The sequence below is a fragment of the Aquila chrysaetos genome, chromosome 2 (assembly GCF_900496995.4).
Source record: "Aquila chrysaetos chrysaetos chromosome 2, bAquChr1.4, whole genome shotgun sequence".
NCBI lineage: Eukaryota > Metazoa > Chordata > Aves > Accipitriformes > Accipitridae > Aquila > Aquila chrysaetos.
The window spans coordinates 60223090-60295178 of record NC_044005.1 but is presented as its reverse complement, the minus strand read 5'-3'; the positions used below and the strand labels follow the sequence as shown (position 1 = coordinate 60295178).

The window sequence follows — 72089 nt, the reverse complement described above, 5'->3', positions numbered from 1 at the left end:
GACTTGCTGTAGGCTGAAAAATGCCTTCCAGTTCATTCAGGGGCAGGGCCATATTTCATGGTTTTGGATACAACCCACAAGCTTCCATCGCCCTCAGCCCCTGCCAGGCACATAACTGAGGCCAGCTTCCTGTTATTTCAGGTCACTGTCATTTCATCTGCCTTTAGATGCTACATTTGCATAGCTTTGAGGAATGCTACATTCACTATTTCAACAATTAGGCTTTTGCCCTGCCTGCCCATTTTGGAAATCTTCACATGTGTCATAAACGTATATCGAACAGATGGGATTTGGTGGATGGGCTAAAACCAAAGACTGGGTCTATAAGGATGTGCCTTTAAATGGTTGCACCTGACCTGTAGGAGGAGGCACAGCCAGTCTAACCTCTTGTGCATCAAGTCCATTCAGGTGGTTTGTGATATTGTAGTATATAAAGAAACAGCTTTTCCTGCCTTTCCTCATAACTATTGTATGAGTCTTGTAAAAGTTCAAAGACTCAAAAATAAACAAAGTATTTTGAAATTACATACACCCAGGAAAGAAATAAGCTGTTTTCTGGGACTGGTGTTCAGGCAACCAAGTCATGATAAGGGGGTTCAAGTCATGGCTACTTCTTGTCCCTGTAGCCACAACCACTGGTAGAGCTGAGTGGTCATTTCTGTCCAAAATCTTGACTTGGTAGCTAACTGCAGCTGGGCATTGATTGCCTTGATGACTGCTGGCACAGGGAAATCCTGTATGAAAATATCTTATTGCTCTGTGAGTCAAATTCTCCCAGACCTTCTGCTTGTTCTCACTGTTGAGGTAAATGAAATGAAGCTCTAGAAAGAAAACAACTCATGACTCATAGACAAAAGGTGTCAGAATGGTAAGTATGGCACATTTGGCTGCTGCCTTCACCAAAAAATCTTTCCTTTACTTAGTCCTTCTACAAGCAGTAGCTCTCCCTGTGTCCTTTTCTTTAGTTCTCTATTCTCCATCTTGCAGAACTTCTGCTGTTATTTTCTCTGGCAGCTCACTAGAGCCTTGGAGTAACTGAAAAAATTAATACAGGGGAAAGACTAGACTGGAAAAAAATAAAGTTTATGGAAAAGTGCATCTGTTAGTCTCTGGAATAGTCTTCACAGTCAGACTCTGCAAATGGCATATTTCAAACAGAACCAGTCACTGGCCAAGAACAGTCCAGAAATGGTTGGAAGAAGATAGATAATTTTAAGAGATTTTTTTTCATCTTCTCTAGCCCTGTTTACAGGCTGGTGTCACCTGAGGTAGTTGCAATGACAGTCACCATTGCATTGCTAGCACTTGGATCTCAGAGTTAGTTTCCCATAAGACTGGTCAGCTGGACCGTGCATTTTCAGCCTGCTAGCTGTAATTTTAAAGAAAGCAACACAGATATGAGTTTAGCAGATTTGTTCTGAAACCATAAAACCTAGACTTTTTTAAAAAATGAAATGTACAAATTGCTGAATATGATCAAGTCTCCAAAAGAGTACTGGAACTATCTTCTTTGTATTCTGAATTACTTAAACTGCCCTTCCATAAAATACTGAAGACATTAACTAAAATTATCAATCATTACCAGGTAAAAAATGCACAACATCCTTATTTTAGTTTCAGACTATGTGTGTCATAATATTATTGAACAGTTTGATGCAAGAGAGCTCTTTGGGCAGTCACTGCTGCAAGATGAGACCTGGTTAAAATAATAAATTTAAACATCATTTTGGATTAAAAATCAAAACAATAATTTATCATTTGTGCATTGAAAGCCACAGCAGGTACCCACAAGACACTGTATGCTGCCTACATATGAAAAGCACTATTAGTGTAAGCACCAACATAAAGCGGCACGCAACAAGCCTGGGGCACTGACGGGGGGAGCAAGAAGGGAGAAGGTGGATAAAAGTGCAGCTTTCGTTCAATTTACTTCTGATAGCTATTTTTTGCTAGTTGAATAGTGTGACTACCTCTCTACATAAGAGATCTCCTGATGTGCAGTGCACATAGTCAGTCCATAGCCAGCGCACACGTGCAACCGCAAGAGCCCGTCTACAGCGCAAATAAATGGTCTGCTACACAGCTGGGAGACACAGCGTAGGGAGACTTTTCAAAAGTGCAAAGGACAGCAGAGCTTTCAGCAAGCCCTGATGCTTTTAAAAGTCTTCCACAAAGCCAGCGTCTTAGAGTGAAGGCATGTCTGCCAGGTTTTGTGCAGTTGCCTGCTCCTTTGCTTTTGCGATGAGCTAAGCAGTTGCAGGCCAGAAGAAGCTGGGATACCGTGTAACTATGTCAACATGCTGTTGAGCATGGTCTAATAAGCCCTGCTGAGAGGTAGCATCTGTTGCCTCCGTCTCAGTTTAGCGCTAAGAGGGATACATCTGCTGACTTATATCTGGCTGGCTTGGTACCTGAGATAAATGACTGTCAACATCTGATTGTTTACATCTTGAAGGCAGATTTTATCCAGCACAAATCACCATTATTAATTCTTTTCTAAAGCATTAGGTTGTCTCTCTCGTTCTTAAGAAAATAAAAAAGTAATTTAGAAAAGTCTTATTATGAGAAAAATGTTTTCATTCAATCTGATGTGCCGCAGAACGTGTAGACGTCCCCAGTTACCACGTGATACTCTCTGTAAGGACGGAAAGTCCTCAAACCCAGCAGCTTCAAACGGGACCAATATAAAGTAGCAGAGACTACCAACTATCTTCTGAAGGCCGACCACTTACGAAGGATAGCTGTAAGTGAATGTCATCTACACCAAGGCAAGCTGAAAGCTTGAACGTCTGCCAAGGATGAGCCAAGCCAAGGGACATGACTTGGCTCTCCCTTCCACACTCTTGACGGGGGCCAAGGGAACTTGCTGTATGCATATGGCAAAGCATATAAATTAAATGTTTTTTGATGGTGGCCACCAGAAAGCAGTGTCAGCATCCTGCCACTTGGCTCTGCTCTAGCCCAGCCTCACAGGCTGCAGCGAGCAGCTCAGGGTGAAGGGCACAGATAGCTGGATTACGTCTGAATCCACCCGTGCGTACTGCAGGTCATGAGTCCCCTTTGGTACAGCAAGGGATAAGACCAGAAAAAGCCCTCATTTCTTAGTCCAGGCTTTTATTTTGCCAACTACCGGCAACTAACCATGGAAGAAAACACCGTGGCTTTTTTCACTTGTTGCTTTGTTTTCAAAGGCGCAGTTTCCAGTGCAATTGAGAGTGTGTGAGGACAAGAAAAATGAGGTATCAGCGCTGGCCTTTGTGAATAACTAGTCACCAGCAGCACTGTTTAACATTTCACACCACATATCTGTTTGAATCGGAGACAAGCCTAAATCCCATGGAACAGGAGGCATGATCTTCCCAGGATTAGTGAGCACGCTCTGTTAATATATGTCCTAACTTTTGGAATCTGTAGCTTTAATAATATTTATACGAAAAGAAATCTAAATGACACTGCTAATTGGAAACTAATGGCAGCTGAACGTACCGTAGTTTACCTCTAAGTTATAGCTGAGCATAAGATTTACAGTGCCAAAAATGCAGAGAGATTTCCCAGATATTTACCACCAATGAGAGAAATGCCTGTAATGCCTGATGGCAGAGTTGGTGTGCACCGCTCCAGCTCCGGCGGCTCCGCTCAGGTTGGGAGGCATGTGCTGGAGGCAAGCGGGTTTATGATCCATCAGCCACCGTAGAGATCAGAATATACTTTCACTGCTGAATCACATGTTACTTCTCCACATTTTCTACCTCATATCGCTCAATAAATAGATTAGGTGAAGGATGAATATGTGAAATAAAGAGATGCTATTTACCTCTGGGTGTAAAAGATAAGTGAGTGGAAAGGGGAAATATTGCACAAATATTTTCTTGCAAGTGCTAATAGACAATGTCGATAACTCTGTATAATACAGAAGTAACAAGTACTATAAAACACACGTACCAAGAACAGACACCCATTATACATGTAAAGAATAAGACTGTCAGTAAAACACAGTCATTGCAACTGTGAATTTCCAGGCTAACTGGAAGAGGAGGCTCCCTATTCATATTTATACGTGGGAAGGTGAGTCGTGCAGAGATTGAGAGAGGGGCATCCTCCAAGGGAGAGTCAGCCTGGCGCAGGCTGGGCTCACCCCTGGGGACGTGCCTGTCCCTTTCCCGGGACCAAGGAAGAACAGAGGAGACAAAGTCCCAAATGGGGACCCCGGTTCGGTACAGATGACTCTGAGGGGCTTCAGACAGTCTCCCTGGGAAGCCTCTGGCAGAGCGAGGAGTAGGTGCTACACACCCAAAATTCATGTAGCACAACAAAAGACATTCTTCCTCTTTCCCTGAATAGTGCCTGAAAAATGTGTGTGATTAAACAAAACTTGTCATACAGTTGTTGTATTACCACAGTTCAATGGTTAGACAATTAAGGAGGAAAAAAAAAAGGAATGTCAATCAATAGTCAGACTAAAAATTTGTTTTAACTCAGTTAAAGAAGAAGTGAACAAACTCTGGAGTGACTTCAGTTGAAGGAATTCAGAAATTTGCAGTCTTTTTGGAGGGGGTTGATTCAGTTCATTTTTGGTGTGCAAGGCCTTACATAGTGCACTTGGACCTAGATCTGGGTGTGAGGCCTGATCCCATCCTGCATTTGCAGATGTTTTAATCAGGAATGTTAATATTGGCCCAAAGAACTGAGTACCGTTTTTACTGAAGATGTAAGCTGTGGCAAGTGATTCAGATTGGAGAAATGACAGCAAGTAGTAGCGTTCAGAAGACCTCACTGGATCGTTTCTTCAGCTCTCTTGTTAAAGTCCGATATCTTCTTTACACGCACCTACCTTCTTCACTGAACCTAATAACTTTAGAGATAGCCCTAAACTCTCACAAATAATAATGTTCAGGAGACTTTGGTTTTTTAGACATGGAATTTGGAAGATCTTGGAAAAACAAATAAATTATTTGATCATCCTAGACCACATCAGTGTTTGATCTGAAGCTGAGGGTATTGCCTCAATCATTTCACATGAAATGCAGCACTCTCAATCAAGAGACACATCTCACCCTGAGTGGTTGTCTAAAACAGGTCAGATCGATCGCCCTATGGAGGAAGGAGTGCAGGATGCCTACAGAGGCTAAATAATTAGGGTTTCTGACTTTTAAAGTTAATGAAATTAATCCTTTGCTGGGGAACTGTAGTTTGCAGTACACTGTGAAACAGGCCATGCATTGAAGGCTACGTACAAAATTGAGTATTTTAAACGTCCCTTCATCATCCCATCAGAATCAGCTGAAACACATGTTGGGGCAGGGGTGAAGCAGAACACGGTGATGTACTTCAAGGCTGTGTCACAGTGTGAATGTACAATGAAGCAGAGTTAAGATTGTTCAGGCAATTTTGTGTTTTAATTGATAACATGGAGTCATTGGCTTATATTGGATTTCCCCCAGTACAGCTCGGACTGTAGAAGAACTTAAATTATCTTTTAATGAACTCCATCTTCACTGGTGACCCATGAAACAGTTTGTGGTGTACAAATCAGTGTTATTAACACGCTCGGCAAAGCTGCTGTTTTCACAGACAGCTCATGAAAGCACTGTGACAGAAAAGGTCGCTTTAGAGGAATGCTTCCTCAAACAATTCACTTACTTACAAAATACTTTTTCTTCTAGGTTTTGCACACTGGATGATATAGCTCAAAAAATCTCGCTCTGTTTTTTTTCCCCCCCTTCAGTTCTGGGAAGAAAGCTCTCCCTAAATTGCTAGTGAAGCGTGTCCCCAAATGTCCTATTTCCTTAACAGGTGATAATGTTCTTCTGGAAGTGACAACTAGCCCCAGCTGTTGAAACATTTTGAAGACTGATTGTGCTGGTGAAGGGTTACTTCATGTGATGGAACTCTGATCAGTAGTCCAAATATAGGATTACTTCTAGCCCCTTTGTTTTGAGAACTGCTTCACTTACTACCACATGGGCTTAAGCACGCTGAGGGATTTTCCCCTCGCAGGCGTCGGTTTGGTAGATCTTTTGCAGGATTGATAGTTTTGTAAGCTCAAAGCCTCAAAGCAGTGGTGGACCTGAAGGGGTCAGTGGTAGCGTAGCTGCATGCTAAAGGTATGCAAACATAAAGGCATCATATAGAAAAATCTGTCTGTAATTAAGTCTTCATTGCCAGAGAAAAAGAAAAGGAGAAACCGAAATCTGGTGTTTTCCTCTCCCAAGTTCCTTGTGTGAGCCTCTGACTTCTCTGTCTTCTCTGAGAAGAAGACATACAGACACATATTTGTTTAGGTAAAACAGCACTTTGCTAACAATTTCTGTGTGAAAGAAGAAAGCACAAACATCACGTGGGCGATGTGAATATACATCTATGTATATGTATACATAAACATAGTATAAGTTTGTTCACCTGTAAATTAATAGGGAACTAATTATAAATACTCTAATAGAAAATGTTGTCTATTAAGGTTGCCATAGTGTCTTCAACTCACCCTGCTATGCCATGAGAACTTTAACCTACAGTTTATTAGCTGCTGTATGATGCAGACCTAATACTTAATTTTGGTTCACGCAGGGATGCATAACAGGCTTTCTTATGATTCACTTCAGGAAAGATGTTCAGGAGGTGAGAATGCTATGAACATTTTCTAAAGAGGGATTAGGGTTAAATGTTTATTTTCTGTTATCATTCCTTTCTTGATAAAAAGTTTCTTTTTGGTGCAGGAGGAGGAGTGATACAAAGGACTAGGGAAAGAACATATGTTACTATGGATTTTGCATTATGATAAATTTAACTGTGTTGTCAATTAGGGTTACTCCTAGGTGAAAGCATGTGTTGAATTCACCTTGAAAGGCAGTAAAAATAATGTGCATCTCATGACACTTGTGGTTGTAGCACAGATAATCAAAGCACAGGTATTTGCATGTAGAAATCCAAAGTCCTTAATTCTACTCTCTCCATCGGTGTGGTTTTTTTTTTTTTTATCTCTGCCTCCTATAAGAAAGCCTCCACTGCCGTGTTTGCAGTTTACATTGTTCTTCCATTCTTTGACTCTATTCAACACATTTTCTTCTAGGCAAAATCAAGAACTAGAATGAACAAGGTTTATGCGCACACATCTTTGCTCATCCTCCTCCTATACATTTCAAAAGTGTAAACAAATTTATTGAAAGTTCATGAAAATGTGCCTCAGTTTTCTCCTGCTGTTTACCTATTCTGCTATTTTGTCTGTTACTGTAAAATTTGAGGATTTCAGCACATGACAAAGGGAGAAAAGGTTTTAATGGAAAGGACCTTGCTGAGTGCTGCTGACAACCAGGAAGAAGTGGGGGATGTACGTATCTTGGAGATTTGGGTTAGGAGATTGGCACTACTGGACAATGTAATTTGAATGATAAAAAATAGTTCATGATGATTTTTCAAGGTATTCAAGGAGTTACACTAGAATTTGTTTTTACATGCATTTCTATTTTAACAAAGTATCATACGGTATTAGGAGAAATGAGCATGAAATTAAATTTCTGCCATAAATGAGAGAGACATCAAGACACACTTTAGAAACACAGTCCCAAATTGAATTTGGCCTTGAGTCTATGCAGGCACGAGGGTCACAAGCAAAAAGAACACAAAGCTCAAGCTAGGCTTAGTGAGATACTTTTGAGCTTTGCAGTACATCCCCAAATAACAAATTTATGCCTGAAAATCTCTCTTTGCTATCAAAGAGCCCCTGTGAGATAAGGATGTGTTAGCTATTAACCCTTCCCCATTACCTCTATGGTTGTTTTAACTAAAAAAACCTCATAAAAATAAGAAAGTTCAAGGCTGAAAGTCATCATGAAAAGCTTAATTGTTTAGGCAGGAGCCAGCACGCCCGGCGAGCAGCTGGCAGTCGCTCGTCTCCCTGGCTGGTACTCGGCAGGTAGCAGTCAGTCCTTTGCAGCCCGGCGAGCCTTGAGGTCAAAACGGGAATGCGGGCTCCCATCCTGCCGGAGCAGGCTGGAGGACGCAAGGACGGGAAGGGAGGCACCGCTGCTGCGCGGTGATGCTCTGCGCCGAGAGCCACGCGCCACGTTCGTGAGAGGAGTGTCCTTCTGCAGGGAGAGACGGAGCGAGCGGGGCAGCTGGGAGGTGGTAGGGCTCCGAGTGGGGGGAGATGAAAGGAGGAGAAACTGAAAACAAGTATGCACGCCTCCGGGTCTCCAAAGGCTAAAGCTGTTAAACTTTGGAACCACACTAGCTCCAGGAAATAGCTGAAGTTCACATCCTATCCCCACAGTCTGCATTTAGCTGCACATTTACTCTTAAGTTTATTTTTAATTTTACGGCCGGTCCACATGCCACCAGTTGGCCTATGCTTCTGGCCCTGCCATATTTACTTGGGAGATTCAAATAATTCTTTTTTTTTTTTTTTTTTGTAGTGCAATGCTAAACCAAACAGAAACTAACAACTTCCACATTCCCCAACTTTCTTTGACCATTAATGGTAATTTTTTCAGCTTTCCATAGTAACTTTTACTTTAGGAATATACAAGAAAGCAATGTAAGCAAGGTGGTTAAAAAGTTAATTAAGGTTATTAAATGATAATAACACAGGAATCTGTTGCATCAAGAACAAAATGAAGTGCTTTAAATCATTATTAATCCAGGAACTGAGGAATTAAACACTTGACCAAGTAGTCAAGTCCCAGCCCTTCCTAAAATCGGGAACCTCAGCTGGCACATCTGGATCCTGCCCACCCTGCACAGAGCGGGGATCGGGCCCGGGGAGGCCAGCCCCGAGGCTTTGTCTTCTCCCGACCTGGGGGCAGAGGGAGGAGGAGGACATGGCAGGAGGTGGCCAAGATGTCCAGCCTCTTAGCATTGCACAGCAGAAGGAGGATGAAGAGCAAAGGGAAGCCTGTCAGGGGATGCTCCCTTAGGCTTTCCTGACCCACTGTGGGACTAGCGGAGAAAATCTATCACCCAAGGCAACATCCGTAGCAGATAGATTTTCCCCACAAACACTAGAGGAATCTGAAAACCCACAGTAGCTGTAATGATGGCAGTTTTGACAATAATATTCATCTTGGCTGAGGTCAGGAACACACTTCTCTGAATGTGGACCATTCACAGGGAGTTAGTCATATAAACCCAGATGGCAAAGCCAGTCACAGCATGGAAGATTTTACTACAGATCAGGATTGGAGCTATGGTGAACCCATAGCGCATTTGAAAGAAAATGTCTGTAGAGCATCTCAGATTAGTACTCACATAATGGTCGAAGCCTTTGCACATTTGGTAGAGGCTTTTTTTTTTTTACTATGCCTAGTTTACCATAGCATTTTTAAATTGGTAAGTCACATTTCCATTGAGCAGAAAACTTTATGGTAGTTGGATGTGGTTTCAGGAGCAATTTTTAAAGAAATCTTCTAGTCCAACTCCTTCAAGGATCCTGTGTTACGTGTATAGGAAACTCTCACACATTCACCTCTGTCGTTAGCGCTAACACCTCTCACCAAACCCCTGTAAACAGTACCCTGTTTGTGTGAAATCAACGGTGCCAATTTCTGCTGGATTTTGTTAAGCGCCTAAGTACGTGGTAGAAATCTGGCAGAGAGTGGGAAAAAATGAAGGTTTAACTGGCACCACAACAGTGTTAAAAGGGGGATTAGTATTAGCATGTGCTTTGAATTCAGAGTAATAGAAGTAAAACCAGACACGTTTTGTTTGGCATCTATTTCATGTCCCAGTGAAAATGGCATACCACCATTTGATCAGGCACAAAGCCATCCCAACAGATGGTCCCCAGCAGCAGCAGCCAAGAGACCATGTATGAACATCAAATGTGTTTGCAAAGGGCAGGACTCCAGGCTGCCAATGTCAAAATTGTTTTCCATTCCCAGCTTTCGTGCCGATGGCTAGCAGGGCAATGCAGCCACTCCGCTGGCCTGGGGACCAACCCAGCGCTGTGGGGAGGGTGTACGGTCAGGAATGTTGTCAGACCTTTTGTGCCCACCTCCCTCTGGCCCCTTGGAGGAGACCTGCATCACATTGGCTTAGAAATGCTCCTGGACACACTTTTCAGGTGTCGGTAAAAAGATGGAAGAAGCATGGGCTTCTGCTCCATGATTTTATCAGGACCTGTGTAGGCATAAAGGCACCAAAAGTGCTTACAAAATAGGCGCATCTGGGAGGCGAGACATTTCTTTAAGGACCAAATGAGCACAGACGAGCACATCGTACTGTGCCAGCCACTGCATGTTACAAGGAGAGATTTTTTTTCAGTTCCCAATTAGCTGGCTGCTGAGTAAACCTGTCGCTTGTGTTCCTGGGTTGTAGCCTCCATAGGTTGTGAGTTTGGTTTGCAGATGTTTAGTTAATCCACTCTGGATCTGAATGAGCCCCAGCTCTTCCCTCTCCTAGTCATCACACCTTTATGTACAGGAGCAAATGTCCTTCAGGCTCTGCTGAGCCTTTTGCAGTCACCAAGTATCTTCCTCCTGTTGTACCCGTGCAGGCGTGTGCTTTGGTTCCCAGGAAAGACTGGAGCACTGAGATTGCAGCCAAAATCTCTGCTTCTCCTTCCCTTTTCCATCCTGCTCCAAAACAGAAGGTGTTTATATCGCCAGGCCTGGCCTGGGCAGACCCACAGGCACGGAGCAGGAGCGGTGGCAGGAGCTGCCTCCGGTCGGCTCCTCGCCGTCGTCTCTCTCGCTGGTGCACCGTGCAAAGAGAGGAGAACCCCGAGGCCACCTGGCTCTAAGGGGCGATCCCCACGCCACACAAGGGTCACTGGCTGCGGAGAGGATTTTTCACCTCTTCTTCATCTTCTACACGTTTTTCCACTCTACAGGAGCCTTTACCCTTTTGAATTACAAAAATACTCCCGAGTTCCTTTGGAGTTCACAGTGCTGAGAAGCAGCCTCTCTGTACTCAGGTTCATGGCTTAATTGCCATCCATTGTCTGTCGTGGCATTGTCCATCAAGGAGCTTCCTAGGGCTTAACAAGCCAGACCCGTAAGCTTCACAAGCATGCAAATATAGATATATGTATTCCAAATAACTTCTCTCATTGCTGAAGTGCAGCCACCCGCCATGAATTGTGGCAATTTTTCAACAATGTGCAGCTGCATTACAAAACTGTGCAGGATAGGAAGCGAAGGATACCTCATTTCAAGGAAACCCAGGAGGAATCTGAGGTTGGCTCCATACAATTAATCCCACGTGAATTTGTCTCCTGACCAGGTTAAATAGTTGGCAAGCGGAAAGGAAACGAGAACATATTTCATTAATACTGGGGCTTTAATTTGCTTACATTTGAACCCTTTTGTGTGTACGAACCTTGAAAATAGCTTGTGATTCAACATCAAATGCTTTTGTGCAATTGTCCTGCCAAGTGAAACTTGTTTGAGCTCCATTGATGTTCCAATACCAACAACTGATACAATCTGGCTAAACCCTAAATTTCCATTTGTTACGCTCTTTGAATGTTTCCAATACTAAATAACGTGTCAAAAAATGAGATGGATCTATGAATATGCTGGAGAGCAAAAAAAGGGGTTACATGCACTGATCTGTATATTCAGTGAATACCAAAAGGTCCTGAATACCAAAAGGTCTCAAATCCAGCTAGGGTGCCAGAGTTGGTGCCAAACTAACTCCAAACAGCTTTTCCAATAGCATCTCCCCTCATTAAGGTCTCAGGTCGACTCAGCTCTAGAAAATGCTGACAGGGTCAACACGACGGCACTTCCAGCAAAGTCTTTCAGCACCACTTAATGAATTGCGAGGTTTTTTCCTGGCAACACCTGCAGGTCTGTGGGAATTCGTCAATCACAGACTGAGCGAGCCTAGAGTCTGGGGCAAGAGAGAAGCAAAATATGTAGCTTGAAAATAATACCTCTGCCTGCAGCTTCCGACTGAACGCTCATCAAGGAGTAAGTGAAAAACAACCCATTTGCAGTGACTTTAGTTTTGCTCAGGTTTGTTTGACTTAGCAACAGGCTCACTACAGGTACTTTATGTTTTCTACAGGTTTTGTTTCTTTTGGGGTTTTTTTGTTTTGGTTTGGTTTTTTTTGGAATGAAATAAGCAAAGATTATAGCAAAACTGCATCAGCTCTGTGTGCGTGAAGCAGAAGATTCTTTGCAAACCTGACATAAGGCCCTGCGTATCACATTGGCAGATTTTAAAACACATCTTTTTCACCAATTTAAAGCAAATACTGGAAAACAGGGAAGAGAAATGTCACCGTTTTATCTTTCTATTATGAAGTTTTATGGTTCTGTAGGTGGTATGTGCACATCTCCATATAAACTGGTAGCAGCACCGAAACAATGAAGTCTCCCGTGGTATCTCTGGCCCTTCTTCTCTTGAGGGATTTTTTTTTTTTTCTTTTGTGGCAGATCACAACATTTTGGAGAAGGGTGTGCTGCCAGCATCATGCTTAAGGACTCCTGTGATGCGCAGCAGCAATTTCAGGTTTGACCTTTCACCGACTTCTTTGCAATTGTCGTGGTTTAACAATCAACTCTATCCCAGCCGAAACCAGGACAGCAATTCAGTTCAAATACTTACTGGACGCCTGTGTGGTTTTGCCTTTTAAATTCTTCTTCCAGTGGGTACAAGGCCGCTTTGCTTCCCCGCGCCTCCTGCAATTTTGCTGACACGGAGCGTCGGTGGGGGAGTTTTTCCAGCTTTCCGGGACTGTGCTGCCATCTCCCGATCAAACCTGAGGCTTCCCCTGCTCGGGACGAAGCCCAGCAACCTTTTCCCTTCCCTTTCCAGAAAGGACGGCAAACGGCCTTTGACCTCTGGCTATGCCGCTACCTGCTCTGCACGCCCGTGAGCAGCAGGCACCGGGGCTGGAGGAGGAGGAGGAGGAGGAGGAGGAGGAGGAGGAGCAGGTCTTCCTCCTCAGGGCTCTCCCCGCCAGGGCCAGGAGAGGCTTGGCCAAAGGCCGTGCCCGTTCCGGGCAGATGAGGCCCATTTGCTGAATTTAAGTTTTTGGGAAATTCAGCCTAGATTTTTAGGAAGGCTTTTTTTCCGACACGTCCAAACCCACCTTTTTTGATGCGCTCGCTATTTGCCCACCTCCCAGGTACGACTCTGAGGCCTGCGGGTCTTTGCCCCATCTCCTCCCCCCTCCCCACCTCGCTACCGCGACTTTCAGCTTTCTCTTTTCCCCGCGGCGGCACGGTGCTGCACCAGCCGCCTCCCGGCCGCCCGGCCTCCTCCTCTCCCTCGCTGCTTCCCTTTTCCCCCCTCCACACCGCGTCCCGCACCGCGCTCCGCGCACCGCGCATCGCGCCCCGCCCCGCGCTCCGCACCGCGCCCCGCCCCGCGCCCCGCCGGGGGCCGACAGCGCTGCCCCGCGCCCGCCAGGGGGCGCCCCAGGGCCGAGGCGGTGTCGCCTGCCCCGGCCGCTGCGGTGGCCGCGCTGATCTACCTTTAATTTTTATTTATTTCATTTCATTTCATTTCATTTCATTTTTTCATTTAATTTTATTTAATTTAATTTTATATTTTATTTTATTTTATTTTATTTCATTTCATTTTATTTCATTTCATTTTATTTCATTTCATTTTATTTCATTTTTTCATTTAATTTTATTTAATTTTATTTAATTTTATTTTATATTTTATTTTATTTTATTTCATTTCATTTTATTATTTTATTTTATTTCATTTCATTTTATTTCATTTTTCCATTTAATTTTATTTAATTTTATTTTATATTTTATTTTATTTCATTTAATTTCATTTCATTTTATTATTTTATTTTATTTCATTTTATTTTATTTTATATTTATTTTATTTTATTTTATTTTATTTTATTTGTTTTGCCTGAAGGCACCCCCACACACACACCCCTACACTTGGTAGGTCTGAGAGCATGTTTTGCAGCAATGATTGAAGGGATACGCTTGCTAGCTTGAAAGGAACAAGTAAAACATTGTCTGCTCTGCTGTACATTTATAATGGCAAAGTGTTTCCCTCTCAGATGTTCAGTGGCTCTCCTGCAACCAAAACCAGAGTGATATTTATTCTTTAGCTCCTACCTCCCTTATTTATTCAGGTTTGTTTATCTCAATAAGTGAGCCATTATTGGAAAATCTTTTTAGCAATAAGGCGTGAATTTGCTACTATGTTCCTTCTAATACAGGAGTAAAGATTTAATGGTAGCACACCACCTCTCTTACAGTATGTTTTCTGTTACTAAAGTAATGGCAAGTGGAATAAGAGACAGGTGGTGGTATCTATAAACTCTGCTAATGGCCCCATCAACATATGTTTAATGTATTCTAAACTATACTTCACATCCTACTGTTGCTAGTACATTTCCTCTGGCACCTCTTCTCAACAAAGAAATTTGGAAGGGAAAGGAAACATTAATAAACCCAAAGTGTTTAATTTAAAAGCCGATATAAAGTATAACACTGCTCATAAGAAGGCATATTTGACAAGAGATCAGCTCATTATAGACCTCAATAATTTTGTTGCCAGCATTAGTGAAAACCTTTGACAAAGCAAAGGCTTTTTAGATATAGTTATGGCCTTTCTGCTGCATTTGGTGTTTGATCATGTCATGCAACAGCATCACTTTCTAATGGATTACAAAAGTCGACCGGTCATGAGACAACCCTGGGTAAATGTTTGTTGGGAGAAAAAAACGGTCAGGTCTACAACAACGGGTGTTCCATCGCTTAACTTTTTAAAACATACCTTCCTCTGTTAAAAATGTATTTTGTTTTCTAATGCGCAGGTATATTTCAGGCTGAATTCAGATTCCCTGCTTTTCGGTGAGGCTTTGAACAAGCCTGCGCTGCCGTTTCACCTCCAAACTTTCTGAGGGTGAGCTTTGGGTGATGACGACTTGCCTTCCCCCTCCTCCCTGCCCCCGAGGAGCCACCAGCACAGCAGGGCCGTAATCCCCGGCAATGTCACCAAGTGTCCTGAGAGCACCGACCACAGCGCTGAGGGCACTGACCGTCCTTGCGCCGGCAGTACGTATCCAAAGCCTCGCCGATGACTTCAGAGTGAAATCAGCCATCTTCAGAGTGCAGAGCTCCCACGAAGAATTATTGCTGCAGGAATAGCCTCCTGTGAGTGTGTGAAGTCAAGGCTCCGGTCATTAGGACCAAATTCTGCCTGATCTAGTCGTGAAATCCCTACTGAAATCAACATCTAGTGTGGCAGAGAAAGGCAGAATTTGGATGCTGTAGTTTCTAGCTGGCCCACAGAGATTATCCTGAACGTGCATCATGTGAAACAGCTGCTGTCGGGCAGCCTGGCTTAATAGCACTATTATACCTGATCACCCGGAGCACTTTCTTCCAAAGAGTTTTGCTTCTTGGAAAACATTGCAAGTGCTGTGTTAGCATGCTTTTCCTGGTGAAGTGCTTATCTAGCAATGGTGACAGCCAAAATTCCCAGCTGTATATTCGTATACTGTAGTATTCATAGCATGCCTCTGATTAGCAGTATCTAGTCTACGCTGAAATCACTCGAATGGACCTATTTTCTCGTACCCTGCTCAGGATACAAGGCCCTTTCCAGCGGCCAGACATGGTAATTGTGTCCCACATGCACTATGGGGAGAGGCTGAGATCTGATACAAACCTGTGGGTTCTGCCCTGGGCTTTTTCAAATGTTGTGACCGTGCCTCATTTCTTTGGATTGATTTCCTAGTTACAGGTACATGCTTAGGGTAAAAAAGGGAGGCAAGCAGGAGAATAAAAGAAATCACTAGAAATTCAGAAGGCCTCTACAATATGCTCTAAAGGGTTGTTATAGGTTGTTGTTATAGATAGTAACAAAACCATTCATTATCATATTCTAGGAAAAAATACAAATATCTTCTATTCATATAAAGAAATAATTCAAATTGCTTTTGTGTTGTCAGTGCTATGGCAGAGTCATGTTATGATTTCCAACTGAACATTAGTTTATGGTTTTTTCCGTTATTACAGAGGATCAGTTCCACACTAATGAAATGAAACACTTCAACCTGCACTTAGTCTTAATTGAAAGTCAATGAATCTACTCATATATGTGAAGCTAATTCAATAAAAGCAGGACTGGAATATACAGCAATCTGCAGGATCAGGCCCTAGGAATGTTTCCTCTTAATGATTAAGGAGGATTTTCCTTTAGATTCACTAGGGTGTCCCTTCCCCCCCCATTTTAGCCAGTGCAGCTCTTTGTCCTGAATGCTGTTATTTATTAAGAACACCAGGGAAACAGATCAGCTACTAGAAACTCTTATTTGACTTAGCAAATATGATCTCAGACACCCAAAGTTACTCTTCGTCTCTCAAACTCTGTAAAAAAAATTTTAAAGGGGTAACACAATTGCAAGAACTCCTCCGTGTTGTAGTGTCACTGTTGGAGCCCGTTTTCCCTCTTGCTCTAGGTTCCGATTTTGCTTAGGGGTCAGTGAGGATCAGGGATGAGAAAGAGGTGTTGAAGATGATCTCCTGTTTGTCTATTTTTGCTTTTACTTTCACGAGCCCGTCTCTCTTGTCACCAGCTTGCCAGACCCTGCTTTTACCCATCTAGCTTGGTAACAGAGCAGTGCCTCACAGTGCTTCGTACGTAGCGTGGATGGTGGGTATCTTACGCAGTGTCATGATGGAAGCAGATGGGACTGGATTTTAGCATATTGCTAATAAAGCAGAGCCGGATTTCCTCTGACTCTTCCCGCTCCATGTTTGAGTTGATGTTTATAAGGGGTACGAGCCAACAGAGGGAGGGTTTGTCACTGTTAAAGAATATGTAGAATACGTACGCACTCAGCAAAGACCAAGACCAAGGCTCTCAGCGGCAAGAGCACAGCTTAGTGAGACTTTCCTACAACATGCTGTATAGACTTGCTGCTTTACCTGCATGTGAAAGATCAAATCTGTGTCACTTGAAATCATCCCCGAATTTTCCTTTCCCTGTGCCTTCCCATGTCCTGTTATTTTTTCTATAAAATCCATCGTCTAAAATGTTGCATATTTCACCTGCTCATCTTTTTTACCTCCGTATTCATTCCTGCTAAGGTGCTAGTAATTGTCTCAGTTGTACACTTGCAATATTGGACTTTACATACAAACTTGCTGAGCCTCAGCTTGCAGTATAGTATTGCAGTTTGTTTCCTTAAGGTTGTTTGTGGCTCTCTCACAGCCGTCCATTGATACTGAAGCAGAGATGGTTAACAAATACAAGCTGGGAAAATCAGTTGATCTTCCGTTTGCTGAAGGCCTGATGGAGAGCTGTACTGCAGTAGCTAATGCAAAGTTCTGGTTAAATATTGTCCTACCGTTTGCACTATACCGTCTGTTGTTTTTACACTAAAGGCTTAGCAGAGGTTGGAGGCAGTATTGACTTTGTAATTAAACTATTTTAACTTCAGGATTTTGTAATCACCGTACTTAAACCATCTGTTATGGTACACGGGCGATTTCCCCACCCCCCGCTCCACCCCTCCTTTCCAGGAGCAAAACGCCATCATGTTTTTAATTGCAAAGCCCCTCTTACGCTGCGGGTAGAAAGGGAAAATGAGGATAATTTCCTTTTTCTAAGGCAACGTGCAAAAGCTCACGGAGCTTTCGCTCCTTGCGAGGGGAGGTGCATGTAGGACTTCCACTCCTGGCTCCTCCTGTCCCCTGGTCCCAGGAGCAAAGCAGAGGGCTTCTTAGCAGGCCACCTCCCTTTCCTGGCCGACTGCTCCCCCCTCGCCAGGGAATTCCACTGGGAGAAGTGAGGAAAGGGGATGGAGCCTCCGGTCTGCCGGGGTTGCTTGCGTGGGGAACCACAGCTCTTTGTGGTTAGGGAAAGAAAACAGGAGAAAAGGTTAAGGTAGAAGACAGAGCAGTAGATTTTGCGAAGCTCTTTGTGTCTGTTGACCTACCTGTGTATCTCCCTGGCTGACCAAGACATCCAACACCGTGTATCTGAAGTTCTCCATGCTGCTCAGACAGTAGCACCCCTGCCTGTATAATCTTAGACAAATCCCTCAGGATTTGCCTACTCCTGCAAGCTGCACTAAGTCAGTATGGAGAAAGCCATAGCAAACCATTCCAGGAGTATAACGATCCGGCATTCCCGGCGAAATGAGCATTAGCGCTTGGCAGCACCAAATTCTGGACTTTTCACCAACGTAACTAAGTCAATGCAAAAAAGATGACCTTAGCCAAAACAGCTATGATAGTAACACTGCTAGGTATTAAAATCTGGACTGTCTTTCTCTGCATTGGTAAAACAAATTGTCAGCATCTTTTCCTTTCTCCCACTTGTGTGGGATTCTTTTGTTTTGTTTTGTTTCGTTTCACTGGGTTGGTTTGGTTTGCAGTTTCAGCAGATCCAAATGCATGCTGAATGTGTGCTGAGATAAAGTAGGGGTTTTCCTATTTTACATGTACAAAGTTAATCAGAAGTCTAGATTTTTGATTCCTGGTTTGCTGCTCTGAATTTAAATCACTAGGTCAGACATCTTTGTGCACCCCTTAGTTAAAAATGTCTTTTAATTTTGCTTCATCTTGCCTCAGTTTTCTGTGTTCACCTACGTTTTCTTACAGGCAGTCAGCTCAGCAGAGCTCTTTTGACCAGTGCATGAGAGGAACTTACTCTCACATCCTGTCACATAAACCTGAGGTACTGAAAAAAAGAGAGGTACAAGTGGCAGGGAATCTTCCCAGTTGTACTGAGCAGAATTCACTTTTCCCCTCTTGTTCTAGTTTGCCAAAGAAGATTTTTCTTTCAGAACAGATGAAAGTGCTAAATCAGACAGCAAATGTTCTATATACCTAAATATCAGATCCAATATTTCTCCCATGAATCATGCACATCACACACATTGTGTAGACCTACGCTTTGATCACAGCCCAAGTTTGTTTGGCATTATAGCTTCTGAAGCTCTTTTTGGGGACAGCAGATAAAGCAGTGCTTGAGGGAGGCAGATTTTTGCTGTTAAGCAGTGCAAGCACACCAGGACTGCTGAGGCTGTATTTGTGTGTGTAGATTGAGGGCTGGCCACCCTTTGGTGTGTCCCACATGGCCTGCCCCACTGACTCGTTTCATGAACCTGTCTCAGGAAAATGACAACTTCTTCAAAATTCCTGAAGGCTGAAAGAAAATTGGTTAATGCAGCGTGATTGTAGGTGGGTGAGAAATTCCATTTAATTCAATCCTGTCTGACAGCAGTAACCACTGTTATCAATGATACTGGGTTTCACTAATTTCTATCCCCTTTGTAAAAGAAACAGCATGTTTCTATTTACTTCCCTTGCTAAACAAGGACCCTTGTACCATGCTGCAGTTGTGAAAAAGTGTAGCATGTCACCTGGTGCTACCATAGGCCAGTGACATGAAGAAAGACACCCCCCACCCCCCCACCCCCACTCTGTGAATTTTGTTTATAACTCTGTGGCTCTTCAGCATGCACTTGCCTGGCAAAGCCATTTCGTTAATGCCAGTCAGCAGGAACTGCTGAGTGCGCAACACTTCAGAAGAACTGTTTGCTTACTTGAGAAACTAAAGGCAGATCTGGAAGCCTTACCTTACCTTTCTGATTGTCAATAAGCTGAAAGAATGGAGGCTAGCATCTTCAGGCGCTGGACCCCCAGCTGCAAGGGGTTTTGTACATGTTTTCATGTGTTGTTCTGCTCAGTATTGCAAGGGTGAAGATCTGTTTCTTTAAAGACAGAGAGGTAAGTATTGCTATAGAAGTAAGTTTTCTGTAAATTAGGTGCCTGGATATTTTTAGAAGGTATCTTCTATTACTTACGGGATTAAGGATTAGATCCTCCTATGTATCAAAACCTCTCTGCACCCACCAGTGTTAATAAAGCTGAACTCCAAACTCCATTTTTAAAAATGCTTGGGCACTTGTTAGCTTATCTCCCTAGTCACCTCTCAGCTTAGCCGCCGGGACATGTAACACATAGCTGGGTGTTGATTAAACACACCTTCTCCGCTGTACACTCTCTGGGTATCATCCAATTTCAGCTGAGATGCTGTGTGATGCCCAGTTCAATCTGCTCTGCTTAGTAAGTGACTAGTATTTCTTGGAGGTTGGTGTTAACTCTCATTGATTGCGTTGTTGCAGGGCTGCAGCCAGCCTGGGGCAGGGGCTCACAGAGTAAGCCTAAGCAGGTGGGCAAACATCTCACCCTGACCTCGCAGACTGCACTGAGACTTTCCAGGGCCGACAGCCGTGAAGGGACTTAAAGCCTGTCATGTACTCTACGGCATAACTACCGCGTGTCCTGTTGCCAGCCAGACTCCTCAGCCTCAGCGGCGGTGCCTAGGATCCCCATAGGATGCGTGGAGAGGCTCATGTTTCACGTGGAAATCATGCAAGCCACAACTCTAAGAATCTGTGTGAGCAACAAGTGCTAAGCAAAGGGATTTGCTCAGCAAAAGCATCCCTCAGGGACAGCCACCTGCCAAACTCTATTTTGCCTGGAAGTAGACAAGAGAGGGACGCAGTTCCAGGCCTAAATAGTTCAGCTTTGCTTGTGTCTGAGTTGTCCAGGACTCAGGGGCATATCACATACCAGTGATAGCTCATGCCTTGACTACTGGCAGAAGTAGCGTGAACCTCATTCCCAGCTCCTTGAAGAGAGCAGGAGACATGCAAGGCTACTCTTGGAAGACTATGAAAAGGCTCTGGAGGAAAATCTGGTTCACATCAATGACATAGAGTAGACATGGACCCTGAAGTGGACAAACTTTTGTTTTTTACTGTTTTCCTGCAGAGGGAACTGTTTGGGGTGAAGCCAGGTTGTACTCCAGCAGTTAACCAGGATGGACTGTATAATCAGGAGATAAAGACCACTCCGCAAAGCACAGGAGCAAACCAAGCTGACGATACAGATATGTCTTTAGCTTCTTCTCATGGCACTGCTCTGCTTCATGTAAAATTTGGAGCAGGATCAGAGAGATCTGATTTTCTTCCAAATGAGCAAACACCATGATCAGCTGGAATAGCTCAATATCAAACTTAATCTATGGCTCGGTTCATATTTATTTATTTAAGCGAAGTGTTACATCCCCAGTACAATGGACAGAGTCCATTTCAGTCTCATCCTCAATATTTTACTCTTTTAAGAATTAATTTCCCTAGAATTTTCCACATACCCTTCATTTAGAATGCAATTCACCTTTCAATTTTAGAAGGAACCTAATAGTGTAGGTAACTTTTTATATTCTTTTCTAAAATTCTTTAAAAATTATCCGTACTATCAATTATAAAATGAGGAGCATTTTGGTAGTTTCAAAAATGGAACTGAAAGAGAACTGTTACATGTAGAGCACTGATGGCAGTTCATCAGCTATTTTTCTGGACCCAGAAGCTGGATAACTGCTAGCTTAAGCATGTCTGGTGTTTGGCCATGTGATCCCTAAAATTAAAGTACTTACCAAGAACTGAAGGATGGGGGCTGTCAGAAAATCACAGCTGCTGTGGATTGGGTGCGGAGGACAGATCCAGTATATCAGTCAGTGGATGGCACACTTACATAGGAAAAAACTCGTATAGACAAAGTAAAGATGCTGTTAGAGGATGCTGTACATCTGGGCTAGTTTTTGAAGGCTGATCATACTTTGAAGATGAAGCTTGGTAAAGACTGTATTAGAGAGAAAGGAAGGGCTGTTTATTGTCCACTTCTGTATTGCATACATTTGGTATTTTTACTGTAGTGGACATTTTCTAAAACATGTCATTTTAATTAAATTTTGAGTGATCTCTATGTAACTTGATGTGAAACAGGTAACTAGTCAGCTTCTGAACAAAACTGAATGGTATAAGAAAATTAAATATGACAAGAATGAAAAAGGCATATAATATCAAACTCTAAATATACTATTTTACTGTATGTCTCTTTTAACTGTAGCAACCAGGGCACAAGGGCAGTATGAACATGTGGCCCTTTATTTGATCAAGGATAATAATCAACTAAGCCAAAAGGAAGGGAAGTAGATTTTCCTAGTTCAGCTGGTAATATAACCTTTTACATGTTTTGAATTGTGTAACCATTACTCCATGCAGGATTGTAACATGCAGCCATTGTTAAATGGGGGAAAACTGCAAATAACAAAGAATCCAAAATGTAGAAAAACGGTATTTGGTGTCACTAATTATGCAATGGGCATGATATTTTGCTTCCCTGCATTTCAGATCCCAGTCCAGCTTTTCTCCTGTTTTACCTGCTCATGCCTCCTTTGGCAGGCAAAGGTCCTGGTGAGAATTAATTCTGCTGAGCCTTGTTATTGCTGCAAATGTCTGTTGACCATGGAAGCAGCATAGTTTGTGGTAGGATCTCGTGCTTTCCTGATCTTACACCATCCCAGTAACGTTGGTTACTTGAGGTCTAATCATTAGCGATGATGCAGCATCTCTCTAGAGGCTACAGATCCTACAGTCCTTTCCATTAAGGCTATCATTCTCATCTTAGGCTGTGAAAGATGCACCTCTTTTCCATCAGAGAGGTTTCAGCTAATGATTAGTTAGACGTGCATTGATCTTGGCTTACAGTTACTGACCTAGTCCTAGCCTTTTATTCCAACTCTTAACTGAAGCTAATGACTATGTCAGTGACTCTTACTAATTTCAATAATGAGCATAGATCCTTGCAGGTCTTAAATCCATAATTAGTTCAGATTCATTGCTTCATGTTGGCCTGAACCCCAACCATGACTTTAGATTCCCCAATGCCAGCCTTAGAAGTATGATTGACAATGTAGTCTCCATCACCTAAACCCTCAAATTAGCCTCACTCGTTTCTTCTAGACCGGGCTTTAACCTAAATGGCTCATCTTCTTTCATTTCCAAATGTAAATTTCAAATCAACTTTAAGCCTGCTCTTAAGACTAGACTTTGAAGGAACCATAACTAGATCACCTGGTCTGGCAGTAGGTTTCATATAAGCTCAATAACCCCTGCTTAAATGCAGAAACAACCCACCTTCACCAGTTCCTGCCCAAGTAAATCTTCATTTTAATTCTGACTATAATATTAATCTATATTGGTCTCCCTACATTCTGTTTTGTCTAGAACTCAGCATAGTTTGTGGGTCCCTCTAAGCAGCAGCATTAAGCCGAGCTTGATGACCACTTCTAAATCCAGTATTGACTCATGGTCTCAGCTTCATGTTGACCCAACCCCTGAAGTTAACCCTAATGCCAAAGCTAACTCAGATTTAAGCTCCACCCTGAGTACATCACTAAGAAGAAATCAGCAAACTTTCTTGAATTAACTATGCTAAGTTAAACATACCATGCAGGCCCTACTGGCAAGGGCCATAAGCCAAGCTCAGGCATTATGCAGGCCAACATAGTAGCCTGAATCCAAGCCCATAAACCCAGTTATAGCTATTCCCAAATCCTACAAACAGAGTTCATCATAAAAACAAGACCCATGCCCTATTTCAGACAAGTGATTTAGTATAGCTTTACAGGCCCTTATTTGCAACAGTCATAAGGCCCATACTAACCAGCCCACCTTTGCACAGACTCCATCCCCAAGGCCAATATCGAATTTAATCCAATCCCTAAAGATAGATTAGTGATTCCAATTAAACCGTAGCCCAAAACTAGTCATACAAAAGTCTGTTACTTACAACCTGGGGCATATCAGCCCTAAAACTAACAATAATCTATCTCTTCCCAGTTATCAAAACCAGTTAAGGCATCCTGCATTACCTAGATCTAATCACTAGCAAGCAGCCTCAACAATTTTAAGTGTAGCTTGATGGCCCCTTCCATTTTAGCACAGTAGTATCGGCTGCTGTGGGACTCCCAGCCGCACCTCTTTGTCCTGAGGTATGGCATTAATGACATATATCGTTATTTTCTTGCTTCTACATATTCTTGCATTTCTCTGGCTGACCTTTGGCTCTGTTCGTAACAGATTTAGTTTCTTTAGTGTCAAATATCTGCTTTTCCAAGAGTGATAACATCTCTACCATTGTTCTTTAAGAAGTGCTCTAAGAGTGGGGTTTTTTTGTCATTGTTTCTTCTCTGGACCACTTGCTTCATAAGCCTAAAGTCCACTCAGTCCTGATCCCACACCGAGGGAAACAGCACTGTGCTGCATCATATAAAGCATCTGTTCCTATTCCAACATATCTGGGATCTTCTAATAGTCTGCCTTAAATATAAGGTTCTGCTAAATGGCTCATCTCTACCCGCTGCACTGCAGGCTCCCTTCCTCTCTGGGACCACTGGTCACTCACGTACTAGACAGAGATAGCTGGCAGGATGCTGGTCTGACCAGTAAGACGCATTTGGCTTGTGGGATGACAGTATGATACACAGGTTTACTTTTTACAGGTAATTTCACTGTTTTCACTACACATTTAAAGGCAAAGGCAAACTTTCTTTTGCTAATTTTGACTCTGAAGCAAAATTCCCATGGTCCTAATTGCCTTCAGTGTCGAAAAAACTGCACTTCTCTTCCAGCCGAATTCTGCACGGCTAGACACGGGCTCATGGCACACAGGACAATCTATTCTTCAATATTGCTTTGTCTTAGTTGATATAATTTGTATTAGCATCAGTTTTACTTTAGAATTGGAAGCAGATTTGACCTGTTCGTCCATTTCTTTTGCCTTTTCTAGCACCAGTTCAAATTCACTGATATTGGCAAATAGATCAAAAGGATTTCATTTTTCATCTTTCCTTCTCAGAAAAAAAAAAAAAGCTTTTTTTTTTTCCCTTTAGGCAATATTCATTTGACACTGATTGTACTCAATATGTACAATTTTTTATCACAGATTTTCTGGCATGTATACATTAAAACCAACATAGTAATGCATCCACAAAAATGCAACTGAGCTGAGTAATACAAGACCATCAGGTGGCAACTCCTTTGATTCTTCATATTTACTGTAATGCTGCTATACTACCAAAGGTAAAAATTTTCCCACGGGGTCTCCACAAAAGTTATGAATGATTTCATTTCCCACAGACAAAACTGACTGAATTCATCAAACCACATATTTGACCGAACTAATTGGTCATAAAATTGAAATTTCTCATTTGGTTTTGCTAGTTACAATTATTATGGGTTTGGTTTGTTCTGCAACACTGTGAGAGAGCTCTCTTAACTGGCTATTTGAATATTAGAATATGTTTTTACTGCCCTTTGCTGTCAATACTGAACTGCAATTTACAACAGTGTGATACTTCATGCTACTCTCTTTTGTAGCCATAACAAAAATCTGCACATTTAATTTTGTTTCTCATCTCAGATGAAGTACAGATAAAGTAATTTATGCCAAAAAACCAACCCACAATGAAAAATGGTTCACATGAAAAACCAGAAAATGACTGGAAATCATGCATATAAATCACATATGAGTCACTATGTACCACGAACTGTGGTTTTTATGTAGGGCCTGACGGACTAAGACCCTGTCTGCTAGTGGCTGCCTACTTCCTCTAAATTCTACATATTGCTCTCACGTAAATTCAACAATCCGGAAGTTTCCAGCTTAAAGGAATTATTTATTTATGCCATTTGTCAGCAGAGGGAGCCAAGCATTTCAGGATAGTGACATATCCCTTTCCATAGTGGCCTATCCCTTACCTTTGTACTCCCCTTCCCCATCTTATCTCACTTGGAATGGGAGGGATCTATCACACTTCACTGACTATAGAGGTGACCCACTTCTGCTTAGATAGGGAACCTGACTTTTATAGGACTAATTTTAGCAGAAAATATATCCTGTTCTGAATAATCATGAAGAAAGAACTCTTTTGCAGTACTTCACGTGCTGTAAAGCTTTACCCAATAAATATTTGTTTGAACAGCCTGTATTACCACTACATGTCATTGGGAATTCTTATGGAAACCAAAACTTTCTTGCAGCATTTTGGCATTTTTGGTGACAGCATAAGACTCCACCCTGAATTAGGAAGCAATTGAGCTGAAGTCTTCTACATCTGAATTACTGAACTATGGTGTCTCATTTCTGCATCAAGTATTTCATATCAGGAATTATTCATGACCTAGCCCAGTCAATGTTCCTTATTACTTTTCTGCTGCAGTCAGACTTCTCATGATAGAAAACACTAAAGGATTAGAAACAAAAACTTCATCATGGTATCATCCATTTTCTTCCACCAAAAATACCCTACTATCTAATTCCACAATACCCAGCATATATTCAACGGACTGAATGGGAATATGGACATCAAATAACATCTGAATCAGATGTTGGGACAATCTGATTATAAAATAATACCTGTTATTTCATGAATGTGTAGCAAGAAGCTTGTTTTGTAAGTGTGCTCTCTTCTCTGTCCTCTTTAATACCATTAGTGGATATTCTTCACCTGGCTTCTCCAGAAACATACATAAATGCATGTTTGTATACCGAGTATCATGGCACTTGTAAAATACTTTATTAAAATAGCTGATCTGGTTACCATATTTTTAAATCATCTTTACTACTTTTGGTCTCAGTATACACAGTTGCCCTAAACCCAAAAGAGTTGATGGACATCTTTTTGTAGATTTTCACCAGTAGAAATTCTGGGCTCATACCAAAAGTAATTTTGAAATCCCATGACATTTTGTGGCATAGTTTCATTTGTTTCAGTTATCCAGCTAGAGTAGCAGGCTACTGCAGTTAGTTAGCTTATGATATTTGCATGTTTTGTTGGTTTTATTTCAAGAGAAGGTGGTTTATTTCAAAAGAAAAAAAATTCCCCACAATATGTTTTATTTATTTCCTGAGGACTTTAACTTACATAAGTAGGCACTAAACATTTGAAATTGACTTTCCAGAGCACAAAAGTAAAAAACTTAAGAATTTGGCTTAGTTTCATTTCAAACAGTAAAAATTGACCTTGTAAACATTTCCATAGGAGGTAGGATACATACATTTGACAATCTGTCAAATAAGAGAAAGTAAACAGTTACTCTGTGGTCCTAATAAATAATGAGCAACACAGGCATTAAATAAACATTTTTATACAAAAAGATATAAGTGAAAGACTAAAATAGCATTTTTAATAAATTAGGAATAGATGTAATAATTTCTTTACAACTTAATCTTGCTTGCAAGAATCACTGGCTCTTTCTGCTCACCTTGAATTTCTGACTGAAAAGCTGTAATGGTGAGAACAGTCCTGAGTGATTCACAAGCAGGACCCAATCTGAATATAGCTATTTTTTGTGTGTGGAGGGCTGCTAATATCTCTAAACCGGCTCCTTTAACACCTATATGTAATATTTTTCTATTCCACCAACTTGAAGGGGGGTGTCATCATAGCCTTAATGTCTGGATTTGGAAAGTAAGCTTAAGGCACTGACATGTCTCTCCCAGTTAGGTTCCTCCAGCAGCTGCTCCCATGAAGACAGTGTTGATTGGTGGTAAAGATGACACCATCTCTCTGCTTGGCAGGCCATGGGACTCCAGATTTTCCTGAGAAGGGAACTGACCAGATGTTCCATACATACACTGGGAAGAAGATGTGGTTTGCATGTTTGAAGCTGTGGGAAAAAAAGGTTACCATCATTGAAGTTTTCTATCTATTGAATTTAACAAAAACCGCAATCTAATTTCATCTGATGGAAACCCTTATCTACCAGGCACACCATCTGAAGGATTGAAATGTCAACACTTCTATAATTCACCCAATTTACCTATACTTCTATAATTTTTCTTCAGTGGCTCCTCACGCCATCAGGGAATAGGTCAAAACCCATATATAAGTGAATTCTGCTAAAAATCCAACTATGGGCCTGAAGTTTACAGCTTGCATATGAGCCATCTTCTGTGAAAATTGTGCAAAGCTATTTACGTGCGCTGTGTTTGTCTTCCCGTATCTTGCACCATTCGGGTCCATATTCACTGGTGGTACCACTGTCACCACCTGGCACATATCAACACAGAATACAGAAGATACTTGATGGGCACAGTCCCTGCATGGTGGTACTGGGTTTTTTTCCCCCTCTTTAGCATCCTTTAAAGAATGGAGCACTGAATTCTTGCAGAGCCTTAATGGGGCAAGTAATGTCTGATCTTCTGTGCAAGGTTAACAGGTAAGCAGTAGGAAGAGTTAATATTGTGGAGAAACAAATGGTGCCCTGGTTTATATCTTCCATGCAACCCTTTCTGGAATCCGAGACTAAACGCTGCTGCCATTTGTTTAATGCATATACCAAAGCAAACCCTTTGGGGTTAGGTAATTTCACCTAAAATTCACTGTCAGTGGGAGCTTTGCCTAATGCACACAGTTGTTGAAGCACAGGACAGGAAGGGACTATACCACAGGAAGTATATATCTAGACATCCCTGACCCCAGGGTTCATTTAATCTGCTTGACAGTGAGGATCCTTAAGAGCTCTTAGAAGAGCCCAGTTCATTATTAGCTCACTTAATAGTTAGAAAGTGTTTCCTAATACAGATTTTTCTGCAATTCAGGCCAGTCATTCCACTCCTCATGGACAATGGATCATAGACTTCCTTATGGGGATGAAGAGTTATTAAACCCACTGTCCTGCAATTTTAAGGAAAACACATCTTATGATACATCCTAGGTAGTGAGCTGTTTTATCTCTACATTGCATCTCATATACTACGTATGTGAGCTACAGTTTAATACTCAGAGCTTGTTAGGATGCTAAAAAGTTCATAGCTTTTCCTCAGTCATTGGCTATACTTACGCATAGGAGTCCGACAGACAATTGAAGGTGAGGACTCCGTGTAGTATGAGCCTGTTTGTTTTCTTCCACTGTCATCCAAGATATTCAGTGGATCATGTATATCATTGTATGATGGTAATGATCGAATGCTGCTTACACTGCTGATTACAGAAACATGTTGATCCACCATTGTTCCAAGTCTGTGAGATTCTGGATAATTTATATTGTTTCCATAATATCCTATTGACAATAGATTGGAAAAAAGCAGAGTGAAACTACTGTTGAAGAGAAAGGGTAGGGTAGGAGCTTGTGATAACCTGGGACAAAAGGTAATTGTTACCAGCTGAGTCACTTAAGAATAAGATCATTTATGTACACATACAGCCTAGTAACATTAGTAACATATGCAGTGACAGACCCAGAAGAGGGGTGGTAACGAGGGAGCAAAAAGATCCTAAGAGTTCAGTCATGGCTTCAGTACAGAATTGCCCTTCCATTCTAAGTTCAGAATCAAACAGTAGCCTGCAATCAGTGCCCATAAGAGACACCATGGGGACTCCTATCCACAGTTCAGTCCTCCCTTCTGAAGCACACAATCAGGGAAAGTATATGTGGAAAGAAAATCTGCATGATAATATATACTGCATATACAAATCCATATAAAAGCAACATTTCCACTGTCTCTTCCAGAAGAGGGAGGTGGGTTTGCTGACTATATCTCTAAAGCAGACTACTGTGGCAATAACTTTACGTTCGAAGTACGAGAAATATTAAGTCTCAAAGTCTCAAACTAATGCTAACGCACATTTTTATAATTTGTTTCACCATCCTGACCCTGTGACTAGAATGGTCCATTATGCTGATCCCAGAGGTAAGCTACCTTATGCCTGCTGTATTTCATAGTACATGTTTTGGGGGCTTTTCAAGAGATTGTTAAATCACAAGGTCATCCTGGTTTTTCTTCCTTTGTGCAAGACATGGTGATGGTGCCAAAGGAAGATTAGCACAGGTGCAGCAGATGCATTTGAGGTCAACTGAGGATTCATCAGAGGAAAATAAATCCTTAAGAGGCTTGTTAAGCTGCTTTACAATCTCTGTGTGCCATCAGAGAAGTGGAAAACAGGAAGGTATAAATAAGAGCTGAAAAACATCTTCCATGGAAAAAAGCAGAGAAAAAGCAGTCTACTCCAGCAAGGAAAGAGAAACAGAATGGGAAAAGAAAAGATATATTAATACCATTGGAAGCATTAGCAGGATATGCTGCTCCTGGGCACGTAGACACTGAGTTGCTCAAGAAATTGAAACTCCCAGTATTCAGAAACTGCATATTGTGTGTGTCCTGAGACATGGATGAGGGACCATAGCTGGAAGGGGATCTGGCATTGTATGGAGACACAGCACAACTGTTGCTGAAGTAGTCCCTGGAGAACTGCTGTTCACTCAAGGCATTGAATCGGCTGTGCTCTGCTCTCTGGTGGTATACTCCTGAAGTGGAATGGGCCTGAGTTCTGAACATAGCCTGGTAATTGGAATTGTTTCCATAGTAATTCTGATTAGTTTGTGACAAAGTCTGATATAGGGGTTCTGAGTAGGAAGAGCACTGTGAATGCGTGGATAACACTGGACCTACACTTGGAGGTCTCACAGCCATTGGCCCCTGGTTGATAACACTTCCTCGGCTGACCATGGCTGGTGAAATGGGTGGAGTTATCAGGTGACCAGTGCTTTGAGACAGCTCCATCTGACCTGGAATAAATAAGCATTAGCTGTGATTAGCGTTCATCCTGCAGTACTGCTGAATAGAGAGGATCTCTTAAGACACTAACCCTCTAGCGAAGTGTACATTACCATTTGAAACCTTTACAAAGGATATGCATTGGCCCCTACCTATACAACACACCTTCTTTAATCCATGGCTTCGGGCTATAAAGCTTCTCACTTTCATTCTCCACCTTGGAGGCTGCCACATTCACTGGGAAATTCCAGCAGTTACAAGCCTCGTGCTCCAGGTGCTACTGTTCTTTCTCTCCCCACAAGAACCCCACCAAGCCAAGAGGTATAGGCTAGTTTTACCATTGTTCCAAGAGGATCTATTACTGGCAGGGCTCTACAATTGCCACCTTCCGTAAATCAGCCCAGAGGGTGAGCTCATGAAATGTTATTTACTAGAGGTCTTTATAAATGCATATATGGTCATTGCTCCTCCTACAGCAATGTGTTACTGTGGACTGAAAGACTAACAAGCAAATAAGAGAAAGAGAAACTAGAAGAACTGATACATACCTGTCAGCTGCATATTCTCACTGTCTCCTGTGGCAAAGGTGTTCAGACCAGAAGGTACACTGCTGGGCTGGCTAGCTGACAAGGACACGTAGGTTTGCTCTGCTAGACACTCATTTTTGACTGAAGTGTCACTGGGCAGAGCTGCAGCTTTGTTACGATTTGCTAGGAAGCAAGAGCTTGGTGATGCGGTAAAGGTGGCTTTGCTTGCATCTGGAAGAGTAAGTGAAAACTCTTGGTGGCTGTTATGTATGCTCGTTGCACATAAATTCACCACTAGTATATAGACAGCATATGAGCATCTTTGGTTGCTTATTTGTGAAGCCTCCATATTTTGCATGTAGCAAATGAATACAAATATTGTTATAGTCTTAATCTTCCCAGTGGAACTGTTTGTATCATATTCCCTGACCACAGATCTACAGAGTATCAGCTCCTTACTGAAGTCATCATAGTGAAGGTATGAATCAGATTTATTCCCTTGAAGTAAATGTCAGCAATGAAGTCAAATAAATTGCACTAAGAGTGAATGAGGCTCATGACACTTCATCTTAAGGAATTATCAATGGGAATTTTAGAATGCTTGAATGCTATTTTCATACTGATATCTAGAGAAAAGCATTTGTTATACTCAGTATTTCTTCAGTTTTCTGCAGACTACTGATAAAGTCAGTGGAAGTTTTGCTATTCTTCAGTGGAAACCACAACTACCTTACAGTTTCAAGTACTTCACCTAAGTATCCAAGGATAAGGCAACTGCTACATAGGACAAGTTCTTTTCCTGAAGGCTAAATTAAAAGAAAAAGCACAGCATCTACTGTCAGACAAATTCTATGCAAGTTTCTTGCAGCAAAGTGCAGATTTAGAGTAACAACAACCAAAAAGTTAAAGATTGATTGCTGGTGCTAATGTTAATAAAAAATAATTCAGCAGAACACAGTCAAGTTTCACTGGATTTTTAGGGATTAATTTGGACCAGAACTTGATCCAAATCAATTTTCATTCATTTTATAGCAAAGAACCTGGAGCATATGACTTCAAACTGTCTAACCTTGAAGAAGCCTAGTAGATGGAAAATGTTAAGGATACTGTTTTAAACTAATTTTGTTTCTCTTCCACGTAGTAATACTTCAGCCAGATGCTAAATAGGGCTCCAAACTTGTGTTCCAACCTTGCAGGGATATTTGCATTTTGGTAACATCTAATATATTCCTAGTTCAAGGTGTAACTACCTATTTAAGCTTTGGCAGAAAAACTGGATTAGGAATTCCTGCCCTTTCTGCTACTTACACCTCTTTTCACACTTCAGTTTGTGGCCCTTCAGATGTACCTACAAGTGTTTGTTGCATCCAAGATCATTTCAGTGATCCAGTGTATTCACATTCCCACAAAACATTATTAAGTGAACTATGGTAGGAAGGTAGGAATGAATTGCTGTGTGAATGGTCACAAGCTTTTCAGTTGAATTTGACAATGTTGCATATAAGTACATCTTCAAGAGAAGACAGTAAGCTGCTTTTGTTTAAAGTTAAACAAGTACATCAATTTCTAAAAATACAAGAGTACATTCAAAAGAACCAAGCTCTAGTTACCTAAATTCTTCATGTATTTGTCCAGTAGATTCTGGAGTTCTTGTTCTTTGTCATTGTTGAACTGTGTCTCCATGGCAAGCAGGATGTACTCATCTAGTAGCATGCGGATCAAATGAAAAGAACCTTTTGGAGGAGAAAGAGAGAGAGTAGCTGAGTTATCTTTGTGACCATCTCTCACCACTCCACAAGAAGTGAGTGAAACAAATAAATAATTGTGGACTTTAAATGACCTGGCAAGACCAACAAGGAATAGTGCCTAACTTCTAGCTCTAATCTCTCTTTGCACTGGCCCACCTAGCTCAATTGTTTACTGTCCTGTAGGCTATTTGACCACTAATTACATCAAAGAAAAATAGTGATGAAAGTGAGACATGCTTTATACTTGAAGAGGGCACACAGTGGAGCTAGATAAGGCCGAAGTCTGCTAGAATGCCTCTGCTCTATTTCTGTTTGCCTTGTGCTAAATAACCAGACAATAACTGGTGAAGTCTTTGACCTGAAGGATATATCACATTAAAAATGTGTCTCTCCTTACAGACATTTCAAATACCCTCTGAATTTTAGATAACACTGTACCTATGACTAAAATTAGGAAAATATGTACTAGACTTAAAATGAGTTTCACTTGCTCTACCATCTTCTATTTTATAAAAGGTTTCCTGAGAATCCCCCAAAATGTAAACCTTTCTAAAGATGGACACATGAACCTTAATTTTTAAAAACCATAAACACTGTTGAATTGACTGTCTGCTGATCCCAGAATTAAATGAGTTGTGATCTGCCTAATTCCTTTTGCTTTTATGAAAACATACCATGCACAAGAACTTCTATACAGCAGTAATTTTTTACCAAACTGATCCACATGTAAAACTAATAATTTAAATCTCATCTCCTATACTGAGATATGCAGTTACACTTCCATTGCTATACCAAAATAAACAGAGCTTCTCGCTCTTAAATGGCAAAGCAGTATCAAACAGCAATTCGAAAGAAAAATACCTTTTAAAAATGAACATGTGACACAGGTCACCAACAAAATATTGCCAGCATTTAATGTGAAATGTTAGTTTGAAAAATATGTTACACAGCATTTAGGGCTTTGATCAAAGAATCTTTAGACTAGGACAGGTTCCTCTGCTCAGAAAATGGTGGAAAGCTGGTAAGTGCTAGCACGTATGTAGAAAATATTAGTGTTTTTACAAAGCCCAGGTACCAAAACTTGACGCATTGTTTAGAGTTAGGTTATGCATCACTCGAGCACCGAAAAAACTCCATTTGAGAAGGAAGTCTTGAGCTCTCTTCTTTAATGACCTCCCATTTTGCTTGCTTGCCTGAAAGAGAATAGTAAAATACTGTTAAGTACGCTAACTTGCTTTCTGCACACAGGAGAGAAGAAAGGAGAACTGAATATGCTTGAGAGTTCAAGGAGTCCTTGACTCAGGCTGATGTGGCAGGGTGGATTGAGCTGCCTGATTCAAACTGTCTTCATAATGTGTGTCCTAAAGTGATAAAGAAGAGCAGCATTCACTTTTTTCACTGCAACCAGACTAGAGCTCTGTCAATGTTAGATGAAGCAAACTGCTTACTGCTTGGGCTCTGCTGTGCCCTGAAGGTATATAAATTACCTCATATTCTAGTATTAGAGGTGCCAAATTGTTCTGTAAGTATACAGGTGTACAGGGCAGAAAGAAAAAAACCCCACCTTCTGGCACTATGTTAATCCACATAAACAGGGAACAGAAATTAATCTTTGTACTTTAATGTAATCTGTATAATACTGGCCAGACTTTCTCTTACAAAATAGTATGTTTACTATTGTAACATTGACACTTTTAATGCTGCTCATTTCACACTGTCACTTTGCTCTGGCAGTGATTTGTTTGTGTGGTAATGTATGCCCTGTTGCTTTCTCAAACGGCAAGCAGAAAGAAGCTGTTGTGTGAGTTTGACAGTAACCACACTTTAGCATGAACAGAAGGCAGACAGCAATGGAAGGATTACATGTTCTGTAAATTATTAGCTTCTGCTTAGTTGACCTAGCCTCATATCAGGACTTGTTGGTATTTCTTACCCTTAACTACAGGAAAACAACGCTAGGAACCATACCTGTTAACTTCAATAATACAGTATCACATAGTAGATGCTGAATGGGAGAGTGCTCCACCCTTTTTGCCTGGCTTGTTTATGAGGAACTGTCTTCTGAAATTGTGGAATCAATTTTAGACCATAATCATTTGGTTCTAAAATAAGTTGTGACTGCTTCAGTGGGAGTTTTGTGTCTAGGTAAGTATGTATGAGGACTTGCTCTGGCTCTGTTGCCCTGAATCATCCAAACTCCTCACTGTGCTGCTCACATATGACAGCACGTGTTAGGAAACTCAGAGTGCTTTAAAAAAAAAGAAATTATCACTGTCTCCATTGAAATTTGGGAAAAGAGGTAAAGAAAGGAAAAATGACATGCCCATGGTTATTCTGTAAGTGGCAGAGTCACTATTCTGCAAGCCAGTGAAAGCTAACTGCACTGTCTCCTCTTCTTGCATCCGTTCATATCAAGATGCTCCCTAAAATGATGGATAAGATATTGCATTTCCAGATAGAACAAGACCTGATGAGAAGACCAGTGTTGAGCTACTAGCAAGCAATGTGCAACATTTTATTCTGCCAGTTTACACTCATTAGAGTCACTAATTGGGTAAATATCTCTTACTTGAGCTATAACTCAGAACTCAATTATTTTGTTCTGAGCTATAGCGTAATCATTCCTGTATAACTACATGTATATAAAATACTTGTGATTATAAAGCATCCTGTAAATAGGAGGGGATCCCATCAAAACAATCAATTACTGCGTTAAGCACCTTATAAAGCTACAAAACTGTATCTCTGTATCTTCCATCCTGCTCTATAGAAATCCTTCTACAGATTAGCTACTTCTGAATCCATCTGCTACATTAACTTATACCACAGAGAGTACCATCCAAATACTATGGAAGAAAGAATTGCTTCTCTAAGGAACAACTTTTGCTCACCTTACTCACTGAGCAATACCCCTGTGATTCTGCATGCACAGATAAGGTGGATGGGTTTCTTTCATGTACAGTTTATGACAGTGCTGACTAATGTTTTAGTTAAGATACTTCGTAAGTTTGTCACACACATAAGATTGTTCAACAGCACTCAGCATGATTAATTAGAATTAACAGCACTGGAACCTTTCATACCAAATGAAGAACTCCTCTGTTACAATAAGCAGATGGAAGCAGAGGTGAATCCCATGTGGGAAACCAATGGGACTGCATAAGTAAGGGACTGTGTAAGGAGTAAGGGGAATAGGGTTTGGTCTTGAATCAGGCAGAACATTTGAAAGGTACCTTGATAACCCTTTGCTCAACCACAGTATCCAACCATTCAATAAATGATTCCACAGTGGCATTCTTCTTTAGAAGGTCCTTCAGTTCTTGGAACACTGTAATAGAGTCATCTACCATGTAAAAAGGAGAACATATCATTGCACGCTATTCTGAATTGAGAAAAAGCCACTCACCAGCCATATGACAATATTGTAGCATGGAAAGGAAAAGCAAAGAATTAGAGCAGTGAAGAAACAAGCAATTCCCCAGCAAAGCAAGCAGACACACATCCATCACACATACATATTTTAATTACTTAAGCATTACAATGACACAGGTTATAAGACAATGAAGTTTTACAAGAAAATAAAAGCAAAAAAAATTTCTGATATTTTTAATTCCTTTTAAGATTCAGCCTTGAAAACCTTTCTATTAATAAGTTTAGCAGTAAAGCTTTATCTGTAATGTGGCAGATTTGTATACTGTCTTAGGTTTCCCTTATATTTTACAAGTTTCTCACAATATAACATAAAGCTAACTTCCTCAATTCCCATTTTCAAAAAAAAGTGCCTGAATAACCAGTTATTTCTCTTCTCCTTTTCTTTTTTTAACTAGTATGAAAGAAGACAAAGAACAGAATGGAAAACAGTTACACAAAGAAGTAGGAAATGGGCAACTCAAATGAAAACGTGAATAGGATTGTGAACCATTAAAGAGAACAAAGTTTTATGGTCAAAGTAACAATATTTAGAGGACGACACATTGCTGTTCTTTCCAGCTCTCCACACTCTGATCAACATGATTCCTATGACAAAAGTTACTTTTTTAATAGAGAAAATGGCTATATCTTTTTTTTTCAACAACAGGTATGTATATGAAAATCAACACCCTCAAAATTTGTGTGTGACTCCACTCTATTCTATGTAGGAAACCAGCTGTTACACTTTGTAGAAAATTATGTATTTTTTTAAAGATCAACTTTCAGCAAAAAAAAAAATCTATTCATACCAAAAAAAAAAGTATACTAGCTCAAATAAAATTAAGCCATAATGATATAGAATTTTTGAGACATCTTTCAAGAATTGATCTGTGCTAATATCTCCATAGGATCAGGACAAAACTTCAAAAGAGATTTTATTACACTTAGCAACTGACATGTAAATGATTTTTTCAGCAACTATTTAAAGTCATCTAGCTGGGATGACTTCCCAGCACAAGCTTCTGTTCTTGTAGGACATGCTAAGGCAAACAACTGGTTTTCTTAAGCTATTGAAATTAACATTGAGCTAGGCTAGAGAATGCAGTGCCTACGTGTGCCTTTTCTCAGTCCATCTCCAAGTAGACTAGTGTGGCATGGAATGAGTGAATTACTTTTAAGGATACAAATATATCACCATGGACTTACATTCACTGTAGACCTCCCCATCAGAGTCTGTGCTCCCTGAGACTGCAAGGAGTGCCTGAGAGCCAATACTATTCAAATCAACTTTTTCAATATCCGACACCATGGAATTTACCACATGCTGATCAAAAAGGGCTGGCCGAGCAATCTGTAAGAGAAGGCAAGGTAAAATGCTGAGACCCTGTTGTGGTTTATCCCCAGCCGGCAACTGAGCACCACACAGCTGTTCATTCACTCCTGCGCCCCCCCGCCCTGTGGCATGGGGGAGAGAACTGGAAATGTAAAAGTAAGAAAACTCATGGGTTGAGATAAAAACAGTTTAATAATTAAAAAAGAGAAATTATGATGATGATGATGATGATAATAATAATAATAATGAAAAGGGAAAAAAATAACAGAGAGAAAAATACAACCCAAGAAAGACAGATTATGTAAACGAAAACAACTGCTCATCACCAACAACTGATGCCCAGCCAGTCCCCAAGCAGCAGCCCCCCTGCCAACCTTCACCCTAGTTTTATTGCTGAGCATGACATCATATGGTATGGAATATCCCTTTAGTCAGTCATATGGTATGGAATATCCCTTTAGTCAGTTGGGGTCAGCTGTCCCAACTGTGTCCCTCACCAACTTTTTATGCACATCCAACCTACTTGCCGGCAGGATAGTGTGAGAAGCAGAAAAGGCCTTGACTCTGTGTAAGCACTGCTCAGCAATAACCAAAACATCCCCGTATTATCAACACTGTTTTCAGCACAAATGCAAAACATAGCCCCATACTAGCTACTATGAAGAATATTAACTCTATCCCAGCCAAAACCAGCACGGACCCACACCTGGGGATCATCTGAGTAACTCCTCAGAGAAGAATCATATTCTGTTTAATTTTCTTATCATGGCTGGGCTTTCCGTAGATCACGTGAGATAATGTTTCCCTTCCATTAGACTTCTAATGCTCTTCTAATGTGCCTTCCTATCAGATAATCTCCACAATGTCACCCACGTGCTACTTCTGTCTTAATATTTATGAAAGAGAAAACTAAGTCAAGATGGCTATATGGTGCATCTACAGTTATTCATGAGGACTATGACCTCAAAGCCCAAGCTGTTAGCACTTAAGTTATCTGAAAGGCATCGTGTCCTTTTGTATAATCTACCACACCATCACATGGGGGTGCATCCTAATTGCAGATATCTGTATCCTGCTAACACAGGCTTGGAGCCCTCAGCTACCTGCCACTCATATGCTCTCCTTTCAGTCAAAACTCAAAAAGAAATAAGCTTACTAAAGGACATAATGGACAAGACAGTGAACCTTTGCTAGGCAAGAAGGATTATCTGCTATTTTCCAATTTGGAACTAAACCAAATACCCATATATTTCGCTTCATCATGTGATTGCCAAAAGTTCCCATGATAGTAGTTCATTATAACCATTGTCTTTTCTCTCTTTCCTACTACAGAAGTTTGAAGTTTTGGTCAGATCTATTTATGGCTGCTTCCTTCTTGATGGTTAAAAGTACAAGATGTAAGTCTTCCATGGCTGATGTTGAACCTTAAAAAAATAATTCATTATATTTCATAGCTAGCAAGGTGCACTGAATGTAACTGACAATTTTTTTGATGTATAGTGTTATTCTGTTTACCTGTGCTAGGTGTAGGAATGACGTCTGTCGTTTCAGGGAGGAAATAAATCTTCGTGCAATAGGCAGTTTCTTTTCCGTCAGGTTTTCTGGTAGATTTTCCAAAGAGGAAACAACCCACTGTTCCCAGTTTTTTGCAAAATTTCTTATATCTGCCAGTAAACTATAGGAAAATAATGTGGTTTAGAGAAGCATTAATAAAAATTGTCTTGCATTAGTTTCAATAATTGGGTTTCAATCTATGATTAACAGACTCCTGGACATATCTGTGAATTACTCCTCAGGTGTCACCAGAAAGAAACAGGACATGACCAATCATCAAAGTGCTAAAATTGACTATATATTGGTCTGTACCTCCTCTGAGAAAAACTGTAAGACATCTGCCAATTAAAATAGGTTGAAAAACACTAGCTTTAAGAATAAACCATAAGAAATCCAAGAACCATTAGAGATACCTGAAGCTAAAGGCCTTAGTCAGACATAAAACCCCAAACAAGATGCCCTTCAAGGGAAAGGAAAGTTAAAAAGATTCAGAGACAATTTACAGTAATCCTCTTATTAATGTCTTGTTGAAAAAATGCTTAGATATTATGGCGATGCATAGGATACAAACCCCAAAAGTATTCTGAAAAAAAGGTAACAATTATTTTTCCTTAAACAACATGAGTACATTTGTTTCCTTTTTGATCTTCTAGGGCTTTAGTGTAGAAGAAACCTATCTCAAAATACCCAACAAGCCAGTAAAATGGAACATTAAAATACTGTGTAGTATTTTAAGGCTGTTCTATAGCTGTCCTCAGAGCTGACAGCATTTTGCCATACATACTCTACTGTTCTAAAAATGAGCATAAATATTGTGAGAAATTTTTCTGTAGTATATAGAATTTCTACTGTTTACCTGGAATATGCCTAACAAACAGAATGTAGCATTATTATTGTCAAATACCTACCTTTCTGGCATTTCTTGCATTGTTGCAGGGATGAGTACATCTGTAAGGACCTTTAAAAAGTAACAGAAAATGATATCGAGCTTCCACTGGCCATTTATTCATTCATGTCTGTCTTGTTCACTTAGATTGCAAAGTGATTGATAAGGACAGGAAATTTATACAGAGTAAAGCCATTCAACCTATTGTCCAGATATTTATATACTTAGATTTCTCCTATCACTATTAGATAGGAACATATGAGATATTTATATACCTAGATAGCTCCCATTCTTAATGTATGCCAGCATGCCAGTAAAACAAGAATGTGCTATCATTCATGTCTTACAGTAGGGAAATCAGTAGAAGTGAGATGCATAAACACTTTGTCTTTTCTAGCATCACTGTGAGTCTCAGTATAGCGGATACTCAAACATCTCCCAAGTCTTTGAGTGCTATTCGCCACTTGACTCTTCTTTCTGCCATACTGGATGTGGCACTGAAGGTGTTCAGAGGTTAGGAGAAATCCCTATAGCTAAGTGTGGTGTGGAACTGTTTTGGCAAAAAACTGTGCCATCTGGCATGCCTTCTGGGGAATGCTATTAAGGAGGGCAAAGTTGTTAGCCTATATCCCCAAAATCTGTTTCCACTACTAATGTAAATGGTTTGATAACAACACAATAAAATTCCTCCTTCTTTCTGGCAGCTGTGCTGTCAAGAATATCTACCTTGATTACAAGTGAGAAATAATGAGAGACAAAGAAGAGGCACAATAGTAAATTTATGAACTTTTGAGAAATTCTGTCTTATTCAATTTGTAATCTAGTGCTCCTGTAGTATTTCTTCTTCTGTCACATATTTATTACAAATAAAGCTAATATTGGGTCTATTGGGACAGCCCGTTTAGAGCAGGAAAAAACTCAAAAACTCAAGGTACAATATAACCTCTACAAGTAAATGAGGCTTAATGACTTATCTCCAGGGTAGTAATTATGCTATTTGATACTAATCACCTTTACTTCACTCTGCTAAGACACCTCTTCTTACTTCATAGCTTGATATGCTTCTAAGAAATATGTATTTTCCTCTTTTCTGGATTTTTTCCCCATATTTTTGTACAGTAAAGAATGACAAACAGATGACAATAAGGCACTGCTAAACAGCCCCAAGTCTCTTCTTGTTTTGACTGCTTGGTGTTTACTGTTATGCCAATAGTTATTTCTTCCCATCAATACGTGGTTGTGAAATGTGTTAGACAGAGGATGACAATCCTTTTCTATTTATATGGCATGTCCTATCAGAGGAACTTAAAGTACTTCGCAGCTATTAATTAATGATCTGATCTGATTTTCCAAATTAAAAACTCAGGAAACTTTGGTGGCATTACTTTTCCCCCCCCCCCCAGTGCTCTATTGCTTAATCCTGACCTTGCAATACTCCTTAGTTTCACTTAGTTTCAACTATTTGTGTGATCAAGCTGTGAACTAGATGGAAGAACTCATATGGCACATAAACTGTGCAAAACAAAACAAATGTTCCTTAGACTTTTTTTTAAACTCAAACCAGTTCAGAGTACAGCAGTTTTGCTGGTACATCTAACAGCATAGCAACAGAAATGAAGTGTAGCAGGCAGGAGAGGCAGGAATATCTTAACCCAGTATTGTTCCAGCTTTGTAACATGAAACCATGGCCTGACATAACCTGTGAGTAGCAGATTCACATGTGGAATCACCTCGCTGATCTGCCACAGACTCTCTTTGCTGGTAGAAATAGCAATGATGTTTTAAGTAAAAACAAAGCTTCAGTTTTCATCCAGGTTTAATTTAGCCTTGTCAGTGAAGCAAGCACACAAGCATTTCTTCCAGCTACATTCAAGCAAGTAGGTCAGGATTTCACTATTAGTATGCTGCCTGTAGTCACACATCAAGTGTGCAGCAGAGCTGAGACTGGAGTTCAGCTCTTACATGTGCCAGCTTTATGTTCTTGATTACTATGGAATCCTTGCTGATTTACACAGGTAAGAGGCAGAAAGCAGTCATGGCATTCTGTTACTCTAACTTCAATGCTGTTTTTACAAAAGTAAAAGCTGTAACGTGGTTGAGATTATCCATATAGCTAAATGCTTAACTTACCTTATACAGTATTGAGTCACAAACACAGAAGATGTCAACGATGATGGGATTTTCAAGCAGGGGAAGAAGATGGTCAGGCATTCCTTGCCAAAAATGCAATAAGAAATGCTGAATCTAAAGGAGTAGGAATCAGATTCATGCACATAAATAATGCTTTTTTGGCTCCCTGTGCAATATATACCAAGAATGTGTGTTGAAACAACCTTACCTCTTCAAAGTTCCCATTAATTGCATTGTCAAGGACACACTGACAGTGTGTTTTGTACATCATGATAAGAGTATCTACCTATTTTGGAAGAAAGAAAGATTAAACAGAGTTTCTTAGCTCTCTCCTCTACTGCTATAGTGATCTAGGTTTCTGCTTTCTGCAGCTAGTATTTAAATGTAGAATATAAACTGTATTACAATGCATAGTTACAAATAGGCACTCTGTATATCCAGAAGTGATGAAGAGGTCACTCATCTATAGTTTTTATTGACATATTTAAGTCTCAGTGCTGTTGTCAGAAATGTAGCATTTGAATCTGTATACAAGTGAAAATGTGGATATTGAAGTAAAGCAATAGCTAGATTAGCCAGTCAGATGGTAAAGTAAATTCACCTTTCTGAAGCTAAGATTAATCCCAAAGGGTAGTGCAAGTTAATCATTAGGCTACTATAGGCGTCTATGAGTGTTCTGAAACATCATCTAGTTGGACAAATGAGAAAATAGCTGCCAGTCATTTGGTCAAAGTTTAATCACTGCCTTACACGAACTGAACTTTAAAAAGCAGAACTCCCTTTCATCTCATCAGGCTAATTTATATGACTGGAGTGTTCCCTGATTTTAATAACTCTGCAGAGGTATTACAAGATTTTGTAAAAAATGGTAGTAAATCTTAAAATTTGTAGCAAATTATAAAACGTGAAATTTGTAAAGTATTTTAAGGAAAGAAAAATGCTAGCAAAACCATTCTTATAGACCAGAATCACACACAGAAAGTTTGTCACAGCTTATGAACTTCTCTGGCAAACCAATATACGTTTTGAATTAACCTAGTACCACCTTATTTCAATACGTTTAGCATACAGATTTATTTGAAAATGGACCTTGCTGACTTTCAGGGCTGCTTCTATAACTACATATCTTTGAAAAACAATGGCAAAGTGTGAGATTCAAGAACATTTTAAAGATTTTTTTTTTGAAAGGGTTGATGGAAGTTTAAAGTTTGGGTAAGTTTTCTTCAGAAACATAAAATGCAGAAATTATTTAATGCAGACTGCTACATTTATGGACTCTCCAGAGATTTCAGCTACATGCAATTTCTTAGGAGTTTAATGCAGCAGTCAGACTTCATGTACGGGCTCTCTTGAACAGAGTACATAGATATCTTAGGTTTAATAACCCTTGGTCAGATAAGCTGAAGGAGGGGAAAGACAGTAAGGAAAGAAAACAGGAAATAAGAGAACAAGGAATGAGGAAAGAGCAGCAGGAAAGAGCGAGCAAGAGATACACAGAAATTCACCTCTCTTCCCACAGTCTCCTCATAACATCATGAGTCTGTCCCCAGAGTCACTCCCAAAGACCTGCTGGGCCCTCCCATGATCTGATTCCAACATCAGAGCAATTACATGCTGCTGACCCCAAAATGAAGAGAAAACACATCTTTTTCTTCATTGTTGGAGTGGTAAAATTCAGTTTTGCTTACACTGCTGTGTTGGGTCTGCAAGGAACCTCAAATGCTCTTCAGATTTAAATGTTACCAGAATGCTGTACATATGAGAGATGTCAATTCACTGATGGAGACTATAGTAGCAGGTGATGCACACTGCTGAGCACACCAGTTCTTGGGTTTTCTTTAGGAACTGTAAGATTTCCAGCTAAGATCTTTGTACTACAGATGGCTCCTTTTGTTTAGCTCCTCACAACAGGAATCCTAGGCTTCACTACTTTCACAGAACAAACTTAAGAGAAAGGGCTCATAAAACAAAAAGCTTTAAAGCGAAATATCTCAAGACAGCCACCATCATGACCTGTATTAGAGGCTAAATTGGAGAGTTCACAACGTGTATCAAAAGGTTTCTAGCACAGTTCAGGCATGTAGCAGCCTGTAATGTGACCAGAAACAACACAGACGTAACACAGAGGCAAGGAGTCAAAGACATAAAACACATCAGTAATACTTCTAACTGAACAGTTACCCTTAGGACGAGCAATACTGAGTATTGATTTGAAGAATACGATTTTACTAATTGAAAAAGAAAATATATGCTCAGATTTTCATAGTCTCTTTTCAAAAAATTAATGAGAGTAAAGTTCATATAATTATTTGTTGTGAATTATTTGTTCTGATCTAATCAGAACAACATTTACCTTAAATCCAAAGGCATTTGGAATGAATACAACTCTCAGTTATTTGTTTGGTTTGCTCTCCCCGTCTTACATACCATCAGTTTGTAAAATACTAGGTCAGTTAATAGGTAAATAATTCAACCACCTTTCCAGTGGACAGCCGGTTAATCGGTGTTAGTAAAGGTTTGCCCCCTCTATAAATCAGTCACCTCTGTTTGATTATGGACATTTCTGGCTCTTTCATGTCAATACCTCAAAGGCTAAGACATGAAGAAACATTCTGGGGCAATTTTTGATCTGTAAGTCAGAAGAGAAGTAGCTCACATTTTACCTTGTCTTTAGAAATGCACCCTTGAAGCAAAAGGTGTTGAGCACTTGGAAACTCTGGGAGGAGAGTTCCAGTTTTGGAACTCAGAGAATATTTACGAGTGAAACCACCCTGAAATGGAAGAGAAAAAACAGGAACATTGAAATAGCTAATATAGATTCAACTGAAACCAATAATTCATGCTATTGTATATTGTATATTGTATATTATCTCATGAGTCTCCCAATGTTCTAGAATATTTACATTCAGATAATCCTTCAAAAATATTGATGCTTATCCAGATCTGGATTCCAGCTCAGGAAGGTAATTAAACATGTGCCTAGATCTAAACTCCACCAAATACAGTTTTTAGAGTGATGCAGCCTTTGAGCCACATTAATTCATGGAATCCTACAAGCTTGGATTTAATCTATGTTTAAAAACTAAAGTAGAATACTACTCTCCTCTACAGTAAGGACTGTGACATCCTCAGGGAGACTCTAAGTTTTATTTAATATATATCTTTCTAGTGCAAGGATGTACAGTACTGGAGATATTATTGTTCTCCCCTGCAAACTTCCTGCTCTGATAGCACTGCAGTAGTGATTTCTGCTGTTTTACTATGGTAGCCATTATTTTAGTTTATCATAAAGTTTGAGAACATTTTATGGTGTTATGGATGTGATGGTATGCAGGGTCTACGGACACTTCTGAACTAAGTATTTATTATATTGCTCTCTGTGATCGTGGCAGACTTGAAATGAAGCACCAGTTTCATATCTCAGTAAGAATGATATTCCCAGTCATTTAGTGTTCTTCAGTTACTTTGTTGAGACATGGTCAATGCTGACCCGGAGACAAGATAAATTCCTCCTGAATTATGCTAAATTCTGCTGAACTGAGAGATTCTTTCAGTTCTTGGAGTTCACCTCCTAAGCCTGTTTAGCTTGTGACATCCATCTGAAATTTCGTAGACGCATCTTGTACTAGTTACAGACTGAGAAAAGATCTTGAATAATTATTAGATGCTAGCCATTGGAGAGATGGGATTGAAGGATGAAACAACAAGCAACCTTGTATGTGTGGATACTGACCATGAAGCAATATTTGGTAAATCAACCCTTGACTCCCAACCTAATGCTCTACAAAATCTGAATTAGTCTACTTCTCAGTAAAGATGAGCAGTAACATTCTCTAGTGATAGTGTTACTATGCTTATATTTATAATGCACACCACATTAAGCTTATTAAGCTCTCAAATGATATAATTAAGATGAAACCTTCACCCTCAAGAGAAGCAATAAAATCTGTATTATGATTCTGTCCTTACTGACTGAATTGTACTTATTCTCATAGGATTGCATTCAAACCTAAAGATGACTATTTGGCTGAAACTCTTTGTTAAACTTTAGCCCACCCAGTCCTTATGTCAAGGCAGCGTACAGAGCCTTGAGCAGCCCTTCTGCATATTCCTGCAGAATACTTCTGCGCAGATTCCCTTTGTACTAATGGATGGAATTAATGACCTGGCACGAGGCATTTGAACAGTACTTGAAGTGCTCTCTTCCTACCCCTTTGCATACAGTCAGATTTCACTGAAGTGGGAATAGTAGGTATAAAATGTAACATACAGTGTAAAAGTGTGCAAAGGGGAGTATTTTCCTGTACATGTTGACTCATGAATTGGAGGCCAGTTTCAAGTGAAATTCTATCAAATACTGAATTCAGAAAACTATAGCTGTAACTGACTTATTCACCATTTATATATCGCTACTTTTATAGGGTGATATGTCTGCCAAAACAGACAGCAAGGAACAAAAGCATACATTATGTAAACACACTTTGCCTGTGCTATCTACTATTCAAATACATATAAAGCTCTAAGTCAAAGAAATTGTAGAAATTTAGAAACATCAGTACTTCTTCTGTGTCAATACTTTTGCAATGTTATAACTGCCTATCAGTATCAGGAGGTTTGTTTTTTTTAATAATGGGAGTAATCTTAATGATTTTATTATGCAATTACCCATTAAATATATTAAAAGCTCTGATTAAAAGGGATTAGTTCATTTATAAGAAGGCAGTGATGGTGGTGGGAGGTTTAAGAGATGATAATCTGCAATGTTTTTTACCTTGCTAATGGACTTATATTACTGTGCCTCAGTTCTAGGCTTAATATTTTAACCCACTGCCACTTGCCCTTTCAATTTAATGCCATCTGTTTCTAATGGCCATTTAACATTAAGATAATGACAGTAATATTATCTGCCTAATTAACCATGCAGACTCTAATGGTGCACTAACTGGTTTAGATAAAAGAATTTGCTGATATCTCCCCCTACAGAAAGAATACTAGAAAATGTGATAAAACATACCAGAAGTAAACAGTGTCCCTGGCACTCAATAAGTGTTCATTCAAATGCCATTTACTCAGTATATTTAGACAATCAGTGCTTTAACATCTTTTCAATGTCTTTATGTTCCTACTGAGAATTACACCTTATGCAACCATTGTAAATCTTTCTGTAATACCTAATTGCATGTACTTTCAAGCAAATGAATAAGGATATATCACCTGTTCACTTTAATGGAAAGTATGATGCCAAATTTTCAGTACGCTGAGATTGTTAAAATTCAGTTTTGACCATGAAAGACTTTTTTTCTTTTAAGACCTGCCTAAATAATTTCAGACAACACAGAGCTAGACAATCAAAAACTCATACTGATGTGCCCTTTCTCACTTATTTCCACCAACTTCTCTGTAATTCTTTTTCTGGGAGGATGAAGGTATTGAACTTTGGGGCAGAAACAAGACAGGTTTATGGAACTGTCAATTCCCAAACAGACTGGGAATGCCACATCAGAGATGGAAGTAAATCTGCATTCATTTATGCCAAGGGAACCAGACATTTTCCACCCTAAAACTCTGAAAGAATGAATGCTGTAGTAGTGCTCATGAATTGTTGAGTATGTTGGGGATATCCCATGGCATAGCACTATCTTTTTTTTACAAGATAGTTGATTATCTGAACAGGGAAAATGCAGCAGATCTAATCTATCTGAACCTCACTAAAATACTTGACGTGGTGTCACCATGGGAAATGATCAGTTATGCTGGTGAGAATGGGGATTAGTACAAGAATGTAAAATGTTTAAGAAACTGACTTCAGCTGAAATGCTAAGAAGTTCTGTTGACAGAGAAACTACTGGGTTGAAAAGGGATTGATGTGAAGATTCTCAAAGATCAGACTTGGGGCTGATCTCATTGAACATTTCATAGATTAAATTGGCTGACATGAACTAATGAAATCATCAATAAAGAGGAAGACCAAGAGGTCATGTAGAAAGACCTGGATGGCTTTGAGATAATAGCAATAAAGGGGATGAAAATCAATAGAGCAAAGCTACACTCTCAGGGACCAATAAGAATTCCTGCTATCAGCTAGGAGTTGCTTATCTGGAAATGAAAAAGGAGAAAGACTTGTTGTGTATCAGTTGGTCACAGAGGGTATATTTAGTCTAGTAAATTAAACGGTGTCAGAAAACATTCCCAGGCAATACTGGAACAGTATTATTCAGAATGACCCCTGGCATTCTTTTGGCCCATGCCAGTTAGTCTCCCAAACAATTCCTAGTCATGCTTCAACAGTTACTGCATGCTAGGGACTCTTCTCTGTGGCAATGTGGCTGAGATGTGCCTATGTTGTTGTGTAGGTTCAGGAGTTTAATAATATGAATGCAGGCTATTCCATGCCAGTTGAACTTAGTGTCAAAGAACAATCCTGGGAGCAATCCTTAACCCTTAGGGTACAATAATCCATAATTTTCTAGTATAATATGACCAGAGTATTTCTAGTATAATATGACCAGAATGACAGTGACTATACCATAGTATACAGTAGTGAAAATGTAGGCTACTTGTGGAAAAAAACCACACAAAAAAAGAACAAAAAAGCAAATGCAGTTCTAGGGTTCATCAGAAAGGATATTTCCAATAGAAACTGGAGACATGCCATTTAGAAGACTTTATGATTTTTTTTCTATAAAGATATTCAAATAGGAACAAGTGCAGTGAAAGGCTATAAGGCTGATCAGAAGTGACTAAAAGCTGCTGCTTGTTCCATCTAGCAAGCAAAAGCAGCAAAAAGACGTTATCACAGGAAAATGTCACAAAGAGCAAAAAATAAAGACAGACAATCCTGACCAGGAGGTATAAAATTCAGTTTATTAAAAAAAAACCTTTTGGCTTCCAGCCAGACAAATGAGATTCTGAAAAAGCCCTCCTGCAAAAGTAATGGATGCAAAAAATTAAGCTAGAGCTTGATCCTTTGCTTAAGAGGATCTATTATGAACCTCTGCAGTTATGGGAACTGGATTGGAACAGGAACCCCAGAAGGTGCCTTTCAATCTTATTTTTCTTTCAATATTTAGAGGAGCAAATACTCAGCTTCATGAAAAAAGGTTATGCAGGTTTTAATGAAAAATATTGCTGTAATTTTCAAAGAAATGAATGTGAAGAAAACCACAGGTCACATATTATTTGGATTATATCAGAAGTGAAAGGAAACAGACAATAGCACTTACCTCATTCTTTAACTTGCTTCCAGAGAACCTTTGAAAATAAACACATTTGATTATTTTTTCATAAGCAGAATATTTTTAGAGTTTGTATATATATACACATATAAAATAGATATATAAAATAGATCAATTAGAAAAATGATCACACTTTTCCAAATCTAATTATAATAAAAACCCATGCTTTTTTCTTAAATTCTTCCATTGGTTTGCAAGTGCCTTAGGATATAAGGAAACCTACTGATGTCTTCTGAAACATGAAGATTCAGATCATCGACCAAACAGTAGAGTATAAAACTCAGTTTCAGGTTTTTCTCTGGATCTTTGCAACTTCACAAATAGCAAAAGGCCAGCACAGCTGCAAGTCCATAAGGTCTTTATAAGGAAATACATAAAGTTTTCAATATAGCTGATTAAATTCAGAGTAGAAAAAATATATCTAGAATTTACACTTCTCGGGAAAATGAAGAAATCATTATGATTTTCCATTCTTTTTCACCACAGTATTATTTTAATGCAGATGAAATGCATTTCTGAGATCAAAGAATCATTAACTGGCAAAAATGTGTTGCAGTATAGCAAATGTCCTATTAAGAGTCCAGTTGAGAGATTCCCAATGAAGTCATTGGACTATCAGGCAACTCTTCAGTGCAGAAATTAGAAAGCACATTTAAATTATAACTACTAAAGTAGAGGATGTGTAATGATAGAGATTCTAATGGATCAGTATAATGATAAATGTTGTTTGATTATTGTTATTTCCTGTTCTGCTAGCTGCCAACTGATAAGATACTGTGGGCAACATGAGGTCTTATAATTAATAGCGGCAATATTGTGATTTCATGCTGTTGAGATGCTCTGCTGGCAGGACAGAAAAACAGAGGCTGAGCGGTTGTGGAATTCCTCCTGCCCAGGCCAAGTCCCTGACAGTTCCCATCACGTGATGATCCAGCGTATGTTACCTACAGAGTTCCCTTGGTTGTTGATAGATGAGTATGAAAGAAGGCATCACTCAGTTGATTACAACCTGGAGTTAATTAGCTTCACAGCTGGATGTATTTGTTACAGACTGTGGATTTCCACATGTGCAGCAAAATGTACACAGAATGTACAGCAAAAACACGAGGCAGCATCTGCTAGCATTTCTCTTCCAGAGCCTTAATTGCTAGCTAAAGCTACCCTTCACACAGTGCTGTGGATGCTAATGATTTCTGGTGTTAGGTATGCTCCTTTCACAGTGCAAGGCTTGATACTTAAAGGAACCAGGAGGTCAAATTTACAGTGCAATTTAAGCATTCAGGCATCTGCAACCCTGCATTTAAGGACTACTGTACTCAGCTCAATTACCTAAATATTAATACATGAATGCCAATTAAGTTTGAAATGGCAGTAGAGGCCTATATTTAGGCAACTAAACTGAGGCCCATCGTCCCTTCTAATCTTTTGACAAGCTGCCATCTAACATGCAAGCCTGCTGGTAAAGGCCTCCATATGCCTACATTTGTGCATGGGCATGGTGTGATCTGATACCATTATCAACCCGTATATTTTCCCTGCCTATTTCTCCCCCAAGCTTGAGCCAGGAACTATTTTTATAGCTCACCTACCAGAACAGACATCAGACGAAGGACAGATTTTATGAAGGATCATTATATGCAGCAGCAAGCAACTGGGAGATTCACTCTCAATTTTGAATCCCTACACCGCCTGACTCTTTCCTTACCCAGAAGCTTGTTCTTAACCCCAGGCTACTGTGTCATTCTCTTTACACAGACAAATCCAACCACAATGATGGCCCAGACTGTGCAAAATGAGCATTTGAACTTCTGCTCTAAATCAGCTAGGGAGGCAATTTGACTGCTGGACTCTGAAAATTCAACATCTCATACATGAGAGCACAAGTCCTAACACAAAGAAAAGGTTCCTAACTAGTGAATCTAGTGAATCCAGTGAATCTAGTGAGCACTCCTGAAAATCTTAGAGAGTATCTATGCCATCTTTGTGTGAGCGTATACCGTCAGAAATCCAGCCGTGGGGAATTTTGCAGAACCTCCACTTTCTTTGCGTTCATTGCTGCTAGATTGTGCAAGGACAGAGCTTTACATGAAAAGGGCACTGACTGACATAAAGCTGACAACTAAGAGTGATTATATTCCCTTAAATGAAAATAACTGTCTTTCAGTTAATTAAATGAGCAATTTGTTCAAGATAATTCTGTATTATGAGGAACCTCATCTTGCTGTGTACCAGTAACACCTCTGCAGCTCTGGATAAATACTGGATAAGGAAATAACATATTCCAGTCTATGATACCTTAAGTCCTGCAGTGGAGAGATCCATCCTTTTAAGTATCATTGGCAACATTACCCTCAATTTTTACACTTGTACTATTGTTTGGAAAAAGTCTCTTTGGATATAACCTAAATCTACCAGCAGCTGAATTTCGTATATGTGATTATAAACTCATTTATTCCTTTCCTTTCTCGGAGTCCCCATTTATACAGGTATACTGCTGTAGACAATGAAAGCCGTCATTCAAGCCATATGTGAACGGACACATTTGTTTTACGAACTATTAATCTTTGGCAAACCAACAGGCAGCTATCGTAACGTATTGATTCTGCTAGCTGTCCCTTAAATAAATATAATTAGAGCTTCCTGGGTTAGGTTTAAACTGATATTAGCCAGTCAAAGGACCTGTAAATATTAATCTACACTGACCCCTCCCTCCTGCCCACAGGTGCCAGCTTCACACCATTCTCCAGACGTTTCATAATGGGAAGCTGTCCTGGGGAAAGAACTCAGAGGGTGACACACAAGCAAACAAAATGAGACAAGTGTTCTGGAAATGGTGTTTTGCTACCTCACACGAACTTGAACAAATCCTCTGCTGTTATAAGTTGATACAGCTCTATACTGACTGTGGTGGGGCCATACTGGAAGACACTAGCAAAAGATCTAGATCAACCTCTTAAAACAAAATCAATGTCTTCAGGGAGCAAGCTACTACTTAAATCTGGGAATGCCAGACATTGAGATATACAGCATTACTAGTTCTGGTATCAATAAAAATTAGTGTCCTACAAATACCTTCCTAAGGGAAGGTTAAAGTTAGACCTTCACTGACTAAGTCTCAGAAGTTATGTTATTGTACCTGGTTAAGCCTTTTCCAGAATACACAGAGTGGTAGTATGCACTGCTTTCTTTAATGCCAATTCCATAATAGTGATACCTGTGGAAAAAACCAGAGGAGTGTTTATGAGTGACGTCTCAAGTAAAGCAAACTGTCAAATTGATTTTCAATGCTTTCTGAAAACTTTTCTTAACAGTGTCTACCAATTCCTTTCACTGACATGGAACAAAATCTGGTCCTATAGAAAACAGTATTGTCATTATTTGATCCAAAATTCAAGGATAGGATCTTTAAGTTTAAAACACTTTCTCTCTTACAAGAATGTAGCTGGAACAGCAAATCTCCTAGAAACATGTTACATCTCTTTTCCCTAATGTGCATTCTCTTTCATTTTACTTCATTTGTTGAAAGGGTGCTGAGTTTGATCTACCAGGTTTATTTTATCAGGCTTACCACTGTTACATTTAGAAAGTCCCACAAAGGACTTCTCAGTTGAAAATAACTTGCCAGTGTACCCTATAAATTAGTGTTCAGCCTCCTATGACTAAAAATACTAACATGTCATTCATTCATTCTTCTCTCAGGTGGTAGGCTGACTGACTCTGAATTATTTAGCAGCTTAAGCAGTTCTCATCCACATTTGTCTCCCTTACTTCTGTCCTGGAGATTACTGCTCCCAAATAGAGCTGGAAGAAGGAACACATGCCTGTTGCTCAGGCTCTGCAGTGCTAAGCCCAACACCTCAACCAAAGACACTAAAGAGGTTATGCTGGTGCTAAGAAAACTGGCTATGCAGTAGATACTTACTGCTTTCCATTGATTTTGCTACAAAAGAAGTGACCTTCAGGAGAAGGGCAGGAGAGCAAGCTGGGGGCAGCTCTTTCTTTACCAGTCATAGCAAAGTTTGCTTGAGTTCATCTGTCAAAGGTGATAGGCCCCGTCTTATAAATTCCACTCAATAGATTTAAAAACTGATTGTGTTAAACCAAATTTGTCTAAGAATGTTATGGACAGTATACTCACGTTCATTTGTTTTTTACTAAAATTAGCTTGAAAACACCATGGCAGCTGTTTTAACTGAACTGCTTCAAAGTTAACACTTGTAGTTCAAGTACATTGCATGTAAACCAAGACTTAAACACAGAGGTAACACTTTGCAACGTATTGACCAACTTCACTGAAACTTCTCAAAAGCTTGAAGAAATGCACTCTTAAGACACAAAGCCCCCAGCTAATAGTTCATAGAACACATAAACAAAACTTTTCAGCTCATCTCTGCTGTTCCTGGTGATGCCCATTGAAAAAAATCACAATCTTAAGTGTTTGCTCTTGTATGGGACAGTCACAGATAAGAACAAAACCCTCAAATGCTTTATATTGACAAAGCTGACTAAAGGCATTCGATACAAATGATGTTTAAGAAAATGTTCATTAGGGTGATACATTTGCTTAGCCCAGGTAGCTTTGAAAATCTCAGCTGAAATAGTCATTCTGTTTCTGGACAGTCTGTTGTGTGCATTCAGGATTTTACAGCCAAGAAACTTAACAGAAAGTGGCTGCTGTTAAACATCATGGCTTTTACTGTTTGCCTGAAACTGATGAGTCTACATAATACCACTAGATCGCACTTGTACCTGGTGACCCGTAGGGAAGGCCAAAAGTTTCTCCCCTATTTCTTTATTGTTAGTTTTCTTGCCCCCTAGGTGTATTTTTCTGAGGGATGGTGACGTGGTGAACTGACCATTTTTCAATGCCTGTTAAAACTCAGAAGCTCAGATATAGGACCATCTGTTCCTAACAGTTCCCTTTTTATCCATTAAAGTCAGAGTTGGCTGATCAAAGCAAAGTGACACCTCAGGGTGGTTTAGGATACCAATGGGACCTTTCATTAAATGCCATAATGCTAGACTGTTGTCCTCCGGTTCACATGCAGCACTGTGTCACCTATGTTGTGAGTTAAAGTCCTAAAGTTTTTCAACTACTACTTTTGGTTTAGGAGTATTAAACAGATAGACTTGGGCCAAAGACCTGGATGTGGAAACTCCTAATGCTTGACAGAGTTCTGACACAAATGCTAAAGGCATGGACATTTTTTCTTCTTTCATGAAAATGAAGTAATTTTAGATGTGACACAAGAGGTATTGAAAATATACATGTATGGATTCTTTGAAATAACAGCATTTACTTAGTCTTGACATTGCAAAGGTTGTGCATTGAACAGGATGAAAAACAAAATAGAGCTGTGACTGCTTCTTTAACAATGTTATCTGCACATTTGTCATTGGCCATGTAAGCAAGCAGTTGCCTACGTCTCATTCCAACACCCTAAACCTCCCAGTTTGAATCACAGGCCATTTTTTAAATTCTAAAAATAAAACTTCACATTTTCACCACAAATTTGGAATTCCCTCCTGCTAAAGTTGGAGTGGGCCAGGGGCAAGGAAAAGCATTACTTCTTTACATAGATAGGGTTCAATATCTAAATTATTCAACATCCAATTCAATATTAACATATTTGGGCTAGAAACAGGAACTGTTGTATGTTTTGGATTCTCAGGTTTCCAGTGGTAGGCAATATACGTGTTCCTGCTCTGGAATGCCCCAAGATATCAGAACTTACCATTGTGACATTTTGTTATGTAGAGAATAGATATTTTCAGTACCTATTCTGTGTGTATTAAAGGCATAGCAGTTACCATTCTGATTTCCTTCAGCGATTTGTGTAGTTGAATTTTTAGTACTAAAAAACACAGCTTTCTAGTCATGACACAGAAGCAATGAAAAAATTATAATCTGTACTTTTCAAGCTCTGTCTAGCATACTTCATACAGTAATAAGGTATGAAGATTTTTATTCTCTCACAAGCCAAAGTCATTAGCTGAATAGCTTATTTTGGACTCCCTGTTGAGAGTAGTATACCCATCCCAGACACACTGATAACTTCTTTAACCTACAACTTCAAGTACCTTCTTTCTGTCTCTTTATATGTATATGTCTATGTGAAAGTACAGTATATAAGTATTTTACTATTTATATGACTATTGTATAATTAATAAAATGAAATCAGTTATCATAAGGAACTTATTCTCAATTTGTGTAACAAATCTTTTAAAAAACAGCTGAACTGCTTTCCTCTTTTAATTTCAGTGGTTTGTTGTAACATATGTTCCTACGCAACTAGTAGCCCTGATTTTAGCATACACTGACACAAATGATAGCTGATAAGGAAATGACAGGCTTAAGCTGTTCAGGGACTTGCAATAACTTGTTATCACAGGCCCAGCTGCCATATCAGTTTTATTAACCCACTAAATCACTCCTAATAAATAAGGTAATAGTTTTCAGACATGATGGATAAAAGCTAAGATTCATCATTGATCAAAGTCTACAAAGAAATTAAATTGTAACTTGAGCTCAAACAGTCTTCTGAGTCTATGGATTGAGCAGTATGTACGTTTTCCCAAATAGCTGCTCCAGGTAATACATGTACTGTGAAGGTTATAACTGAATTCTAGCAGTGACCAGAGTACGTTCAACATTACCTATGCAAAAAGGCGGATTCAGAACCTGCTGTGTAGACAACTGTTGCTTATGAAATACTAATCTAAGAAGAGAGCAGTTTGCAGTATTTATTGTGCTGGGTCTTCTTCCACTCAGCAGGAATATAGAAAATTTCCCCTACATTAAGCAATCTGGAGTGATTAGCATGGGCATGAGAGATGAATGAACTTTGTTAACAAAATTGTGTCCAATGTGTTGTATCTTCTTGGTCAAATGTTTAAATGAGTGTTTTAGTATTGACACTTTTGTACAAATGGGTTGTTGGATGTGAACACAGAGAGACTCTGACTTGAAGTTCTAGGATTTATTAGATCTGTTTTTAAGTCTCTCCTTCACCCAGAACTGGAGAAGATAAATGCTTGGAATCAGAGAAGGAACTAACATTTGTGTATCTCACACCTTAAAACAGCACCTGTATCCCACACCTTAGAGCAGGAGTTCTTTCTCAAATCCAATTCATGCTCGTGAGAATGCTAGGAAGAGCTTGGCCTTGTTTCAGTGCAGGAGAAAAACAATTTCTGTCACCTTGAAGATGATGGAAAAGGTAACTGATTTTCTTTGCTTTCTTCTGACCACAGCCAGGCTCTATCGACACGTTACTGTGTATGCATGCAGTGTCCATTAAGGCACTTTACTGGTGGGGAGTTAGCTTTTCTTTGCGATAAAAGAACAACTATTCCATTGGAGAGGAATTGTCATTTTCCTTTCATGCTTTCACAGCATATGGCTCAGTAGAGCCCTGGACAATGATGAGAGCTCCTAGGCAATACTGCCATATGAAACATCACTGTTAGCAACAGTTAGTACTATTACTGCTCCTACTAATATTATATCAAAATAATGATAGCAACAACAAAAATAAAACATGTCACTACACTACCATGCTTAAAAAAATAGGATTTAATTGCTAGTAAGAAGTGTCTTACCAGTCCCAGTATCCCAGCTTTGTTCCACATAGCTTACAACATTTAGAGTCCATGCTGACATAAAAGCAGAGGGTGACTAGTCATTTACCAAAACTGAGGAACAGCCCCTTAATTTGCTTATTAATTTAATGGAAATACTTCTTTAAATTGCATTTGTGTAACTAACTGCTACCTGGTGAAAGCAGAAATGAATTTGCTCCTCAGTGAGCCTGTGGTTCTGAGGGGAATATAGTCCACAACATCAGAGATTGATAAATAGATAATCAAAGATCATTATTTATACTGTCATTTCTCTGTAAGTACTTGCTGCTGTATTCAGTCTTTGAACTGAAGATGCTGTCACTTGTGCCTTTTGTGAGGTCCTTTTTTGCACAGGAAGAACAATGCAAATGTATCTTAGTGGAAATGAGAATTGCAGAGGAAAAGTCTCTGAGGAAAACTCCAATGAAAAAAAATAAGGAGAAACAAATGCCAGATGTTCAAACAAAACCTCCTGGTGCCTCATCCCTTTGAGGAAATTGTTCAAGAACAGTTAATCCATACGAAAATATGGCACATAATACCACCAAGGTCAGTAGGGATATGGGATCTGCCGAAGAAATGTTGGGCATGAGGTACCTCTGTGTTAATACTGTTAAATGTCTTAGAGAAAAGGGTAATATAGTGGCACAAGTCCCAACACAGTTAATTTTATAGCTAAATTCCCATGTCAAAAACTACATTTGAAACATACTCCTTCACTTAACAGACGTTGACTTACTGTGCTTTAAATTATGGAGACACATGATATGTTTTGGAAGTTTGGATCCTAATTGGACCTTGTTTATCAATTCATTAGATATGTCAGAACAAAAATACAATGAGCATTTGGGAGACTTTTCCCCTTGTATTATCTCATTCATTATAACTTGAAAGTGGTTCTCCAAATACTTTGGGTTATGAACCTAAGACTTAACCAAGGCATCGATGAATTAGTAGGTTGTCAAATATTCCTGCACAGATTGTGAATGCCAGTTCTCCTAAAATCTTAAACACAATACCAGCAGCAAACGTCCATCTGCAAAGCTAAGTCTACATCAGCTTATGCCTGTAACCATAGCTGAACTTCACTACAACAGACAATACATGAAATCCCTCTTTTCCCCTATAAATAACCTTTCTAATAGTGACTCCCCTCAAACCCCCTCTATTCAGCATCTATAGGTCATCTACAAAAAGAGAAATGTACTTCAGTTCCAGTTTTCCTCTACACAATGCAGATTGTGTACTCTCTCCTGACAAAAATCAAGGGATTACAAGTTTGTAAGACTGTGACAGAAACTATGCAAGAACTGTCCTGTGTTAAAAAAGGGAAAATATTCTATGCAGGCTTTATTTCCTTTGGATTTTATTCTTATTAATGATTATTTAAAATAAATACTTGAGACATACTCAAGAAATAGAATGTCTTTGTAAAAATTTGGAATTTAAATTCTTCTCCACCTTCATTTATACTGCAACAAAACCTGAAATTCACAAATGACATCTCCTATGCATTCTTCAGCAAAACTAAGGTGTAATCAACTGTCTATTTCTTACATTTCTAAGGCAGGAAGAAAACCAAGCATAACAACATGAAACAACCCCCCAAAATTATAAAAGTAAACAATGTATCTCTCAGACATTGGTAGTATACTGCAAAGTACTTAGGAAAATCACGGTCTTGTAGGTTTTTTTAACTTTTCAGTCTCCTTTTATTTTGAGTTTTGCTTATAAATTACTGAAAGACAAGAGTAACTTTGTCTTTCAAGGCTAAGTGGTTCAAAATAAAGTTTTCCCAAACAAACAGAATGTTTGAGTTTCTTCTATTACTACCAGTATTCTGGTTTTCTATCTTATTCATTAGCAAAATGTTTCTTTGCTAATTTTCTGGGTTTTAGTTTTGTTTCAGTTAACCATCAACTCTTTGTGCTTTCTTCTATAAGTCAAGGATAGTTTAATGAATCTTATTCAGTAAGTACATAAACACATTTGTAATTTTAAGCAGGAGAAAAATCCTAGGGCTACTCATGTACTTAAAGGCATGCAACACCTAAAATATAGGCATTAAGGATAAATGTTTAATTTCTGCATACACAGAGAAAGGTGGACACACAATATCTATCCTGATTTGCTCCTCATAGCAATGCCTTATTTTTAGGAAAACATGTTCTGAAATCAACAGAAATATACAGATAAGTATCTGGTCTAAATTTGATTTGAGATTGAAAACCATTAGGTTTGGGGAGCGTTACTTTAAAAGAACAAAATTATTTAACTATTTCTGTTTTATGTTGAATGATATGGGCACGCTATTTAGGTTTAAATTTTTTTTTAAACCACATATAGATAAACACTGAAATAACAGTTTAAAGCACAACACTCAGAAAAGCTCAGAGCCAGTCTTGGTTTCAAGCAATACAGAAAACTGTTGTATTTGTGACTCCCCAAACAGGGATAGAAGTTTCCTAGAATTACCTAACTCATAGCTTGACACTAGCAATACCCTAGAGCATTATTTTGACTTCTCTACATTCGTTACATCAATACACCACACAGTTTTTAATTTCGTTAAGAAGTAGCATTCCGCTATTAAAAAACAAAATCAGACTGGGGACAATTCATCAGTCCTTCCTCAGCAGTCTTGATATCAGGACATAGGAGCAAGGGTGGGTGTAAGGGAATATGTTGTTACCACTGTTCACCACAGTTTTACGCTAACTTTATCATGCCCAAAAGCATGATGCCAGAACCAGAACTAATAAAAATTTGACCATAGGTGATATTTAATTATCTGTGATCTAATCCTACAGCCTAATATTCCACAGCTCAAATATACAAATTAATCAGATACATTATTCATTAAATGACTGCACTACAGGTTGTGTACTTTTAAATTACCCACAACAAGAGCACACGTATACCTTCTTCTCAGTTTAAGACAATGCTTTTTTCTAGTGTCTTTAAATTAATCCATATTGTTATGTAGAGAACACAATGAAAGTTGTTAGGTTTGCAAAAGGCAAATAAAATTGTAGTTAAATTGCACATTATTTATAGAAAGATGAGCAGCTGTAACAAAGACAGATGTATTACATAATGTTTTTTTATATAACATTTTGACATTTATTTGCAACAAATGCATGGCTCTATAAATATAATGACAAGTTTCACAAGCTCAATCAGTTTAATTTTAGAAATTATGCCTGCGGTAATGTTTTCAAACTCAAACTCTGTATCAGTTTCATGAAAGTTATCACTTGCAGCTTGTCATCTGAATAAACCTCCCTGACAATTAGTATATATTGTGGAGACATGGAAATACATGTCATTCCTAGAATGTATTCTATAAGTGGATACACAGATAATTGTGCCTTACTTTGAATGGCCCCTGGTTCCAAGCCGCCTTGTGGTAAGGAGAGGGAATTTCTGGCGAATGGTCTAAAGAGAAAATAACTGTATTAATTTCTAACACTTGTATACTTTCTTAGCAATATGTTCATAGAAAAATCATAGTGTAAATATATGGTCTAATAATGTAGTCCATGAACAAATATTTGTGACACTTGCGTTGCAACATAAACAATCAAGCATGTTTTACACTGCAGGGGTCCTTCCATCCCCGTCCATCTTGCTGTGTATCTCCAGTCTTCCCACCCATAAACTCCTTCCCACCCTTCCCACCTGTTCTTCCTTTCCATTTTCACTTCTACAATTTAAAATCTAGTTTTCTTCACAAGGGTCCTGTTTCATTCAGGTCCCTAAATTACAACTGTATCTTTTACTTCAGAGATCTAAACAGAACCAGGGAAAGATCTGCCCTCTAGCTATTCTGTTTTCAAAGTCAAACAACTAAAAACAAATTGATTTTTGATTTGAAAAGTGTGATCTGAAGGTTAAAGCAAGCAAATATTTGCCTCACAGGTACTTGTGTGTCGTCCACTATCAAACTGCTGTATAGTCTTAAAATTATTTATGCTCACCGAAACCCTATGAAAGTTTCTGTTAGCTCTATGCTGCACGTAAAGAATTCATGTTATGTGATTTAATCCAAGTCAAGCAGAAGATTCTGTCACTGGACTCCTGAGATTGAGATTAGTGCCCTAAAAACATTCTACTCTTCCTGTAAAGAATGATGCTTAAGGCAAAAGGTTTATTAAGTAAAAAAGTAATTCAGTAATAGAGGTAGATCTAATAGATACATCTAATAGACAGATCACTGTCAAAACAATATTTAAATGGAAAGCTATTGTCTTCTTCATTTATACTGAAACTGTGTAATGAAAATTAGGCATATACTTTCTCAGTATATCCAATTCAAGAGAAAAAAATTAGTAAGTGAAGATTTTATGAACTGGATTTTAAATCCATTATTATTATTTAATTAAATTAATGCATTTTGCTATGTATGAACAATGACTAGATCAGTGATGTTTAAAAAAAGATGATCCTTGAAGCATTTTTGGTTTCCTGTTTCACTAACTACTCAGGATTTAATGTGGAGAGTTCACATCTCCCTTTCATTAAATGATTTCAGGATTAATTGTAGGGAAGGGTACAAAAGACAATGAATCAACAATTTTTCATTCAGGAGCAATTTGTGTTATTAATTTTTATTCCCCTTCTTGTATTGCTTCTTGCGTCACATCTCACTTTACACTGCCTTTAGTATAATTAAAAGTGTCTTCCATGTCAGATGTGGTTTTGTAGAGAGAACCCTATTAATGTCATCATCAAAGAGGAAAAAAAAAGCTCTCGAAGAGAATGCCTTTTTTTGTGTGAAATAACAATAAATCAAAGGGAATTTCAGTTTCATTCTCCTAAAGCTGTCATAAAATCCCTTCATGTGGAACAGTGTAGTTAGTCTGATTCCATGTACATGAGCAGTAGAAAACATGTGAATTTGAGTTGAATTTTGACACAGGTGTACTAAATTATGATTCTGTCAAATAATTAATCTAACAAATTATGAAGGCATTTATTTTTTACCTTCCCAAAAGTTGCAGCACATGCAGGTTCAAGCTTCTCTTTCCTGCAGAAGTCTAAATAATGTGCATAAAGGATGCATCTTGGTAAACAAACTCCTTCACAGACAATGTAGTTTTCTTCCAGCCTGTATAGAGAAAGAAACTGCCAGAGTCAGAAGCAACATGCCATGCCTCCCGATTTTATTTTCCTTCTGGTTTTTGGTACTGCCCTCTTTTTTTTAATTTTACTGAAGAATTCCACGAGAGCACACAGATGAGTTTGTCCTGAACAAGAGAGACACTAGAGACTGACTGCACACTTGGTGCTTAGGTTAGTTGCAGAATATGGAAAACCTGGGGCCAGGTCCCTTTTCTTAACTAGTCTTTTTCAATGTCTGGACTGTTTTGCTTTATATAAATAATTAAATGGTCATCACCTAAGAGGCAGCCTTGCTTTGAAAATAAGAGCACGAACTAGACTATGAAAGACTTGGGTTTAAGTCTGTCCTTTGAACAGAGCAGGGGCTTGAACTGGCATCTTCTGTCCCACTGTATCTTTAATACCGAGGTAATGTCTCATCTCCTCCTACTTTTGCTTTTTGATTTCCACACTGGATCTGAAGCTGTTTATTGACCAAACCATACTGAAAAGCAAAGAACTGTCTTCTTCTGAAGCAGGTGCATTTTTATGTAGCTTCCCAATCAGTTTACAGGATACAAGTGCCTACTGATGGTCATTAAAGTAAAAATTTAAAAACTGAAGTAAAAAACTGGCTGTCTTCACTTGAACTGAACTCTTGGAAACAGCTGGGTATTTCACTGTTGTCCTGTTTCTTTTCTTTATCAGTTTACATTATTTGCTACTCCTGGGATGATGTGCAATAAATTTATTTCTCAAATTACACAAATCTGTAAGAAAATACTGTGTGGTAAATGCTGCATACTGAATAATTTTGCACTGACTCACCAGACTCAAATCCTTACAATTTACACTCAGAAGTCAGATGTAAACTAGACTAAGAAACTAGATAATTTGGATTACTCTCATTTTTCAGTCTGCATTCGGTAACTAAATTCCCATTCAATGCAACAGCGCTCCTCCCTAATTTCAAGTGTGCCTTAATAGAAACACTTATCAGTTAATGTCTGCAGAATTTGACCTCTTTTTTGGTTAATTTTTTGCCCAGATAAAATGAAGTAAAGTTAGGGCTTCCAAGGATGCTAAAATATAATGTAAAAAAATACATCGTAAGGTAGTGAAAATCTAACAGTCATAGCCTTAAAGGATAACTAAAACATCCATTCACAAATGTAATTCTTAAATAATGTTTCATTTCTACATTTTTTCGATATATTTCATCGATAGCCACGTACTGTGAGAACCTGACAGAGACTTCTGTTACATGATAAACCTCTGCCAATTTAAAAAATCAGAAATTTGGGGGTGGATGTCCTTGTTTTTTGACGAGGCTTATCCGAAAAAAAAAAACCAACCAACCCAACTAACCAAACATCCCACAACCCCACAACTGACAGGTATTTCTAAAAGAACCGTGAGATGCAACCCTCCTAGCCGGCTCAGCTTTTTAAGAAACGTCCCTTCGGGCCCGACGGCCACACCGGCTTGCTCCTGCCGCCGGCCGCGCAGGGAGGACGCGGGGTCTCCCCGCCGAGGGGCCGGGCCCGCGGCCCCGGAGCCCGGGGGGCTCCGCCAGAGCCGGCCCCGCAGCGGGGGCTCGCCGCCGGCGCCGGAGCCCTACCATTGCAGGGTGAGCTGCGTCTGCTTCTTCTTGTCCTTCATGATCTGCGTGATGCTCTTCTTCGCAGACGGGCTCTGGTCCGCGGCTTTTAGTGCGCCGTCGCCCGCGCCTGCATCCTCTTCTTCCGAGGAGAGGGCTTCGCTGGTGAAGTGTGTTTCTGAGCGCCGGGGGGGGGGGAACAAGAAGAGATACCCAAGGGCATCGTTACGGTCAGGCAGCACGCCGCCTCCTCCCGACGCGACTGCGGCCCCGCAGGCGCCCGTTTAACCGGCCGCCCTGCCCGCCGCTGCCTGAGGGGACGGGCCGGGCCGGGCCGGGCCGGGCCGGGCCGGGCCGCCCCGAGGCCCGGCAGCCGCAGCCGCCTTACCTCGCGTCCCCGCCGGATCCCGCGCAGCAGCGACGGTTCGGGCGCCTGCCGCGCCTCGCCCTGCCTGCCCGCACCCGCCCTGCCCGGGGGCTGTGAAAAGGGAACGCTGCCGGCACTCCACCTCTTACCTGCCTTGATGCCGGCGGGCAGCGCCGGCTCCGGCAGCCGCCTCCCGGCGCCCGCCGCGCCGCACAGCCCCTCCTCGGCGTAGGGCAGCAAGCCTCGCCCCACCAAGCCCGCGTAGCGATCCTCCTGCGCGGCGGAGGACACCGCCTGCGCGGCCGGGAGGTGCAGGAAGGCGTCCTCTTGCTCGGGTCCCTTGGCCATGCTCCTCACCGGCGCCTCCCCTGACCCGCCATGGGCGGCGGCAGGCGACGGGACGGGACGGGACGGGCGCGGCGGCGGCGGCGGCGGCGGCTTTAGGGCGCGGAGGGCGCCGGCTGGGGCATGGGCCGCGCCGGCCGTTTGCGCGGGGCTCTGGCACCTCGGCGGGAGACGGTGTCAGCGAGCGCCGGCAGCGTGAGGGGAGGAGAGGCGACGCGGGGGAGGCGGCGGGGGACAGGTGTTGCCCTACGGCGCCTTCCAGGGAGGCTGCATGGCTCCCGTGCGGGCAGAGGCGGCCGGGCCCGCGGGCGCCACTCCCTCCTCACGGCAGCTCCCCCGCGCCCGCGGAGGGGGCTCCGCCTCGGATGGGGGCCCGGAGGTCGCTGTCGGGCGGCAGCGGGGAGGTCTGCCGGCCCCTGCCCGCCCGCCCTCCGCCGTGCTCAGTCAGGCCGGTCCCGCCTGGCCGGGAGGGGACGGGGCATGGCTGAAGGCCCGGCGACGTTCAGGGGAGCCGGCCCGGAGCGGATCTGCTGGGGGCTTAATGATTAACTCCCGCCGGCGGTGGCTCTCGCTTGTGTGAGGGAGTAGCGCTCGGCCCGCCGGCCGCAGCGCGGCGAAGGCAAGGGGGCGGCCGCGGGGGCTCTGCTCGTCCCCTCCGGGTGAGGGCGAGGGGTGGCCGACGGGCCCCCTGCTCCTCGCAGCAGCCGCTTGGCAGCCGCAAGGCCGAGAGGGGCAGCGGCCGTGGCTGGCAGGACCCCGGGCACCGTCTCTTACCGTCAGTATTCCGTCGTTTCCTAGCGTAATTTGGTGGGTGTTGGAGCAGAGCATCTTGATTTTGTACGAATAAGTAAATCACACTGATCTGGCAGACGTTGTCTTTGCTTTTCGCTCTATTTCAGCGTGCTGACTGAGAGGGATGGCGGGGGACGATCACAGAAAGATGGCCCCTGCTTTTTCCAGAGACCAAAGTTGTCAGTAGGGTGGAAAATTAGCGCGATCACTGCAACATCCACTGTTCTAATGCATCCTCGTTAAAGCAAAATCCTGGGCAATGTGCTCCCTCCAGAAAAGGGCTGGGAAATCGTAGTATGGCTTGTGGTGGCAAGCAGCCCTGAAATGCTGTGTCAGATGAATGTTAGAGGCATTCTTCTAGCCTTCAAGTAGCATTGGGCTGTCACAGACACAACACTTGTGAAGAGCTGTTCTTCCTTCTACTCTCTTCCAGTCTTCTGTTGCGCCTCAAGTTATTGATCCCACCAGCAGTACAAAGCAGCAGAATATTACCACTTCCACTCCTGCACAGATGCGTTATCAGACCAGCTATCAGCTGTCGCAGCCGTATTTAACAAAGCCCCAGGTGTGCCCACATCTGCCAAAAGGCCCCAAAACACATCGTACGTATGAATGACGGGCTTCAGAAATGAAGAAGACCTGTGAGAGAGTCCCAGAGTCAAAAATGGCATTTAGCCTGAACTTTCTGCTGCTTCTACTTACACCTCTTCCCTTAACTGTGTAAAAATATATTTCCTTCCTTACTGGTTACTCTGTTCAAACATTTCTTCACTGTTCCCATGTCCCATTCTTACTTCATATGTGATGCTGTACCTGACTTTGTCCATATGCCTATGTCCATACATGACTTTGTCAGCGCATCAGTTCTTAGTGTAACTCGCTGAGACAGTTCAGCTTCAGGTTTCATAGCTTTGTTTTTGAGGTTACAGTAAAAGTGCATTTGTCCCTCTGACTTCTCTGTGACTTTAGGCTGACCCAAGTACTTCAGAATTTGGCCCATGAAGATCAGTATTTCTACGGTATAAGAGAACCTCCCAGCTACTAATTGTGTTGAATCTTTTGTGAGCAAAATCCAATGTGTCATTGTCTTTTTGGTAATATACAGCTAAATGTAGTTATTTGTTGCATAAGATCAGGGTTCTCCTTTGCTATGATGTCAGAATATCCTCAGTGACGCTAATGAATTCTAGCCATCATCAACACAGGGATTAACTGAGTGAGGGGTCTGGTCCAGGGACCAGCTAGTTTCCACCCTGGGGCAACAACCATTTGTAGTCCCTTCCTGTCCCTTCTGAGGGCCAGACACTCATTTAATTAGCTTTACCTAAAACTGATGATGATTTTAAGAGCTTTACCTAAAACTGATGATGATTTTAAGAGCTTTTTCAGTAAACAGAAGTTCTCCCTGGACCTAGTAACCTTTTCTGGCTCATACAAACCGTCTCCTACTTGTTCTTTCAAAGCCAGTGAAAGATTGTTGTGTGGTGTTACCAGCTTTGTATAAAACTAAGCTTATGTTTGCAGTAGTAAAGAAAGAAAAGTGGATAGGCCAGTGCTCCTAAGTAAACACATAATGTTTAAAGCATGCACAAGAACAGGTATATCATCCAGTGCCAATATGTGAGCAAACATATCTACTCTATAATTAATGGAAATAAGGGATTTTTTTTAATAAGTAACATACAATAAATAAAATATAAAATATTTCCCTCTGACAGGGGACAGACAGTGCTCTTTAATAAACTCAAATTGTTTTAAAAAGGTTCTATATTAAATCATTGGCCATTAAAGTAGTTTATAGGACAGAAAGATTAATCCTAGCAAGCAAAGGGGAATGGTGGTGTTTGAACTGTTTGCTCATGTAGCAATAAAACAGCCAAATTCTTTTGCTTTATGGAAAATATTTTTCTATAGTTGGAGGTTGGTGCTGTGTCTGTTTACAGAGTCATAGGCACTGCTGCTCAGCTGAGCCAGCCTATGACTCTTGTCCTTACGGGCCTGTCCCTCCTATTGATACCAATGCTGTAGGTGTGTTTAGCAATATGGACATACAGTCTTCAGGTTCAGTATCTTATCCTCTGCCACTTATTCCTGACGAAGTTCTTGAAATTTTTGCTTATTCTCTCATTCAGCCTCATTTTCACAGTCATGAACCATAGTGCTGAAAGACTTAACGGACTGATAGAGATCATCTTGTCCATCCCATACCTTCCAGTGGAAACAAGGCAGGATTACAGACAGGTGTATGCCATACCTCTATGATTCCCCAAACTGTTTGTCTCACTTGTTCTTAAAGATCTCTGGTGATGGAAGGCCACATCATTCCCAGATCATCTGTCAATGAAAAATGTTTCTTAGTGTCAAACAATCTCCTTTCAGCTTGTGTCCATTGCTTCTTTTTTCTGCCTAAGAACATGATTACTCTTTTTCTATTTTCATCACATTTTCAGTATTTGAGGACTGTTGTCCTGTCTCCTCTCCAACTCTCCTGTCATTTCATTGCTAAAAAAACCCCAGTATGATTAAATTGACTGTACCAGTTCCTTGCATCTCCTTGTGTCTTCCAGTGTTGCACCTGCCTCCCAACTTCTTTCAACTTAGTTTTTTTCTCTTTACTTGAACTTATTTTTGCCTTTTTTTATCACCGTGGAAGATTTCTTTTCCATTCCTCAGAGTATACCTACTCAGCAGTCACCATGTCATGCTTTGCTGTCAGAGATTTCTCAGAGTAGTTTTAATTGTCACATTTCTGGTACCTGCATGGTACATCTGTGGCATTTTACCAGCACCGCTCCCAACATGGACTGCCAAACCCAGCCAAAAAACCCAGGGGGTTGTCCACAGGCTTGCAGACTCAAGCAATTTTCTTCGCCGCTTTGCAATTTTCTTTCTAACTTCCTTAAAAATCATGATACCTTCAGACTTTTGGAACTACAACAATTGCCCTAGCTTTGGTCTTCATCTTCTGTCTTATTTCATCCCTCATTACCTTCTTTCAGACCATTCTTGCTTCCATCCAGTTCCTACCGTTCTCTTTGTACCATGTTTCTTCCATTTTCAAGTCCATTTACTAGTCTGTTGAGCCAGACTTCAACTCTACCTTCAGTGACACCTTTGCTATTATTTTTGTTTATTTGCCTGACTTCCCTAGAGCCTTTGTCTCACTAATGCATTCTGAAGTACCTATTCCAGCGTAAGCAAACCATCACAAGTCTATCTTTTGTTTACTGGACCTCAGATGTAAGAAGTTGTCACACCTGCCTATGGAAGGTGTTGATCTGAGGCAACTGATAAAAGTCCCTTACAAAATAACTAGCACACTGTGATCTACTCTTTTACCTCAAGGAGTTAATTCTGAGTTTTCTGTTGTTTGATGTAATCTCAGAAGCATTCATCCTGATGGAAAGGTCATATTTCATATAAACAAAACATTCTGCTTTCATTATCGGTTAACATTCTTATCCTTGTACTCTCTTCCAAGGCTAGCATCATGGCTAGAAAAGTCCTTTTTTGCAAACGTCTCTGAGCTGCAAACCCAGAATTTTCAAAATGTGTTCCATGCTATGAACAAATCTTCAGGATCTAACTCAAGTTTTAAGCTGTTGTCCATCTATAGCCTCAATGCGCTTAGAAGAATGGACTTTAGGACTAACCCTCCAGCAGCAGGGACTGCTTTTCTCCTGCATTGTGTGCAAATCAGCACAGCAGCACCTAACAAATAATGCAGTAGATGGGGACAATATCCCCGTACTTGAACTGATTACAGGTAGATGTTCTGTAGGTGTCTTAGGGGTCAAAGAAGCATAATTTTAGAGCAAGATACTTCATATTTTGCCTAAAAAATAGGTATTTAAGCTAGTAATGCCATAAGAAAGAAAAGCCTTTCCCAAAGGCTAAATCTGATTCTCATCTTTGTTTCGAACACTTGCTGTCACAGCTGAGAAGAGGTAGGTTTCAAGTTTCCCAGGAAGCTGGGAACACGGCTCCCATCCTGTATTAGTCAGGAGGTTGGTTTCTGCTAAGCAGTGCCTTAGAGGTGGGGATGGGAAACACTATTTCAACATTTCCTGACACTAGAATCAAACAGTACTGTGCAGTGCTGAACTGCTTGGAGATGAGGCCAGGGAGGCTCAGGGTGGTTTGTGTTGGCCTAGGATATCATTTCCTTTTTCTCATCATTAGCTCCAGATTTGAGCTCTTGGTGACAATTTATTGTTTGGTACAGGCTGCAGAGGAAAGTGAGCCAGAGGGCACTGGGACCTCCTTGTCCTCTTCTCCTGTTCCTGGGATTAAGAGACTGACTATTCCCGCACACAACCTCTCCCTAGCTCAGTCCTCTTTTGAGATCCACACACTCTCCCTGACTGGCAGTTCTGCATACTTCAGCTCTTTGCTGGAGGAAAGGAGGGACACAAAAAGCTAAGGCAGGTGGACAATCCATCTTACCCACCGTTAGAACCCCCTGCTGCTGGAATGGACAGTCCACCCGAGATGTCTGATCTCAGCCTTTGGGAGACAGGAGGGAGGGGGCAGATGCAGAGCTGAGCTAGCTGGAGCCATAAGTACCATGGACATTGCAGCACTGCTAGTGCCTAGGAATTTTTATTATCATTTGGTGGTGTGTCCATTGAGAATTGGGATCCTATCGATATTGCTTATTACTGAGTGAAACCTAAACTATGAAGTAGAACTGTTAAAACATATATCCACATATATCTGTTATTATTTTCCTCTTCAAAAATTGCACTTTTATATATATGTTAGTTGCAGTCATGGTATTTGTCGCTGGACATGAAGTACAGGATACGTCTTACTTAACTTTTTCTCAAAGTTAGTTTTCTGAGTCTAATCTGGTCACCTCAGTCTCCCTTTACAGTCAGTGGAGAAGAAAAGGTGTCTCCCAGGGGTAATTCACACCAGGCACATTACCCACTGAAACAAATCATCCTCTTGCAAATCTGTTTCTCTTCCTTGTCTGCACTGTGAGCCTAGAAGTTTTGCTTAGTTTTAGGTGAATTTTGTAATGGTGTAATCCCACCAAAATTCAACAGATTCTGTTATACATCCTGGAGTAAATAAATGCTCAGATACATGTGCTCTGCAGCTCAGTAGAATTATTGTTCATAATTTATATGTAAAATATCTTTTATATTGACACTCAGGTATTGGACCATGTCGTCTTGCTGCAATGTTCCTTTTTCTTGTTGCCAACACAGCACATTGAAACAAAATGCTTTCAGCTTTACTTAGATCAGCGTGACTTGCCAGTAAACAACAATTTACTTGAGGGATTCTGTGTGTTGAACTGAAAAAGGTTTGGAAGATAAATGCAGCAATAGAAATACAATTTGTTATTGATTTGTTCCTGTGTAATTTCATGATGTTTACACAAGTGTTGGAAACTGTTTCACTTCGTATCTTCCCCAGACAAATGAACTACATAGAAGCTCTGATGTGGTGTTAATGTCAGGACTGTTTGGTAGACCCTAACGCCTATTTCTTTCCAAATATGCTGACAGGACAATAACAGTATAGTATGGTACATACCAGTATTCCACAAGGAAATAATAAAGTAATTTCTCATTATCATCAGTCTTTGTCATTCTCTCTGCCTTGACATAGCATGAATCTAGGTCTTTCCAAAGCTCCATTTCTCATTTCCTGCAACTCATTACAAGGAACAGTTTTAACTACCAACACTTCAAACAGTACAGCTTTCCCATTGGTTTTTTTTTTTTTTGGTCCTTGCCACATTTCAGTATTTACTTGTTGTGAGTATTTTGCTCTTGAGAAAAAAAAAATCAGTGCACTAAGCTAAAAGCCCCTGTGCATTTAGCCCTGTCACTGCCAATGCCTTTTGAAAGGATATAGCCAGGAAGACTTTTTTTAATCACACAAATTTATTTAGGGAAATATCTGTCTATGAATTACAGGGTCAAAACATTGAAGCATCCTCCATAATCTTAGGTTTATTGTTTCCAATAGTTATCCAGTCATTCCTTTTGATAAACTAATTGTAATGATGGCTTTAGATCATCACTCACTATAAGAAAAATTTCTTTGCCTTTGCGCGTTTATTGCAGCTTTTTCCTGAGCCCTTCCCAAGGTGTTTATACTTCAGCAACGTTTTTGAAATAATTTTTCTAAACATTTTATTTAGTTCTGGTGGTGGAGGAGGATGTTGCTGCCACACAGTGCTGTGACTTCTCTGGAGTTTGAAGACAAAAGGAGGTGAGGAGAGTTGCAAAGGGGTGGGCATCAGGCAAAGAAACGGCCATCCTTAACTGTGGGGCCAGGGACTTCTGCTCTCCGTGGGGAAGGGAAGGAGCATCCTTCAGTGCCCAGCGGGGCCAGCCCAGCACCTGCAGCCAGGGAGTACAACCTGCCCGGGTGCCTTTGCCCTCAGCAAGCTCTGTGAGCCTCGCTGCTAGTCCCAATGGTGTAAAATCACACAGATATGGTTGAATATTATCTGTGCAGCCAAGAGATAATGTTCAAAATTATGGAACTGTAGTCATCGTGTGCTACCCAGGGGGACAGCGGTGCAGCCCCATGCTATGCACATGTGCGCGTGTGTCTACCCAAACATACCACAAGTCAACAAACTGGTTACCCAAAGGATGCTATTGCCCCCACGCCTGACTACCCCTACCTTCTTTTTTTAAGTTCCCATTGTGTCTTATTAACAATTTCACAGCCTGTATTATATCACCCTGAGCTTTTGAGTTTGTTTTCATAATGCTGAAAATCTTTTCCCAACCTGATGCTGAAAGGGTCCACAAACCTTGGCCTGCCAATAACTAGATGAGCAGTGTCAGATCTGTGAAAGCAGAGGCTTGTCTGACAAGTTATTTCAGCATAGAAGCTTAGGGTTCCCTTTGTAAGGAACAAATGCTGGTATCCAGTAGATGGTGATGTTTAATAATGCATTTCCTGCTCCATCTCCAGCTGATAAAGCCAGACATGTCTGTCTGTCTATACCTTCCAGTATTTTACTTGCTTCCCTTTCTTATGATCTTTAAATGAAAACCCATTATGTTTTCTATAGAAGTGGACACTTCTGTTTTTCTCCCCAAAGAGCAAACTTC

At 40.4% G+C, this 72089-nt stretch overlaps 1 protein-coding gene across 2 annotated transcripts; it reads right to left on the bottom strand.

Annotated features, from left to right (window-relative positions):
* Positions 1-21534: 21534 nt before the first annotated feature.
* On the bottom strand, positions 21535-64981 carry RFX6 (regulatory factor X6). 2 transcript variants are annotated; one of them, XR_003922430.2, is made up of 20 exons: positions 64014-64981; positions 63519-63675; positions 61781-61904; positions 60171-60232; positions 52308-52385; positions 49160-49187; positions 44600-44707; positions 42145-42222; positions 41937-42050; positions 39829-39878; positions 38882-39041; positions 37240-37384; positions 35856-35965; positions 33698-33815; positions 32485-32607; positions 30896-31105; positions 29849-30358; positions 28634-28852; positions 26205-27457; positions 21535-21584 (listed from the first exon to the last, which is right to left on the bottom strand). XR_003922430.2 is itself a non-coding variant. In XM_030007204.2 (19 exons), the coding sequence occupies exons 1-19, from the start codon at positions 64210-64212 to the stop codon at positions 27291-27293; spliced, it is 2760 nt and encodes a 919-aa protein (XP_029863064.1). In that variant the 5' UTR covers positions 64213-64981; the 3' UTR covers positions 25961-27290. The 2 variants fall into 2 exon arrangements, 1 of the variants encoding a protein (XP_029863064.1); XM_030007204.2 differs by lacking the exon at positions 21535-21584 and having other exon boundaries at positions 25961-27457.
* Between the last annotated feature and the right edge of the window lie 7108 nt (positions 64982-72089).

Excerpts from the sequence above, each read along its gene's own strand:
- RFX6 (XM_030007204.2), bottom strand. The coding sequence starts at position 64,212 with ATGGCCAAGGGACCCGAGCAAGAGGACGCCTTCCTGCACCTCCCGGCC. Across the intron at positions 61,905-63,518 it reads ACGCAGCTCACCCTGCAATG|GCTGGAAGAAAACTACATTG; the intron begins GTAGGGCTCCGG and ends TTCTCTATACAG. Across the intron at positions 42,051-42,144 it reads TTAATGGGAACTTTGAAGAG|ATTCAGCATTTCTTATTGCA; the intron begins GTAAGGTTGTTT and ends CTACTCCTTTAG.